At 34.2% G+C, this 66145-nt stretch overlaps 1 protein-coding gene and 2 pseudogenes across 1 annotated transcript; 2 read left to right on the top strand and 1 right to left on the bottom strand.

The window, feature by feature from the left end:
- Window positions 1–475: 475 nt before the first annotated feature.
- LOC114730966 (chitinase-like protein 1) lies at window positions 476–3747 on the top strand (annotated as a pseudogene).
- Window positions 3748–5585: 1838 nt separating this feature from the next.
- LOC114730956 (importin beta-like SAD2) lies at window positions 5586–18156 on the bottom strand (annotated as a pseudogene).
- Window positions 18157–33010: 14854 nt separating this feature from the next.
- LOC114730965 (uncharacterized) lies at window positions 33011–33802 on the top strand. The gene has a single exon (XM_028918080.1). The coding sequence runs from the start codon at window positions 33011–33013 to the stop codon at window positions 33800–33802; it is 792 nt and encodes a 263-aa protein (XP_028773913.1).
- The last annotated feature ends 32343 nt before the right edge of the window (window positions 33803–66145 follow it).

Genomic DNA, 66145 nt, shown 5'->3' with positions numbered 1-66145 from the left:
TGTCTCACCGTATTATTGAGCAACGCGAATCCAGCCTGTCTTGCTTAGGAAGCACCTTCTCTGGATTTCTCTCATCATTAGTTGTCAAAATTTTTTTTTTAAAAAAACGAAACTGTGAAATTATTTGTTTATTATTTTAACGGTGAATGTTAGGTTCGCTTAACAGTAACGAGTAAAATTGTTACGCTTTTTAAATTTCTAAAATAAATTTGCAGTCACAAAATCTTTTAAGTGTCAGCGTTTTCAAGATATCTGCAACTTAGTACTTAAAAGTTTTCTTATGTATATATATCTAGTATGCTAATATTATTCTCAAATCACCTTTAATATCATAATCTTATTTATAGTTATTGTATTGGATGATAATATTAAAATGCTAAATACATCATAAATAAGATTAAAATATTAAAAATAATACAAAGATATTGAATACTATTTACTTTTGATATTTTACCAAAAAATTATGATATTTTAGGATTTGGAAGGTGGGTTATACAGCTTTGAGCCTTCTGCTTTCGCACTTTCTGTTCCCTCATGAATGTGATGCGCAGAAGATTTACATTAGGACGGATGTATGCTTCTCCCCAGAAATTTCTGTTAACGCAAAGCAGTCTGTCATGCTTAAAAGTCGATCACTTCTCTCTGACGTGGCTCCCGTCTCTGCCGTCCATCTTCCGCCCACAATTCACAGCCAAGTGTATGTCGCCGACAATAACAAAAAAGAAAAAGGAAAAATAAAAAAAGCTCACCAGTTTACTTACAGCCGTCGCGGAACCACATCCATTCTGACAAGACGCCTTCCTTCCAATTTCCTTCTCTTTCTGGCATTCCAATCAGACTCCACTATCAAACCCTCACTTTTGATTTTCAACTATTCAGTTTTATCGAGAGCTTCATTGGCTTTGGCGGCGTTACTTTGGATGAATCGAGCCAATGGAGGTACCAAGAAGTGTGGCTCTATGGTTCTTCTTGCTCTGGTATCGGTGGTGCGAATGCGGACGAGTCTAATACGAAGCCTCTGGTGAAAATCACAAGGGGAAGAAGCTCTGTGACAAAGGTGGGAATGTAAGGGATGGTCCATTTATTGTTGTAATCTGACGATCACTGATTACTTCCAGACCTATCAGTTTGAGAATCTCTTTGCTAAGCGGAATTCGCCTGTGGCTCACGCTGTTGGTTTCTGGGACTATCATTCTTTCATTACTGCTGCTTCTGTTACGAGCCTTTGGGATTTGGTACCACCGGAAACAAGACCACGCAAATGAAGGAGATTGCCGCGTTCCTGGGTCATGTTGGCAGCAAAACCTCCTGTGAGTGTCGATCTTTGTCCTTTTTCTGTCTTTATTTGGATTTCTATTTGTCATAATTTGCTTGTGTTGTGCTTGTGTGTTGGCTTTTTTTTTTTTTTTTCGGTGATTTGGTGTGGATTCTGTTGGTTTGAGAAAACTGGTTCGAAAGGGGGAAGGAAAACATTGGTAGTCTGGCTTTTGTTTCTGTGATGTCAAGGAGAGCACTGAAATCTGCTCCCAGATGAGGGATTTCAGTGCAATTGGCAGAAATTTTTTAGTTTGGAACGACTTAAATGAGCCTTGACTGTACATTTTTTGGTTAAAAGATGATCACATTGGTTAGCGTGTGTATTGGAGGAGGTCCAATCCTCGATGTGAAGATAAATGGGATCATTGGGGTAAACTAAATGATTTTTTTATTTTCTTTTGTATTTTTATACTTAGATTGTTTATGTAGATATGTAGAGTTGATGCTTTTGTGGTCTATTCTCATATGGGTCCTTTTCTTCGCGACTAAACTAAAATGTGGGAATACTGAATTTCAATATATCTATCTCTGCTTAACATTCCGTCTACATCTCATTGTTAGAGACCAATGAGGTAAAATCATTCCTTGAATTCACCCAAGAAAATAAAAAGAAGAAATTTATGCGTTGCAATGTTTGTTGAGATTTGAACTATTGTTTTATATGTATCTGTTTTGCCCTTCTGTATTTTTCAGTTCTCGTGGCTAGAGTAGAATTTCATGTCCCCCATTCTTGTAATATTTATTTCCTTGTCATGAAATTAATTTTACCAAAAACATATCCCAGGTGGTTATGGAGTGGCCACTGGAGGACCTTTTGCCTGGGGTCTTTGTTACAATCATGAAATGAGTCCAAGTCAGTCATACTGTGATGACTACTTCAAAATACACCTATCCCTGTGCTCCTGGTGCCCAATACTATGGCCGTGGTGCAATTCCCCTTTACTGGTATGTCTTAGCCCCTAGAAGTAGAATAACCTTTTTCTCATTCTTGATTATGCCTGATGTACTATTCACTCTTTGTTAGTGGTGTGATGGTAGATGACCATACTAAGAGCTGTATTAGGTAAGGAATGGTGTTTTATGTGTTCTGGGCAGCATGAGCCGAATGAGGAGGCTGCTAGAGGGGTTTTCTAGAATGAATTGGTTAGGCCGCAATGGGTAAAATAGGGGGCTAATAGAGAGGGAGGAGAATTCTAGAGTGAGAAGAGATTGGAGTTATTGCTTATTTCTGCTTTTTTCTATGATAATTTCGTATGGAGACTTGGGTTCCTGCACTTTAATGAACTTAGGGATGCCATCCGTGTTTTTCATTCCATCTATGTTATTTCCTAATTGACTTTAATGAACTTTCATGATAGTCTTGTGAAGCTAATATCAGGGTTAATTTCCTAATTGACTCAGGGAACTTCAAAAACAAATCTGAATGTAACTCAGATGTGAATAGGTTATTATTTCTAATTACTGATGGTTAAATTATGAATTAACCTATTGGATAATTACATTTTCCATATCTATGAGTAGTGACTAGGACCAAGGAGAACTAGGTGAACCATGAGACCATTTTCTAGGTCATGGAATTGCTGCCTGTATTACAAAAATCCTTTACCATTTATGGTTATTATGATTCGAATCCTTTCAGGGGGTTTCATCTATTGAGCTTTTAGGATTACTTCAATGTGCATGTATACGTAGCTATGATGGCATATTGAAACACGCAGATATCATTTTCCTTGTTGAATGTTGTTGTGCTTCATGTTGGTCCCGTACAGGAACTACAACTATGGTGAAACTGGAGAAGCATTGAAGACAGATTTACTGAACCATCCAGAATATTTAGAGCAGAATGCAACTCTTGCCTTCCAGGCCGCAATCTGGAGGTGGATGACCCCAATTAAAAAGAAGCAACCCTCGGCACATGATGTAATCGTTGGGAGCTGGAAGCCGACCAAGAACGACACTTTGGAGAAGCGGATTCCTGGGTTTGGCACTACAATGAACATTCTCTACGGTGATTCTGTTTGGGGAAAAGGCGAAATTGACTCAATGAACAACATCATCTCGCATTACCTATATTATCTTGACCTCCTAGGTGTTGGTCGAGAGGACGCAGGGCCTAATGATGTGCTAACGTGTGCTGAGCAAGTTGCTTTCAATCCATCTTCTTCAGCTTCTTCTTGAACTTCGTGGTACGAATCAAAGGGCATATGTCGAGAGTGCCTCTTCGGAAGTGGGTGATGATCGAGAGTTTTTGCAAGGTACCTTCTAGAAATAATAATTCTTTGTTGCATTTATTGTGTGGGTATTGTCATGTAAAAAGCAGAGTATTTAACAGAAAATCTAGATATGCTAGATATTAAGTTATGGACCTATTATGTGTTGTCATCTATATACCCTTTTATTTACAATAATGTAATAATAATTTTGAGATAACTAGTTGTTGTCCCTTGTCAAATCTGGTGACACATGCGATTACAAGGGACTAGGTAATTTTCACCTTGTATTTGACAATTAAAATTTAGAAATGCTACTCACCTGTATAATGGGACTAGAAACCACAAGAACGTAATTTTTAATAATATATACAAAGATAGGATTCAAAAGCTCATGAAATAAGTGTCATTCCTATCATTTCATGTGAATTGTTAATTTACAAGTAATTGCAATTTTAGGTTGGGTTTAAACTGCCCATTTTGTCTTCCAATTTTAATATTTATTTTAAAAATAGAAATACAATTTAGATAATTTATCAACTGTTAATTTACAAGTAATTGCAATTTCAAAGAAAAATGAAATTTCAAGATTTGAATATTGAGTATTGCTAAACCCATAAAGAAAATCGACCAAACGAATTTTAATTTAGACATTATTGTTGAATAATGGTTAATTCATTACTTGTCGGATCGAAATATGAAAGGGCGACTCTAATTAGCATAGCCACCCAATAGCAAGTTGGCTGGTTGGACGTGCGCATTACCAACTCTTCGTGACATCATAGTAGTGATTAAAGAACTAAACCGCATTGAATACTCATATGACCACATTTTAATGACTTGGTTTAAACTGAACAGTCAATTTTGTAATTAATCCATATTGGATCGAAGTTGAGCCAATCATTGAGCTGGAACCTAAAGTTAGGTCAGGAACGAAACAGTTATTTAAAAATTTCTTGCCTTGATGAAAAAATCTGGAAAAAAAATCAATCCTTTTGAAAATTCAACATATCAAAGTTTTCGTCACCATAATGTTGTTTAATTAAAAAATACATGCAATGTTAGGGAAAATCCATATTAAATCCAGTTTAAATATCAAAATCCAAATTAAGATTTACACTTTTAACAAATTCTTAATTAGATCGAGAGGCCTTGTTAGAAATTTTTAAATGTTAAAAGACTAAAATCCCTTTTTTTGTGGCGACTAAAATGTCCCTTTAAGTTGGCAAGTTGGTGATTGTTCCAATCAATTTATGATCTTTTTTTTTTGGGTCTTGAGACCAGAACAAATGATCCATTTGGCTTCACACTCTCTTGCTTGTGTGTTGAATTACTATATTATCAAATTTTCAGTGAATTTCCGATAGATTGAGAGGTAATTTCGCAATTTTCATATAATTTATCCTTGATTTGCCCACTCCCACTATACTGATTAATGGCACACAGAGTGCCAAATTTAATTATAAATTCTGTAGCCTTGGCTTCTGGGGTAATAATGTTAGTGACATTCATCATCTCGTGCTTCCTCTAGTCAACACAGTGCTGCAAGTGAGCTCACATGTTGTGAAATTTTTGAGAACATCTGATGTGGAAAAAAAAATCGAATTAACGCAATGTACAGGATGCTTGACTTCATTTATTTTATAAATTCTCCTTTAAGAAATTATTAATTTAATGGTGTTAGAATCAAATAATTAAAAAAGTCCTGTTCCCATAAATTTCCTATCAATATATTAAACTTAGAATAAAATATTATATTATGCATTGTGAATTTTTCGCTCCATATTTCCAAATTTTCCCCTGCAAAACATTTTTTACAAATAAATACCATATAATGTCAATTTTTCATTGTTTAACCTTTTCTTGTCAATATAATATTATTTTAAAATATAAAAAGGCATTTTAACCTTTTAATAACATTCAAAAATTTCTCATTAGGAATTTGTAGTAAGATTCTCCCAGTGTGATCATATTAACCATTAGACTCATGAATTTATTTCTTATGTATATATTGTCATACATGCGGATGATTATTTTAAAACTTTGCACCGTACCTCGCACAAAAAACAAAACTTGGCATGAAATCACATCCGTCACCATCAAAAATGCTGATTTCATGACTTCATCCCAAATAATTCAATATAAAGAATGAGAATAAAATTTTACAACCTCCAATAAGGAAGGCTCTCCAAAACCGAAAACCAAACCAATCACCTCAATTCTCCGACTCTGCTCTCATCCCAAAGGAAAGTTACAAAACCTTTTTTTTCTCAAGCCAAAACTGTGTATAAAAGAACAGCTAATACTAAACCCTCACCAAAACTTTACCAATACATGCATTGGCAACCCCGCATTGCCCATCTATGTGACGGGCTTTAAATATTACAGACTTTTATCCCCTTCTGCTCTCATCCAAGAACAGACTAGGGCTTATAAATATATTATCAACCCAAAATTTGGAGACATGAAAAAGGCTAAAAGGTATACCCAACGTGGTAGGAACAAGAAGACAATGCAGAATAGCAGGTATAGGCACTTTCACAAAGGATTCAACTAAGACTTGAGAGGAAGTGATAATCGGCAGTTCCCAAAATTCAAGATCGTCTGATTTCGGCAGTGAGAACTTCTCTGTGAACATTGAAATAGCAAGCAGACTTTCTCAGGGCACATAGAGCGCTGCTAGTGACCAATGCCTCTACTTTGTGTAACCGACACCGGACCAAATGAATAGAGTAAGCCAAGAGCCAAAAACTTCAGAAGCAAACGAATCCCTAAGAATGTACAACCAAGACCTTAAGAAGCTGTGGCAGCTGTGGCCGCTGTAGCCTTCTCTAATTTTTCCTTTTCAATCTCTGCCCTTCTCAGTTCAGCATGCTGGGCAACACCATGAGCAAGAGCTTGAAAATGGAAGTCAAGAGCCTGGGTGAGCTTCTGGAATCGTAATGGGTCTGATGATTGCATCACTACAGGAAGATTTCATGTTGTTCAGGGGGCATTTCAGACAAAACGAAAATGATAAACATTATGCCAATAATGAAGTAGCCATGTTTAGGGGCGGTGTCTGCTTTACCTTTGATAGCATCCACGAAAAACACAAAAGGATCCACCTCATCAATTGGGGACTGCAATTCTTCATCATCTGTCCAGTCATCATCTGAGTCATCGTCATCCTCATCATCAGGCCGGAATGCCTTCACCTATGAACCCATAAACACAAGAAATTACAAGATTAAGATTTAACAATAGAGAACGAACGTAGAATAATCAGGACGGAGGTATCATACTTTAAATATCCAATTACAACTCTCAGCCCACTGGTTGGGGTCAGCTACACTTGAAATTTAAAATTCAAATGCATAATTTAGTTAGTACACTACAGCTGACTTAGTCGATCCTGACTGTTCAGAAACAAATAAAACAACTTCAAGAGGGCGATGTCTGGAAAAATCATGAAAACACAGATTTCCTAGGTTAGAGGCTCATGCATAAATACCTACATCGTATAAAGCCTTATTGCATGCAAACACTTCCTAGATTCGATTAGTTTTTTGAGGCATCATATCAACATACCTTTTCAGCCAACTTTCTAAATTTATTGCTGTCAGCTTCATCGCCATCCTCAGCATCAACTCCCATTTCCCTGTCAGATTCATTTTCATCCTCATCTGCATCATCTGTTTGAAAACCATCCATATCATCATCGTCTTCAGCTTCTTCCTCCTTTGCAGCTTCTGCAAAATACGTGCAATATATACTACAAGAATTAGGCAGCTAAGAATCAGATTGAAGAGATTACAGTAAAAATGACCGATAAAGAGAATAAAATAGGTTTATATATTCTTGGTGAATATGATTGATGAGAATGAAACATCTCTAAAACAAAGAAATGAAAGGAATAGAAACCTGCAACTTGATCTTTGTATGCAACTAGAAGATCAAGCGTGGCTCGGAACACCCGATCCAAAGCATCTTCCGGCAATTGATCAGATGGAAGTGCCAGTAATGACGTCAAACCAAGACAGCAAACTTTCTTGTCATGTTCCCTGCAAAGAGATTGTCACAACTTACAATGGTACACTAAAACCTGAGTCTCGTGTGAAGACTAACGTTACTAGATGAAAGCACAATACAAGGAAACTAGAAATTAGTGAAAGCGGGAAGTGCAGGAGCACATCTTTGATGCACTTTGAATTTTTTTTTTTTTTTTTGGGTGAGTGTGTTCATTATCTTTTAAACCCCTGCAGATGTCTTTATTCCCCTTCTGTAACTTTCTTCGCAGGAAAAAAAATCAATAAAAGATTAAAAAAAAAAATACCTTTTAAAATTAGCACGTATACCACTCTTCTTGACTTGCTGCAGCATATGGAACCATAGATTGAAGATTTCTAATGCAACACCTAGCTTTTGCAATATGCCAAGAGTCAATGCTGGATTGTAGTAAAGAGCATCTGCGATCTGCATAAATATTTAGTGCAATATGAGGAACATGGCAAACTTCAAATTGATGAAGTAAACAGCATATGGTAGTAGTCAGTCAGAATTTTTCAATCTATGTTCATTCCAAAGGGTAATGTGCGTCAATTAGAGCCCTGACGGAACTGCAACCTGAATGAACTAAAGTAACTAAGAATATAAAGAAAACCAAAATAATGATAACCCTCTATCACACCATTCATAATCCTTACAATTAAATAACAGTAGAATTTGACAGACAAAAAATTGGTTCAGACCATGCTAACTCGTTTATTTGGCCTGCAATTCCAAGTTAGCAGACATCTGAAAGCTTAGTTTAACAAGCTCCAGATACAAGGGCTGCAAAGTAATTAACAGCGTAAATGGACCAAAAGGAAGCCAATGAGCTTGTCAAACTCAACAAAATAACCTAGGAAGCAATAGAAGCCAATTTTCTGCTCTTGTTCATTCATACATGCTATACTGATTCTAATAACACCTTACCACTTGCATGAGAAGACATTTCAAATATGATTTTTCAGTTCTGTGCAATCGTTCAACTGTTATTCTGAGATATGGCTCAACCCAGTGATCCACCTGTCCTCTACAATTCTGAAATAGAACTTCAATAAGCTTTGGAGCTGGCTCAATGTCACTGTCCTCCAAATTTTTGTCTGCCATAATCTACAATGTGAAATACAGAGACAAAGACATTGATAAGAAGTTGTAGACGTTAACAGTGGTTTTTAATCCCTGCGCTCTGACCTAACAGACAGTAATACAAATTACTCACAGATGAAACCACATTCCATAGACTTTGTTGATAATCAGGTTCTTTGCAGGTAAGGAAATGGGCAGTCCCCCTAGAAATGTAGTTGTCCAAAGGAACCAGGATATCTGCAAAGCCTTTTTAAAATTACCATCGATCCATATATGTATCAAAATGCAAGCACAAGAAAGGAGGGTTCGACTAAAATTTAGGAATATTATGTCCAAAAGCCATAGCAATAGGTCTGCCTATGTCTCATGTATTTAAGGAGAGTGGACACCAGCTAATATCAAGTAGAGTCCCAATCCTCAGACAAAAGCAACCGCAGGTGGTCTGCACCAACAATGTAGAGCGTGTCCATGCATACAGGACTACCCACATGAGTAGAGAACAACCCCAGCTCACAGGATAATTACTAGAGAGAAACTCAAAACCTAACTATGAACATAGAGCTAGCTCTGACAAGTTACAGTTGACAACCAAGTAAATTGACATGTACAATACAGTCATAGGAGAATTACTTAGGAAAGAACCTACCAATTAACAATTGAAAAAAAAAAAAAAAGGGGGACCAGACCAGCCAATTCAACCAAAAAACCGGTGAACCCGTCGGTGGTCCGGTCTGGCTTAAGTCCTAAACCAGCCAAGGATCAAACCGTGAAAAACCAGTGTAAACTGGGTAACCCACACCAATGACGTCGTGTAATTTAAAAGGAAAAAAACCAAAAAAAAAAATGTTTGAATTTGAATGGCAGCCTCTCTTCGACCATTCATTTAGTCGATGCGTTTTCCCCCCCCCCCCCCCAAAAAAAAAAAATCTGAAATCCCTAGCATCTTGACGGCAGCATCTCATCTTCAATCATCAATCTTCACTTTGTTGCCCAAATCCTTCAATCACTGGCCGGATATTTCTGCTCTGTCACAATCACCAGTCGCAATCTTCAACATTCAATCTTCACAGTTGCAACTCGCAAGTCACCTGTTCTGTTCTTTAATCCCAGTCGCAAGTCGTCCTGTTCTTCATGGTCATAGACTCAAAGATTCCACTTTCTCCTTCTACTTGTGAAATAGCAAATCATCTCTGCGATTTTGGTGCTTTCAGGTGCCATTTGTGTAAGATTTCAGCAAGTATATGTTCTCACTCATGAGAGAGAATAATAGGCTTTGTTCTAAAAATATATGGATTAGGAGCAGAATAGAAGGGATAAATTCGAATAAAGCAATAACTAAAGGAAAAGCCAACGAAGAAAATTCTAGGAGGTTTTCGCTGTTATCCTTCATCTCAACAAATTCTTCCAGCACAAAAATATCAGACTAGTTAGCATATCAGTTAGTATGATATCTCCGATCTTTATTTTTGTTTTTTTAGAACAGAGAAAACAAAAAAACTTATATAAATTATACCACGAGTTTAAAACAACAATAATCCCTCAAAGCGCATGTAATTCTATTAGGCTTGAGAGAGGGAGATTACATGAACAAACCAACATGAGCATTTTCAGCCTTGATGTATTTGGTAGCTCATACAGGATGAAGTGCATCTCTTTTGACCAAGATTGTCCATGTTCTATCTCTAATGTGCAGTTCATAAGTAATGTTATAATCCATTTAATTTGTGCACAGCTGAGTTTATCCTCAGATTGGATTTGGAGATGCCAATTAATTTAAACATATATAAATTCTTAAACATGAATAAAGCAAAAAATAAATGAGATAAACTGAGAAGAAATGTAGAGGGCATCATACTTGGAAAGAAATCAATTGCCCAATCTGCCAGCGCTTCCATCATCAATGGCCAAAGATTCCACATGTCCGTGATATTGTTGGAGAGAAAAAGGTCATATATGATACAATTTCCAAAACTTCTTCAAAAATCTCTGTAAGCAAGCACAAGAGATTAACAATTAAATAAGCAAGACGAACAAGTAAAATTAAAAGTTCAAGCTTCATTCCGTGAGAAAACTGACAGACTCCATGGTTGCAAAATGGGATTTGGAGGTTTAATAAGCAAATATTTCATAACTTCACATTCACTGACACGGAGAAGCTTAATATGAAAAATTTCTGACACTCTGTTGCTTGGCTGCTGTATGGTTGCCTTTCTGCATTGTATTTTCTTTTTACGTTCTGCTCTTTTTGTTTTTACTCCATTATTTTAGTCAATCAGTTTATCAGAATTAGTACTATTTTATTTTTCTATTTTCATATCATGTGAGCTTTCAGGCTAGGAGTTTTCATCTCCTGTACCCTACTTCGACTGATAAATGAAACAGTCAGAATCACATGCAACCATCCAAAAATGGTTAACATAAACAGGAAACTCGTGACAAGGAAGGCGCACAGGAATGGCTGAGACAGGACATTTGTTGTTTCATTTTGTCCACATTGAACATTCAATTTTTCAAATGCTCAGTCTCCTATCCTTCTCTTCACGTACTCTTCAATTATTTTTTCAAATAATAAAATCAAATCACATCATTTAATTAAATCACATAACTGATAAAAACATTGATAAAAATCTATTCATTCACTATATTTAAATGAAGAACATTCACGTTAGGTAGACTAATCAAAATAGGACGGGAAATTAAAAAAAATAAAAAGTCCAGACGTTGTAGGCAAATACCTTGGCCATCGGTAGTCAACATACTACGCATTATGGGAAGCAATGTTGGTTCAACCTGAATAAAAAGGTGAGGCAGCCTGCTCACTGATTCAAGTATTGTACTAATAGCACGCAAACAGCCAACCGCAGCCAGAGCACCAGTATCATCAGCTTCATCAGCTTCAGAAGTGTTCATACACCTCCAAAATGCAGCAGCCTGTTCCATAAACAGAAAATGAGTTACTACATTAAAGAATAACACTAAAGAACAGCATATTTTTTTCTCTTGCAGACATAAGTGTGAACAATTTTACCAAATTTTGGCATAGCCCAAGTGTGTAAGGCGCCATCTCTTCCCCAAACTTGTCCACAATTGTCTCCAAAGTAAACACAAGGTCCTCATTCTCAACCTCATTCATAAGTTTGAAGAGTTCTGTACACATTTGTATTTATTTAAACACATTTGACAAGAAAACTAGATTACAATGCCTAAGATAACAACTTTCACATCCACTTACCATCAAGGAGTTGTGGGAGAATAGGACGAATTTCATCCAGTTCTGCATCAAAAACAAACAGAAATACATATATGGTCAACATTAACCTTCGAAATTCAAATAATCCTAAACACACAAAAGAATAAGATAGTTATAATGCACCTTCGCATGCTTCGACAAAAGAACGCAAAGCAAAGACAGAATCAACACGCACAGGAAGTTCTGGATCTCGCATTCCAGAAACAACACAGTGTAATGCCTTCCGGAAGTTGTTCTTATCTGAGAAGTTGACATGGGCATATTGTCCTGCAACCCATGCGGCCTGTTTTTAACAAGCAGGAATATTCCATGATTAGAATATGTTGGAGATCACTTGTATTATTTATTTAGCTTCCACACACCTTATCTGCCCAATGTTAGTGTCCTTATTTCTAGCGACTGAGTTTGTTTATTATCTGATTTTATCTTTTCAACTTTCAGGCAGCTGATTCAATGGGATTGAATGGCGGATCAGTTGCCTTCACCCTCCTTTATATACTCATGAATTTCACCATGAACAAGCAAGCAATCAGAAAGCCATTACTCAGATTTTTCTTTAAAATTTGAATTAAATTCAACCTGACTTTATTTGTCGCAAGACTGATACTTAGTTTGGTTAGACATAAAAAAGCAGAGGGAGAGAATCAATTGGATTGCACCATTCCCTGGTGTGGTTGCACTTTTTTAGAGATAAAAGGAAAATTTTGGATGGATTCTAATTGATGGAGTCAGCTTTGCAATACTCTCACTAGGTGAAGTACTGCAAGGGAAATCACACGAGATCAAATTTCATGGGACAGGATCCTCTTGCAACATATAGAATTCAATTATCAACATATGTTAAATAATACTTCAAATTATAAATTATAAATTACAAAAATAAAAAGATTAGGCACATATAAATACTTTCTTTTCTTCCTACTGAAACACGACAATGAAAGAAATAATCACTCCATTAACCCACAACACCTCTCCCCCATTCCTTCCTTTCAAATAGAATTAAGAATGTGAAACCACGAAGGCCTGAAAAATGGTGTCATAATCCCACGAAGAAACATATAAACATCTTCAGGTGTACATAAAGCGATTCCAGACCCAGCAGCTAGCATTATGACAAGATAGCTCAATAAAACAAATAATTCCCTAGAACTGCTGCTTCACGATGCTAACCAAATACAGGGAAAAAACTAAAAATGGTCCATGTACGAGTAAAAGTAAAATATTTAGACAGAGCTTATGCCAGCCAAAAAGAAAAATCAGATTTTTCAGAGTCAAATTGGCTTTGCCTAAGCAACCCAAAGGTATGCTGAAATCCATATGCCCATCAGAAGGAAATTATAAGTGGTCAAACAGAGACTGGGCACGACTGGGCAGAACCAAAAGAAAAAATCAGTATTAAATATGCTTCACTCAAACAATTCCCAAATAAAATAAAATAAAAATCCACAGAAGACACCAGCACAATAGAGCCCTGCAATGGAGTTCACATTTTGCCAAACCACAATTAAAATGCCACTTCTTTTTTCTTTTTCTGCAGACATGTTCCTAAAATACTTGATCAGATTTTGACATCACTGTAATGTACTTCTGATAAGGACATGATGCATATAGGTTAAACCATCCTGGAAGCAGGGTCTTCTTATTATTCTCACCAATAAAGGGGGGAAAAATGCCACTAGTCACATTGGCAGAGATACTTTTACCTTGGCCCTAAGGTGGCCAACTGGACTGCTGAACTCAGGAAATACATGTTGCACTAACATACGCTCAAGTTCAGATTTGTATGGCTCAGTTTGCTTTAATTTATCACAAAGTGTTCCAATAGCAAGAAGAGCACCATCTTTCTGTCTGTAGGGCTTGTATTCTGCAGGAGCTGCATCATACCTAGCACAGCAAAAACCAATATAAGGCATCTAATTCATGAATTAGCTTTTGGCCAAAAAGCCTGAATTATCTATTATAGAAATGGGCACAAAAATTACCTTTTGAAAATTTCAACTATGAACTGAATGAACTTGTGAAGATTTTCTTTTCCACGTTTTCGAACCAACTCACTCACAAAGTCCATTGAAGCAGTCCTAGGACTGTACAAGTCCTCAATTATGTCTGTCACAAAGACGAAAGATGATATAAGCAAATGTTCCCATCTTAATTCTAACTTTATACCTACAGACCCAAAATACTTACCATATCCCTTCCTAACGTATTCATGAGGATCTTCCTCCCAAAGCTTTTGATCATTATCGTTGAAACACATAAGAGGAAAAACTATCTCAAATAGAAGAATATCCACCCGAGGTTGCAGCAGAGTATACATACTATTCTTTGAAATGCTGCATATATATATATATATATATTATCCAAAAATGGTTAAAGAGAAAATCGAGTAATTATAATTCACAATAAAAAATGTGCTAACTACCAGCAACAGAAAATAAAATGTCAAAAAAGTAATTCATTCTAAATATGATCAAGCTTCTTAACAACTAAGTTGCTTCCACATCTGATTAGAAATGAATTAGCTACAACCATGACAAATCTTCAGCAGATGTGTATTGACACCAACCATGAATTTACCCTAAAATTGGAGATGAATACATATTTTCTAAGGTCTAAACCACATGAACAAAGATGCAGACATGCCAAGCAGCCACTCAACCCAAGACCTTTAGCTGCTCAATGAGAACTTAGACTTAAGAAAGGGAACAAGTAAATGATGGACAAATGGCACTACTATTTTCCCCCCTTTCTGAAGAGTTTACTTTCTGCCTTATTAGTACATACCCTTAAGATTGATGGGCATTGGCCATTGTTCAGAAAAAAATCTGCTCTTTTCATCTTTCAGATAATATATTGAAAGGGGGAGATACTCTTGCTGGATTTTAAAAAATCAATTAGTGACATTCTTCTAGCAAAATATTATTGAACTTATGACATAATTTCAAAACAAGGTGAAACTAATGTCAATCATCTGTGCATATAACATATCTGCCTAATAATATGTTATACAAACTTAATAATACTGGTAACATAATTTTTCTGTAAAAGAAAGGTTTATGTTAAATTCAGGTTAATAATTAGGAGGACTGTTTAAGGGAGTAGCTGCTGCCTGATGTTACTCTAAATCTTTCTAGACCTACTTCTGTTACATTCTACTCCTGTAACCCCTGGATTGTTCTGAGGTGACCATTGATATCCAGCACCATGTTTTAGCCACATAATAAATCATAGAGTAACTTAGAATAGGATTGACTATTACTGTCATCAGATAGAAGGCTAATATATGATTCTATTCAGTGCTGCTAACACAAGATGGAAAGAAAACTATGTTTCTAAACGGTAAGCAATACATATATCAATCCAACAAACTTAATGAAGAGTCTTCTACTTGTAGATTACAACTCTACATAAGTTTGAAATTTCTAGTGGATACAATGGATATGCAGTAGATGACAGCAAGCTTGGATATAAATTATGCAAAGTGACTGACTGATAAGGAATGACAACAGAAATATAATGAATGAATTTAAAAAAAAAAACAAAAACAAAAACCCAAAAACCAAAAAAACACCTGTTGCTTAGATATTGAAGAATAAGGTTGATCACTCTGTCAGGCAGATAGCCACCCAGTCGAATGATATTCAAAAGATTTAAGTGGCACTCCAAAATCTTCCCTGCATAATGCTTCTGAAACATTTGAGCAAATGGTCTGTTTGCAGGGTTTTGTAACTTCAAGTCGCCAAAACTGTGACATGATAAATTTGACACCCATAGAAAAACAAAATAAATAATTGAGGCAGCAAAGCTCAGATATTTCCATTAAGTTATCTAAACTTCAAACTCACCGAGTGTACAGCCTATTTAGTATGTGAACTGCCCATTTCTTCACCTTCCACCAACCCATGATTTTCTAAGCTCAGGATCAACAGGTTGACCTTCTGATGGGACGGGACTCTCCAATACATTTAAGAACAGCATCATCCAAGCATTGAAGACATTTTGATCAAACAGCTGCTTTGGAATCTCCAGCTGAATAAATATAAACAATGAACCCAAAAATGCACGTCAATTCTATGAACTTAAGTTGAGAAAACCGCAAGCACAAATAAGAAAGCCATCTATGCCATCTCAATTGTGCAAATGGAAAGAAGACATACATAAATGGAGGACCAGAATATTTTACAGATAAGCTTGATTAAATCTGCTACTTCCAGTGAAGGGTTGACAATCTGCACAAGCCTGTTAAATATATTGAGAAGTTGTGGAAAGGTCTCCTCAACTATCCGATGAACAGGTGTCCTCTCCTCATCCGACTTGAACCTGAAAAAAGCAAAGAAAAGGGGGATAAAACCAATACTTTTCAGCAACATAAAAGGGAACATACAATCTTTGTCAACCATACAATGCTTCAGCGATCATAAAAAAGAAGGGAGAAAAAAAAAAAAGAATACCATCTTTTGTCAAACCAGGCACTGAAATACATAAGACATTAAAATTATATCGATTGAATTTCTTAATATACAATACTTTTTATATATGTATAAAGCAGGGTAATTAGACCCATTGTGTCATTCCTTTCATTTATTTTCTTTAACAGCTCAAAAGACATTTATAATTACTGAGCAAGTATGCAAGGTAATTATATCAAGAAAGGCTACAAGATGACATCACCAAATCAATATTTAAACCCAGCAAGAGATTACTTCTGGACAGACAAAAAATAAATAAGATAAAATACAACTGTATTAACAGAAAGCTATAAAATAAAGAGGCAACCTTAACAGCACAAAATACAATAATTACAACTCAGGATAAGACTCCTGTGGTTTGGAAAACATCGTATTTATTGCACAGCATTAGCAACTCGAGGGAAACAGTCACCAAAAGTGTATACAAGTTATACCCTTGTATTCTAATTGAGAACTCAAATTATAAACAATATTGCGAACACAAGGTAGGACAACGAACAAATTCTTTCAACTAAAATAAGTTTGCATTTCAGACTTTAGAAAGAAAAGCAAAAACTTACTCATATTTCCTAGAAAGAATCCGAAGAACAAATAAAGCACCATAGACTTGTTGATCCTGTAAGTTATGTTTCACCCAGTCAAGAAGTCCTGGCCACTGCTCAGGATAATCTGAATGTATAATAGTCTTCAGGCACTCACCAAGTTGCACCCTAGACAACGTGTAAACATGGATGGTCAATACAAAGAAATTCGGACATAGAATAGAAGAGAAACACAAAATCCTCAAAGCCTCTGCCTATGTGTTTAGTTGAATTAAACACACTCAGAAAATCCTACTAATATAAATTACATGGGATTGCACGGTAAACATGTTACAAGAAAAATTAACAAAGACCACAGTTCAACTAGTGTACCTTAACAAGGGAGGAACTTGAGCCACAAACACAAGAATATGGTCCCTCACCACTGCCTTATCACTCTGTGAGATCTTCTGCTGGGCATCTACATGAACCCAAAAAAGTGTAATGAATCAACAGAGTCAATTTTCTGACTCTAACATGTTTACAAAAGCATACCAGAATCAAGCGGAGACCAATATTTTGCAATGAAGTTCTTGAAATGAATGCTAGCAACTTGCCGCACTCCCATGTCACAGTTGTTGTCAACGATAATTTGCAGCAGCCTCACCAGATGCTGAGGGGCATACTGAAACTGTATATAAAGAAAACCATATATAAACTAGAGCACACATCAAATCATAGCACAATTATTTGCAATGACAACACAGTTCACAACTTAAGCCAAAAGAGACACTGCTGTGGAAGTCCTCAAGCTCAAGCTCTGAAAATTACAAGTGAAAATTACAAAACACACAATGTAATTGCTAAAGACGAGTCTTCCTGGAGAAAAGAAAAATTCAATTGAGTAAAAGGGTTGTGGAAAAAAAAAAAAAAAAGACCAGGCACAATTCTGACAATAAAGACGAAACTGAGTGATGATAAAGCAAACCAGAGGAACTCCAATAACATAGAGATGCACCTGATCAAGGCTTTGCTCGGCTGCCTTACGTTCATTGGGATTCGGGCTAAGAGCAGCTTGAAGTATAACAACCAGACTAGGAAGATCCATAATCTCAACGATCACAACCACAGTGAATCAAAATGAACTCGAAGATTACAAGTAAGAAAAAATATATAGGAAAAAATATCAAAAATCTAAACCCTAGTTCCAAATTGATGACTGGAGATGGTGCGTGCTCTAGGGTTTAGACCAGCTACCTAAAGAAATAGCGGATGGAACAGAGAGCTCCAGGCAGCGACAATGATGAAGGAAGGCTCAGCTGAACAAAACACTAGGGCTTACGGGTTTTAACTTTTTAACTATACTTTTTTCCATTTAACCTGAATTAACCAACTTACCTTTCTCGTCAATTTTTTAAATATACACATGATTCTCTAATTTTTATATAAAATTTTAATTTAATTTTTAAATTTTATAAAATATTTTTTTAGTCCTAGAATTCTAAGATCATTATGGGCATTTACCATCCTAAGAGAGACAAAATTTCTTTTATATTCATAAATTTATTTTTAAAAAACTAATCAAAACGCTTTTTAATTAGTCTCAAATAATAAGCTTTTGTGATCGGTATTGTTGTATTTTAAAATTAAACCCAACGACTCAGTATTTATGAATATTTTATCAATGTTTAAAGTTTTGATGATAGCATTTTTTTTGTTAAAAAAATTTATATTAGAGGATTAAAAAACAATTTATAAGATTAAGGAATTAAATTAGAATATTATATCAATCAATTATATTACAAAAGATGTACTTTTACCTTTTTTTCTCTTTAATTTTTGTTTTTAAACCAACCTACTTTTTGTTGGCCAACAATGCACCAACCTCACTGGCGGCCTGGCGCCCATGTGTTGCGAAAAATTTGAGGATTTTTGTCTATCTGTTTACGGGTCACCTGCTCCCTTCGTTGACATATGAAGGACATTAACACTTGATAATATTACCTCCGATTCTAAATATAAAAACTAGTTGACCAATTTGAATAAATTAAAAAAATAAGTTAAATTAGTAATTTGTAATAAATATGTGTTTTTTTTCTAAAATATCTTTGTTAATTAAGTATATTAACTAAAACTACCATTATTAAAAGAACTATTCTAAATGAATAAATAAATAAATATGAAAGATAAAGTGGATTAAAGTCTTATATTTAAGATTAAAATAAAAGTTATACAAATTCTTCTGTTAAAAATCGAAGTTAGTATAAAATTTGGAACCCTTAATAAGGTAAGCGGTTTGGCTATGCTGCTTAACGACAAAGTTGGGATTCATCCCAAAACACTACTATTGAAGCATATGGTATCTTGAGAGGCATCAAACTTTATGGGGATTCCAACATTAAAAAGTGTTAGCTATATAAACCAAGGTTTATGAGAATTTATGTGAGTCAAAACTCCTCGCATAATAGAGTTTATTTGGAATGACGGCTAGAGCCTTTAAAAGTAGCTTTTCAACCGTAATTTGAAGTGTACAAGACAAGTATATTAAAAAAGTTTTGTCTTGACTTACATAAATGTGCCTGTAATATGCAGCTCCAAGCAAGCACTTTCCTTATAAAGGGTATGTTTGAAATTACATTTATAAGCACTTATAAGTATGTTTCACGTAAGATAAATTTATTCTTACATGCTTATTTTGTCTTTCATAGATCATGATTAAGAAATTGCTTATAAATCATTTCAAATAGCTCCTAATTGCTTTTGAAGGTTACCATCACCATTTTAAAAAAAAAAAACCTGACTCTGTGGAACCCCACAATCTATTCAAGTGTGGATCGCAACAATCATCAACTTTCATTTACCAATATTGTGAGTGAAGTATGACAACTACTAATCTAACGGCATTTCAATTTGACGATGTTTCATTGTTTTGTTTGGTGGTGATACTTGTTAGCCAGGTTTTGGCTTATAACAGCGCTTTGGGCTTTCAAAATGCTAATCCAAAGGGCAACAGCAAGAGGAACATGAAGCAAAAATTCTTCCTCTCCCGCGTCTGAGTCATTCTCATCCAAAATAGATGGATTTTATGATTGCTACACAGGGACCCGCAAGGATTTTGTGATTATAATGCGTTTTTTTTTTAAAAAAAAAAAAGACAATCATAAATTTTATTATATTCCAGGGTGACTACAAGTGCTCGTGAGCTGGGAAAAACAAGGGCCCCATTTGTTGGTCTCATTGAAAGGAAAGCAGAACTTGGAGGTTTTGCTTGTTTGGTGTGATTGTAGCTAGTTCTCCTAAGAAATGTGTATTTCATAATTAAAAATAAAATAAAATAAAATAAAAGTTACTTAAAGAAGCAGGCCCCTTCATGTGAAGTAGCAACAATGATGACTATGATTGGGGCCAAAGGTTCAACAACCACAGCATCTTTCCCATTCTTCTTCTTTTTAGGGTGTTTAATTTAATTTATCAATAGCTACTTGAGAAAAATTTTGCCTCATAAAATATAAAAATGATTTTTTGGGTATTTCCAAGCAGCAACTTTGATAGTTCATTTAATGGGTTCGATTATATTTCAACTTTTTATTTGCCCTGTGATTGTTTTTTCTTTTTTTGGTTAAAGAAGAGGCCTCAAACCCAAAAGAGAAAACTCAGAATTTTAAACCAGCCTCAGCCTCGCCAAATCCGAAGCTGAAACTCAACACCTTCCACCACCGGCAACACACATCTTATCCTTCTCGATAGGGGTGTACATAGGCAAGGTTAGGTAAGACTGGACCTTAGCCCGATACCTAGCCCGAAATACGAACGGGCTGCATTTTGCAAGCCGCTACCCGACTCTGCTCATAGAAGCCTTAACCATTTTGGACTAGGCATGGGCGGGCTTTGCTGCCCAAATGGTGATGACTTACTGATATCACATGTAAAAAACTTTCATCCCTGAAAATTACATTTCATAATTTTACATTTTCACATATTGAAATTATCGAGAAATAATTCAAAACAGGTCTTAGCAAATATTCCAATAAATAATATTCATAATCCATTTAGAACAAAACAATTCTCAAGATTGTAATTCAAGTCTTGAAATTCAAACATTTTGTATCAATCTCCAGAAAGTTGAAAAAAGAATAAAACATCTGAAAAAATTGAAGAGGGGTTGGAGCACATTGAGATATTCTATTGGGAGCCAGGGATGGCGATGTAACAAAAGCTTGATTATCAATTCAAGTGGCAAAAATTAAATGTTACCTAAAAGATTACAAAAGGATATTAAAACCGAAGCAATGATCTAACAAGAATAACATAGACCATATAAAAATAGGGTGAAAATAATTGTAAAAAGAAAAATAAAAAAATCTTATAATCTTATAATAATTTAATATAATCACTTTTAATATGTAAATACTTATTATGCAATACAATGCAATTAGCAGTTCATACAACTAAAAGACTTCTTTCCATTACATGACTTGTTCGTAAAAAATTAATACAAAATAACTAAATATAAATTAAATAAAAAATAAAACATGTAATTCAGATAATTAAACCCCAATTTTCTCTCCATGCTCCTACCCCAATCTTGTTTTCTATCTTGTATAAATATTCAGAATTGTTGATTTATACAAATATGTAATATATGAACTCCATTCTCCAACAAAGAAAGTTGTTAATGGCAAAGAGGGGAAGATTGATTTATAAATAGCCAACATTACAATAGCAACACACAATAGAATATACCTAATAAAGCTCACGAAGAACAAGTTAAAAGCAAGATACTACTGCTTCTTTAGAAGAATTAGATCCCTTAAAATGGAAAACTAATAGATATGTAATAATAATAAATTAAATTGCAAAGAGGAGGGAAATAACTTTTTTTTTAGGTAAAGAAATGTAATATATTAATATTATTTCATAAATTATAATATATATAATCTGGGCAGGGCCAAATGGGCAGGGTAGCATGTCCTGCCCGATGCCTAACCCTACCCATGAAATACCCAGCCCAAAGATGCCCATTCCTTCTCGGGCTCTTTTTTTTTCGAGCTGGGTTGGGTAATTTTTTTTCAGGCTCAGGCGGGCTTAGCGGGCATTTAGGTTTCATGCGCACCCCTACTTCTCGAGCAGATCCTTCAACTGAGCATGAGTTTCTTCCCACAAACATTCTTCCTCCTTTAAATCAAAACCCAATCTTGCTAAAGCATCAGCACAACAGTTGACCTCCCTACCAATTTTCCTAATACGAACAATCCACTCTCTTCCCATCAAAATCAGAATGCGTTGAAGAATTGCTGGGATAAAACTTGACTCATCCTTGTTCCCCTTTATAACTTTGAACCAAAATTTCTGGGTCAGATTCAACAATTATCTTTCGGAAGTCACAATGCCAAGCTAGCTCTAACTCTTTTCACATCCACTGGCTTTCCGCCTCTACCACCCCACAAAACCCAATCTTTTTAGCAAAGCCACAGATCCACTCTCCTTTATCGCTCAGCAACAAACCTCCGCAACTAGCCATTCCTGGGTTTCCATGACAAGAACCATAAGTGTTTACTGTAATCCAACCAACATCAGGAAGAAGCCACTTGCAAGGGGGATAGAACTTAAAAAAGAGGCCAAACTAGCTCTAGGGATAGAACCCTCCACCTCCCCTATATAAGGGGACTAGTTTGCCACAAGCAAAGACAATGTACCAACTGCAGTGAACAATGGTTCTAAGATCTCTAAATTAGGGCTAGGGTTTTTTTTTTTAATAATACCATATACACAAGAATCAAATGAAAATAACACAAGTTGTTGTAGCTATCAAATATATTTGGGTTAAAATGCAAATATACACATGAATTTTTTCCAAATATATGCTTGGTACCATAAACATATCTTGAGTGTAAAAATACACATGAAGTTTTCAAAAGGTTGCAAAAATTTTCAGACCATTAACTATTGCAATGTTGATCATTTGTTTGACTTAAGACTATGACATGAATGCTGATTTGGCTTAGAGAGTCGATAGCAAATGGGTGAAGATACAAATATAAACATTTTTCTAAATATGCCCCTGCCACTATAAACAAACCTTAAGTGTAAAAATACTAAAAGAGAAAATATTTCTTTTCCTATTCTATTCTTGTTTTCGTTTTGTTATTCCATAGCTTTCACAAACTCTTTTTTGGTCTCTGATTCTATACCGAAAGAGGAAATCTTACATTAATTACAAGACCTAGGTCTCCCAGTAGCATCTTGTTAATTTACTTTTCTCCTGTAACGAAAGGAGATATGGATGTGATGCTTTTAGAAGGCATAAAAACTAATGGGGTCCTAACACCAAATGGTTTTAATCCTCAATTTTTTTCAGTCTCTATGTCATGTGTTGAGAAATGGTACTTTTGAGATGGTCCAATGTTTCTAATAATCTCAATTCCATCTCAAGTTCTATCTCTCTCCTTGAGTCAAACCTTCATCACTTTGATTCCAAAGGGTAAAGCACCTCAATCTTTTAATGGCTTCCGCCCCATTAGTCTTTGTAGTGTTCCGTGTAAGGTAATTACCATTGTCATGTGCAATAGGCTGCAATCTATAATTCAACAACTCATCACCCCATTCCAAAATCATGTCTTGAATTGAACCCAAAACCTCTTAAAACATTCATAAAGAATGTTGCAGAAGGCCACGAGGGAGATGGTAAAATGCTCTCATTATTAGTATCAAGAAATTGTGCATTTTAATGAAAGTATAAACTTGACTTTGATTTGGAAGAGTCTTTCCAAGTACTTTAAAATCTTAGAGTAACACATAAATTCATTAAAACTCTTAGTTGAGGGGAAATTAATTAAGTTTTATAAAGTATAAAGGGGAGAGATAATTCTAAGTTTCATTATTCTTGAAGTCAAAGTTTTGATTTAATTTTGATTGCAGTCAAACTTTTAATTTTCAAAATTTTCTCTAGTTTATTTAAAATTCTCAAAATGATGTTGCTTAACTTAATTGCTTTTTTTTAAAAAAAAAAAAAAACTCTTTTTGCCTTAATCCTCATAGGAATGATATATCATTTCCTTTACTACTTGTGACGACTCATATGCTTGCAGAATACACTTGGCGGTAGACAAAGCTCTTAGTGTTGTTGATAGGGTTAACATCAAAATCTTTTTTGGCCAATTTTTGCAATTGTGTTATGTTGGATTAAATGTTTTGATAATGAAAAAAGGTAGACATTATTCGAGTCGGTATTTGAATAATGGATAGAGGATTCTTTTGTCCAAAGGATTTATTCGAGCCATTAATCAAGTCAGTTTTTTTTTTAATTAAAAGCTTTTGTGTTTGAGTTATTATTTCAGTTAAAGTTCTTCTAGCCAAAGTTTAAGTACTATATTCTAGTCAAAAACTTTTTTAAACAAACAGGTTATTCGAGTTAATTTCACTTTAATTTGGGAGGTGTTTGGCAAACTTAAAAAAACCACTTGTGCGCCTGAAACTATAGTTTGGTTTGGAAACTATCTAAACACCACTTATTTTAAGAAAACCATGATTTGGCTGAAAATTATGGTTTCAACTAAGAAATTAAGGTTTCAGAAAAAGTGAAAATTTTTCGCTTTTCCATGGCTATTGGGACAAAGTGAAGAGAGAAAATGTGATCAGTACGTATAGTGCTATGCTTTTTCTTCACTATAATAGCAAGATTCTAATGCTCATGAAGGAAAAAGGAGGAAAGGTTCAATAGAATTATTTATAATACTCGGTGTTTATAATTTTGATATGGAATTATCAATTTTCTAAAAATATATTTAATTTTCTATTTTATATACCCACTAATTATTCATTTATCATGTAACTAATAAATTGCTCTTATGTATGTTTATTCAATTTTTCGCAAAATATTAGGAGATTTTATATTTAAAATCTGTCAAATAAGATAACCATTTTTGTAAAATCATATTTAATCTTATATTTTATAAATATATACACATTAATTATATTTTTCATATACGATTTACTATGTTGGCAAAAAAATATATTATTTGCAAATATATTATTTCAAACAAAAATATAAATTAAAATATATTTTTGTGTAATTATCATATCAACTTATAGCTTTTTTAATAATTTGCACATAAAAAAGTACTTCTAATAACAACTATTTAAATATTCTTATTTTGTCAAAATTACTTTTTTTTTTTTTACAAAATCTATTCTCAAAATAACTATTTTTTTAAAAACTATTCTCCAAATCATGGTTTGGTTTTATCTTACCACCCCCTTAGTACTTTATTTTTGTTGATTTGACTTAGGACAAAAACAAGTTTTTATTCGCTCTCTTACTCGAATAAACTTCAAAGAATTCTTTGTTTTTAAACATTACCGATTCGAGTGCTTATTCAAATAAACTGCTCTGGTTTGTTCAAGTCTTACTTCAAGTCAAAGCTTGAAAGTTTGTGTTGATCTTTTATGTGTCCAAGTAACTATTTGGATGGCGCCTTCAATTTTATTCGAATAATACTTCAAGTCACTATTTCAGAATTCTCATATTTTCTATGTGAGTTTATAATTAAAAAAACTTGACATAATAAATATTAAAAACTTAATGTAAGTATTATCCCAAAAATAATTCTCATAAGTTGATGATGTAAAATAATTATGGCCTTAAATTTATCTCAATTAACCTTACCAATGAAAAATAAAACCAATAAAATGGGTTGGGGTTCACGGGCCAACTTGCCAACTAGCCAGTCAAAAAGAGATGGATTAGGGTTTTGTTAGCCCGTCAAGATGCGAGCTACTCCAACTCACACAACATAACTTGCGTATTAGCAGATGGGCCCACCTAACCCACTATTGGGGGTGCACAACAGACAGATCGGATCAGACCGAAGCCTTACCCGAAATCTAGTCTAATTTTTGATCAGGCTGAGTTTAGCAGTCTGTGACCTGGTTCAATCCAATGGTAACCCGAGATCGAGTCGGACTGGACTTGGTCCACCAGACTGGTGGATTGGTCCAAGCAGTTCAAGTTCTCAATTTTTTTTTAATCTTTTTTATGGGGAGCACGATTTTAATATGATAAATATAATTAAGACAATAAAAAATACCTATAGTCATATAAAACTCATCCTAAAATTTTAAAACTTCATCATAAATACATAAAAATCCCTAAAAATATTAAAAACAATTAGCAATAATATCTAAATTACAAATTATTAAAAATAAAAAATTCACCTAGACTAGACTCGACCAATCCAAGTAGTCTAATCACTTGGTCCGAAACTCAAGCCAGCCTAACCAACTAGTTTGGTCCAGTCTAGTCTAATTTTATTCTATAGTTTATTTGGACTGAACTGGACTAGGCTAGATCACTTCGGATTAGACTGAACTGGACTAGACCACCGGATTTTTGCACACTCCTACCCACCACTTCTTTTTTTAAAAAAAAATTCACATAAATAATATGTTAGTGTATTTGAATAATTTCTTCTTTTATCTACATTTCAACTTTCATGCTACATATCTAAACAAAAAATATTAAAAAAAAATATAAGCATGCTATGTTTATAAGAAAAATTAACAATTAACAACTACAATAAAGTGTACACTAAAAAAAAACAGCAATTTGTCGTTGTTAAAATTAATGATTTGTAGCCATTTTTTAACCCTTATAAAAGGCAATTGTAGCAATTTGAGCAACCGCTATAGAACCCACCAAAGCAAATGGTTTCGTAGCGGTTTATCAAAATCGCTGCGTGAGAAGCCCAGCTGCCATAACATTTTTATCACGGTTAATTAACCACTAATAATAACGTCATATATGAGATCACTTTGTGAACATTTGTAGCGGTTATAAAGCCGCTACAAATGCAGATGCAAGGCGGGAATTAAAATTTTAAACTCCGTCGTAGTTTACCAAACCGCTACTAATGAATGGTGCCAAGTCCCCATTTGGCAGGAATAAAAAAATTTGCAATGGCGCCAACATTTGTAGTGGTTATATTGAACCGCCACAAACTAAAAAATTTTGAAAAAAATGCGCCGAAAGAAAATTACAATGATATCAAAACTGCTACAAATTTAACAATTTCAGAAAAAAGCATCCTTTACGTTTTTTTGTAGTAATTGAAGAACCATTACAAACGTTAAATGGATTTTTTAAAAAAATTTCATTATTGGATTTGTAATTAAATTACTAAGATAAAATATGATAATTTTAATATGCTTTATATAATTGGGAGATGAAATTTTCTTTAATTTTATGTTAGGAAATTTTGTTAACATTTTAAATATTAAATGGAAAATAGTTATTACAATATTTAGAATTTAAAATATAAATTATAATTTTAAAAAATTATTGAAATGTTATTTATGAAAATAAAAAATGAATTAGATAGATTAGAAGATAACAATGATTAAGTCCTACATAAAAAAATTAGCAAAATTAAAATTAATAATATAATAAAAAATAAATTGATAAGAAGAAAAACTTACAAGAAATGGAGAGGGTGGAGAGGATGGAGAGGATGGAGAGGAGGAGAAGTGAGAAAGAATGGGAAGGGGGTGAGGGTATTTATAGAGGGCCGGTGTCATTTTGTAGTGGTTGTGTGTATTTGTAGCAGTTTTGTGGTTTTAAAGCTGCTACAAATGGGGACAGTGATTTTTTTAAAAAATTAACATAATTTAGTTGCTGATTGTAAAAAAATTGTTTCGAATGAACTGTTAGAAATTTTATTCTTCATTACCTTACCTGAAAAGGAGATATATAAATTCAAATAATTAGAAATAATTATAACAGATGTATATTAAAATTAAAAATATAGTTGCTAATTAATGTAACAAAAATGAACCAAAATTGTATATAAAAGAGATATACCTAACAATTGCTAACTTGTCATCTCCCTCAAAGAAGAAATTTTCAAAATTCATTGGTTCAAAGGGTTCTCTGTCATAAGAGTGTCTTTGATAATTTAACTCATAATATCAACCAACTTTCCATAGTAAGGAATGGCTCCAAATCACATGTCACTGTCAAAAACTCTAGAGTTTTGTGTGAGCAAACCCCAATCACGTGCTATTATGCGGAACTTAAACCCATTGACATTATATGCAGTAAACCTCCTGGCATCATCAAACGGACCATATGCAAGACTTTTGAGTTCAACTATGTGGCAATTATTGTCATTATGTATTCGGCATGTAAACTAACTTGAAAATTCTTTGTGGACTTTCTTCTCAACCTCAACTGATGTTTGTGAATGAACCCGTCGCTCTCGCCCTACATATGTTCTAAATTCCCTAGAAATGTGATTGGGGTTATGTGTCAGAGAAGGCAATGATGAAGAATTTTTAAATATAGAAAAGAAAATCAATATACAACTTACTAGAGAAAGAGTTCAACTTGAGTATAATTTATCAAGACATGTATGTGTGCTTGTAACTTCTTAATAGGAATCAGTTTGAAGTATTCAAATGCTCCAATTGATTTCCTAATAGGAGGGAAGAAGTAGCTCGAATTGGAGGGACCTAGTGGACAATTATTAATGCGTGGGGGGCAGTTGAAAGATATCTTGATGTCATTAAAGTATCTAGAATAGAAAGTAAGGACCTCATCTTGAGGTAACGTTCTGCTATTGACTCCTTTGGCCACACCTTATTCTTGGCATAAAATTTCAATTTTTCGAAATCCCTGCATGTTTAATTAATTAATAATTGTCTGTAATTGAGATTAAAATGTGGAGAATGCGTAGAAAGAGATAATAGGATACATCCATCGATATTGAATTGGGCAAGCAAGTTTTGCCTCTCAAACAAGATGGATAGTAAGATAAACCATGACAGTGAAGAAGGACAAAGAAAATATCATCTCAAAATAACAAAGCGTCAAAATAATTTTATTCTGCAGTTAATCCAGCTCCCCAGGTATCAAAACATTTGCACATAACTTTTTAAAACAAGAACACAGCTCTAGCAAAACCATAGAGACATCAGGAGGGAGTGTGCTTTTGAGTACTAAAGGAAGTAATTGTTGCATTAAAACATAGGAGTCATGACTCTTCAACCCAATAACCTTTCGAGCTTACAGATCAATACATCTTGAGATTTTACTGGAATATCCATTAGAAACTTTTATTTTCTTTAATGTTAATAAGAAGATATCTTTGTTCTGCTTTGTCAAGCTAAATTTAACTAGTTGAAACCTGTCATTATCATCGAGCCAAGTATCTGGATGAATTCCAAGGGCCCTTAAATCTTTTCTAGTTGAGAGGTGGTCTTAGACTTTTCGGGTTTATTGAGCAATGTGTATAGCACATTATCGTACACATTCTTTTCAATCTGCATGACGTTAAGACTGTGACAGATCAAATTAAATTTTCAATAAGAAAGGGTGAAGAAGATACTTCTTTTCTATCTCTACATTGGTTGACCATCAGATGTGCCGTGAGAACATCGGGTGGTTCGTTCGACTTCATCAATCTTGCCAAACTCAACATCAACACCTTCTTGCTATCGAAATATATCCATACTAGATAAAATAAAAGGAGGATCTCTTTTTTCTTGTTTACCATTGAAGAGATTCCGTTGTAATCTAAATCTACGTTTCAAATCGAGAAACTGTCAGTGGCCCAAAAAGCACCATTTACAACTATGTGGAAGGCGTACAGCTTTGGAGTCAAAGTTGCACTCAGGACAAGCCAACCTAGTATACATGCTGCAACCAGATAATGTTCCTAACCAAGAAAAATTACTAATCGTCCACATCAATGCTGCTCGAAGATTGAAAAGCTTTCTCTTATATGAGTCATAGGTTTCCGCACCAGTAGTCCACAGCTTGACCAATTCCTGCATCAATGGTTGTAGGTAGACATCTATATCATTTGCAAGTGCTTTCTTGCTAGGAATGATCATAGAAAGCAAAATGGAGCTCAGTTTTATACACATCCAAGGCGGCAAATTGTACAAAATTAACACAATAGGCCATATATTGTAACTGGTGCTCATGTTATCTGTAACACCTCACGTAATTATATCAGTATACATAATATATTTAATTGAAAAGTCCATACATATTTCTAATACTGCAACAAGTCAATTTCAAAACATTTCTAACATAATTTAACAACATAAACTATTAAAGTCTTATAGTCATGGCAAATAAAAATATAACATAGCATGTGCTTGAGGAGCATAAAAGCCTTCACGGCTCACTTTATTGGTGCCTTCCCTTAATTCCTACTAGATCCTTTGCCTAAAAAATTGTTAATATAGGGGGGTGAGATCAAACGTCTCAGTAACTACTGAAATTCTAACCTATACAAGCAAATCACATATGATAAACCAAAAATCTATTTATAGGTCTGTATATATGTATATATTAAAAATCACAGATTTGATACATTCAATTCAATTTCAATTTATTATTCAATATATCCAAAAATAATGCAATATGCTGCCTCCCTTATATCACCGTCCACCCTTATACCGCTGACTGGAGCCATAGGCTAACACATAGTCCGATAGGAACTAATCCATTTTATTGAATTATTCCAAGCTCACCGATACAAGAGATATATCCGGCCAAAGATATAGAGCTCAAGCTCGGACTATGGCTCCCCTCCTTTGTGAATAGGGAGGTGTCACATGTCCCACAGCTCCAATGAATTCTCGGCCAAAGGAAAACATGGAAGAAGGGGCCCTGACAAGTGCCATCCACTGTGCACCGAATGATGGCATACCACGTGGTAATTTTATATCCATGCAATCTTCTTCTATCCTTAGCCCAACAATGCATGTCAGATGCCAATAATATTACATCATGAATACGTCCTCAAATATATTAAAAATAAGATAGCAATAAAACTTATATACCATTTAATAACAACTCATGACAATTCCATAGCCATCAATATATTTAATTATTAATCATAATTAATAGCAATAAATCTTAACAAAATCAAATAACATACCAAAACATTCATTTAAAAAATTACAATATTATATTTCAATATATAAAAATATAGTAAATTCATAATACAATCATACACAATTCACATGTACAAGAAAGAATTTTCAGAGTTACCTGGTACTCTTTAGCTTACAAATATTCACACAAAGATTACTCCAAAATTCTCAAGTCTACAAAATTGCACATAAATATTTATTAATATAAACTCAGAACTACTCCAAAGCTACTCTAAAATTCTAAGACTACCCTCTAAACCAAAATTACATAAATATATTAAATCTCCCAAATCTAAGCATTTATAATAGATATTATTTTGAAAAATAATTTACATATAAGGCTATTTAAATCTAACAAAACCCAGGATATGACACTTAGGGTGTCCAAGTCCCTTTCACTTAGACCAACATTATAATCAGAACGCTGACTATGAGAAAGGAACGCTTTGAGGGCGACGGTGGGAATGACGACGGCGATAAGGCGAAGAGAGTAAGGAAGAAATTTCGACCGACGATGCAGACAGGGAAGGATGCCCAGAAGAACGACGACAATACTCAAGATATGGGTAAAACCTTCAAGGATACGCTGCTGGGGGATAAGTCGGAGCACTTCTCGACAGACCAGAGAGGAAGCAGTGTTTTTGAGGATGCCTGGGTAGAATATATCGAAGGGCTCCAATGCTACTTTAGTAAGGATACCTCCGAAGACGACTCACAGGAGATCACTGGCAAGGAGGACCTGGAGGATGATGACTGCCCCACGCTTAAGGTGTCAAGGGAAGAGTACGAAAAATGGTGCGCACCTTGGCGCAAATCTCTCATTGTGAAACTCCTGGGGAAGACGATACCCCTCTGGGCTCTAAGAGACAGCCTTAATAGGATCTGGAAGACTAACTTTTCCTATTCAACAAGAGATATCGATAATGGCTATTTTGTGGTCTCCTTTGAGGATGAAGAAGACATGCACCGTATTTACCAAGATGGTCCCTGGATGGTTTCCGACAGATACCTGATGGTGCAAAGGTGGAGACCGAATTTCGATCCCTGGTGCAATGAGACGCAAAAGAAAATTGCTGTGTGGGTGAGACTCCCCCTTATCCCCCTCAAGTTTTTTAATGCCAATGCTCTTAGATCAATCGGCTCCTTGATAGGTCGTGCCTTGAAGATTGACCGCATCACCTACGCAAGTGAACGGGGAAGATATGCACGTATATGTGTTGAAATCAACCTACAGAAGCGACTGAAGTCATCGATAAACATCTTTGGGAAAAAAAGGGTGATCGAGTACGAAGGCTTGCATCTTGTATGTTTCGGCTGTGGGAAATATGGCCATCACAAAGAAAAATGCCCAGAGAGAGCCCCCCCAGAGGCCACGTCAGGAACAGCGGTTGCGGACGCTATCAAGGGAAAAGTCTCCCAACAGAATAAGACACCATCTACACAACCTGCAGCCAATGAGGGGACCAGTGGCAAGCATGAATATGAACCTGCTGGGGAGAAGCGAACACGAGGAACCATGGAAGGAGAGCCGACGATAGCCGGTGGTGCACCACCGCCAATGGAGGGGCTTGGTGTCTGGAATCTGGTGCAACGTCCAAGGCGGCGCAGATCAGGTAACCCCAAAAAATCGGGATTGAGCACACAAACTACAGAGGATATCTCGCATCAGATCAAAGGAAAGAACGATATCCGCGGGAAGGACATACACTTTAATGAGGCTATATTTCATGAGACTGTTAAGGCGAAGAATTCGCAAGGTCAAAAAGGTAGGGCCAACAACTTTGGCAAGGAAACCCCCAATCAGAAAAAGTGGGTCCCTGTGACTCATAAGAAATCAACATGGAGAGACAGAACAAGCAAAGGGAAAGAAAATATCACAGATAGCAGCCCATCTGAAGCAAGACCTCTGGCAGGACAAGCCCAAGAACCACGACTTCACTTTTTGAGTGCGGAAAACCCGTTTCAAGCACTGATGAATGAAACAGACGAGGCCCACACGACTGAAGAACCCACACAGATGCAAAGGACATCGCAAACGAACATTGCTAGCTCGAAAATAGAGATGACCCACGAACCAAACGCGCCTTCCTCCAGGCCACCTCAGCTTGTGAGCTGTACTCAAGGGACTGTCTCAGTTAATCCAATATCCAGGGGACCTATAAGCACTGACTCCCCTTCAATGGGTTACCCATGATTGGTCTCTTTTGGAACTGTAGAGGAACGGGCTCCAAAGCTCTACCAGGGCTCATAAAAGAAATTAAAAAGAGATACAGGGTTGATTTCCTAGCCTTGTTTGAGACGAAATGCGGAGGCCCTAAAGCGACTCGACGTTGCCAAAAACTGGGCTTTGACAAGTTTGACACTGTAGATGCTATTGGTTATCGGGGAGGTCTTTGGTTCGCCTGGAATGAAGGAAAATTCTCTGCCACTATCATTAAAAAAGCAGACCAATATATCCACGTGCTGGCAAAAAACGGTGATGAGAAGATTTATATCACCTATGTCTACGCTAGCCCGAATATAAATATCCGTCGACAGCTTTGGACGGAGCTGGCAGAGTTACGCATGAATGATGATTTGCCGTGGATTCTAGGTGGAGACTTCAACGTTACTCTCTTCTACCATGAACCCAGGTCCAATGCTGTTCACACATCCCCTCCTGATAAGGATTTCATTTCTTGGTTCGAGGAATTGGAATTAAACGATCTTGGTTGCAATGGTCCTTTCTACACTTGGAAAAGCCATAATTGTGAAAGTAGGATTGATCGGTGTGTAACTAATGACAGGTTTAAAGAAGCGTATAGAGATGCCTCGGTTAGACACCTCCCTTGGTTTCATTCAGACCATCGCCCAATCCTGTTAAGCACCTCTTTTGCCCAACCTGAGAGTAAAATATCTAGACCCTTTAGAATTATGGCTTCCTGGGTCCTTCATGAAGATTTTTCTAGACTAGTTGGTGACTCTTGGACCCCCGAGGCCTAGTGGGAAGAAAATGTGAATAATTTTACGAACGAAGTAGGCGCCTGGAGCCACCATGTGTACGGCCATTTGGGGAAAAAGAAGAGCAGATTAATAGGGAGACTCGAAGGCATATCACGCACCTACGGCAACCAGAACCTTTCCTCGTCGATCGATCAGCTCCATAAAAAACTTTGGAAAGAACTAGAAGACATCTTAATTCAAGAAGATCTTATGTGGGCCCAGAAAGCTAAGTGCAACTGGTACTCCCTTGGTGACAAAAACTCCAAATACTTCCACGCAAGAGTCAACGAAAGGAAAAGAAGAAATCGGATCCTAACCATAAAAAACGATCAAGAGGAATGGATTGAAGATCTCCAACAAATAAAAGTCACAGCCACTAACTTCTTCATAGATCTCTTCAAGAGTGACACTCATGACCCCAGTCCACACCTTCATTGCTGTTCCTTCCCCATGTTGGAGAAATCTGTGTTAGAAGATTTTTCCAAAGAGATTTCAGATGAGGAAATTAAATCAGCAGTTTTCAGTATGGGAGCACTAAAATCTCCAGGCCTGGATGGCTTAAATGCCCTCTTTTTCCAAAGCCAGTGGGATTCTATTGGCACCTCAGTAATTAAGGTGGTCAGGACAGCTTTCATGGACCCTAAGTCAATCAGGAAGCTCAACCATACATTCCTTATTTTAATTCCAAAAAGGGAGTATCCAGAAGTTATTCGCGATTTTCGCCCTATTAGCCTCTGCAATGTTATTTATAAAACTATTACCAAGATTATTTCTAATCGTATAAAACTCTTTCTCCCGCAGATAATATCGCCAAACCAAGGTAGTTTCGTCCCTGGACGCACCAGCTCTGATAATATCATTGTCGCCCAGGAAGTGATCCACACAATGAAAAACTTGCAAGGGAAAAGAGGCTTTATGGCTATCAAAATTGATTTAGAGAAAGCCTACGACCGAGTCACATGGGACTTTGTTATTAATTGTTTGAATGAGCTCCAGTTTCCTGAAAATATGAAGAATGTCATCAAAGCCTGTATCTCATCACCCTCTATGCAAATTCTGTGGGAGGGCTACAAAGCAGACGAATTCACCCCAGAACGAGGTCTTAGGCAGGGAGACCTGATCTCTCCTTATCTATTCGTTATTTGCATGGAAAGGCTGGCCCATTTAATCCAAGCAGAGGTCGATGCTAAGCGGTGGAAGCCGATTAAACTTGGTAAGGATGGCCCCCCATTTCACATTTATTTTTTGCTGATGATCTATTGTTATTTGCAGAAGCTAGCTTGGAACAGGTGGAGGTCATGAGACACTGCCTCCAGAAATTTTGTGATGCTTCAGGTCAACGAATCAACGCCAGCAAAACAAGAGTTCACTTCTCCCGCAATATAAACCATACCTGAGTTACTCAGCTCAGTCAAGCGTTAGGCTTCTCCAGCACCCCCAACCTCGGCAAATACCTAGGGGTCCCCCTCCATCATGACAAAGTGAACTCTGAAACGTATCAATTTATTATTGACAAGGTTCAAAATAGACTGAGTTCCTGGAATGCCTCTCGGATCTCCTTTGCAGGCAGAGACACTCTCATAAAATCTGTTGTCGCTGCACTGCCCTCGTATGCAATGCAAACTGCTAATATTCCAGCCCCCATCTGCGATACGATCGAACGACAAGCGCGAAATTTCTTGTGGGGCTCGTCGGATGAAAGAAAGAAAATCCACCTGGTTGCGTGGAACAAGGTTTGTAGTGTTAAATAGCAAGGCGGCCTTGGTATGAGACACCTAAAACAACAGAACCAAGCGTTTATGATGAAGCTTGGCTGGGGCTTAATTAGTGACCGCAACTCGTTATGGACAAGGGTGCTTAGAGCGAAATATGGATACGGAAATGACCTCCTTCCCCAAATCAATGCAGCGAGACCAGGGTCAAACATCTGGAATGGCATTAAAAGAAACTGGAAGCATGTCGAGGAGGGAGTACAGCAAGTCCGAGATCGGAATGGAAATAACGTTGCTCGCTGGAAGTGGGAAAAAAGTGGCTCTTTCTCTGTCAAATCAGCCTACAAGTCTCTTAACCACAGCACGGAACCTTCGCAGATGAGATGGATGAATATCTGGAAGCTCAGAATACCTCAACGGTGCAAAACGTTCGCATGGCTGCTGTTGCATGACAAACTGATTAACAACCAAATGAAATTCAAACGACATATTCACCCAAACAGGACTTGCGAGAGATGCAAGCGACACATGGAAGACAGCCTTCACGCCCTTCGAGATTGCATGGCCGTCAAAAGTGAATGGGATACACTCATTGCTCCTTCCTTCAAACCCATTTTCTTCTCCAGCACCCTCGCGGATTGGCTCCATCTGAATCTGACACGAAGAGTCTGTATCAGCCCTTGCTACTGGAAAGGGCTATTTCTCACCATTTGTTGGCTTTTGTGGCGAGATCGAAATGAGTGTATACATAACAACACTTCTCCTACTGCTCATAGTGCCCACGCTAGAGCATTCGCTATCTTAAACAGCATGAACGCTGCCCAGAACAAGCTTATTGGAACCACTCTCCAACCAGGCCTAAGAAATAAGATCGATCATTTACTACCTGATGCGGAGTTTGACGCGTTGGCTGAAGTGGATGGGGCATTTGCATATTCCAGCAACAAAGCTGCTTGTAGTGGAATTGTTAAGGACCGAAACGATACCATACTGGAAGGATTTCAGATGGGACTGGAAGCAGGTGATGCACTTACTGCCGAACTATGGGTGTGCTTGATGGGTCTCAAGAGACTTTGGGATCTAGGCCACAGGAGTGTGCTGTTACGTAGCGACTCTCAAGAAGCCTTACGTTTGATCCAAGGAGAGCCTCTGGAGCTGCATGAAGACGTTAACCTGATCAAGGAAGTGCAGGCGATGATCAGACGTGCCTGGAGAGTGGAACTGCGATACATAGCTCGAGACGATAACTTGATAGCCGATGCTCTTGCCAAAATTTCTCTTCAGGGAGGAATTGGCCTTCAGCTACTGCACCCCGACACGGTGATACGACTCATGCACATGGACACGAGAGACTAAGTTTCTTTTCTAGTTTCTATTCTTTTCTCTTTTGTTTCCTGAATATCAAAAAAAAAATCTAACAAAAGTATATATATATATATTTTTAATTATAAACAAACTGTAGCTTTATTTAATTTTACAAAATTCTCAATTTATAATTTTTCAAGCCTTCAAAAATTATTTCAAAAATATATATTTAACTTATTCAATATTTAAACCGATTAAAATCTCAATAATATATTAAATAACTCATATAAATTATTTAACTCAAATTTAATCGTTAAAAACATATTACAGGTCTAAATAACAAACTTTTCAACTAAAATCTTAGTTTAAAATTCTCAAAATAATCATTCAACAAAAATAAACTGATTAAAATTCCTTAATAATGTATTTTTAGATTTCTACGGTCATATATTGTCATAACTCCATATTTACTCTATACCCAAATGGTAAAATTTTCTCTAAACATGATAATGATACTAATAATATAAAGCTATAAATATATAGGAAATATTCATAAAGAAAATATGATAACAAGAAGTAGTTTTGTGTACCTAAATGATCTCCAAAACCGTCAGATACTCTGCAACTCGGCTCTCTCTCTCTTCTTCTTTCTCTATGCTTCTCTCTCTCTCTTCTCTTTTCTTTTGCTCTCTTCCTCTCCGCACTCTCTTGCTCTTGCTTGAAAGGAGATCCCGGGGGAATGATAATATATATAATACCCCATGTTTCATTTTCACGGCTCATCTCCCACTCTTTACTTCCATCCGTACCTTCCCCCCTTTTTTTCTTCCATCCAATTTCTTCTTTCATTTATTACCTTCCAATTTTTCCAACCCATTGAACACTCCCCCTCAACATTCCTCTTTCATTTAATACACCCCCTCAAGTTCTTCTTTGCCTCCAACTTTCCACCGATTTGGTGGAAAGTTGTCCCCCCTTTTTTTCTTTTTTTTATAATAAAATATTGTTATTATATATTTTTTATTACAATTTTTTTTCCAGTATGTTACAATTCTTCCCACCTAAAAAGAATTTTGTCCCCAAAATTCGATACACGAAGAGAAGGAGTTTACTTCAAGCAGCAGACACAAATACAAATATCTATACTACACATCAAGAGCACAACACAAGTACAAGTACAAGTATACCATAATACAATAATCAAAACTAACATAGTACCAACTCTTCCTAATCAAACAAGTTAGGAAAATCACGCCGCATTCGCTCTTCAGTTTCCCAGGTGGCATCCCCAGGAGACATTCCTTTCCAGAAAACCTTAAGCAAACTAATAGTTTTATTCCGAAGTTGCTTATCCTTAACATCCAGAATGCGTTCAGGTTCGGCCTTGAAAGTAAGATTCTCTTGTAACTCGATCTCTTCAGGCTCGATCACATGAGATGGATCTGGGTGGTACTTCTTGAGTTGTGACACGTGGAATACATTATGAATGTTGGTCAGTTGTGGAGGTAGGGCAATTCTGTAAGCCACTGGTCCTACTCTCTCCAAAATTTCATAAGGACCTATGAAACGGGGAGTGAGTTTCTTTGCTCGAATTGATCTTCCAATACCCGTCATCTGTGTGACTCTTAGAAATACATGGTCTCCTACCATGAATTCCAATGGTCGTCTTCTCCTGTCTGAATAACTTTTCTGTCTGCTTTGGGCAGTAAGCAGCTTTTGTTGTATCATCTTAATCTTCTGAGTTGTGTAATCCACCAGTTCTGGACCTATCAAACTTCTCTCGCTCAACTTTGTCCAACAAAGTGGAGATCTACACTTTCTTCCGTACAATGCTTCATAAGGCGCCATCTGAATACTTGAGTGGAAGCTATTATTGTAAGCAAACTCTGCTAAAGGAAGGTGATCATCCCAATTTCCTTTTAATTCAATTGCACAAGCTCTTAACATGTCCTCAAGCGTCTGGATAGTTCTCTCTATTTGTCCATCAGTTTGGGGATGGTAGGCGGTGCTAAACCTCAACCGTGTTCCCATGGCGTCTTGCAACGATTTCCAAAACCTTGAAGTGAATCGTGGGTCTCGATTTGATATAATACTCCTTGGTGTGCCATGTAATCGGACGATCTCCTTCACATAGATCTGTGCTAGTTTTCCAAAGAGTAATTTGTCTTGATGGCTAGAAAATGAGCTGATTTAGTCAACCTGTCAACAATCACCCAAATAGCGTCATGCCCTGATTGAGTTCTAGGAAGACTGTGATAAAGTCCATGGAATACTATCCCACTTCCATTTGGAATCTCTAGATTTTGCAATAATCCGGAGGCTTCTGGTGTTCAATCTTGACCTTTTGGCAAGTTAGACAACGAGAGACAAATTCAGTTACATCTTTCTTCATACTAGGCCACCACCAGTTTCGCTTTAGATCATGGTACATTTTGGTCACTCCAGGGTGGATAGTATATTTGCTTCTATGAGCTTCATCAAGTAGTAGTTTCTTTAACTCTTTATCATTAGGGAGACACACCCTCGCTTTATATCTTAGTATCCCATCTTCACCAATATTAAACTTGGACTCTTTTCCTTGTTCAACTTCTTCCCTAACCCCTAGTAGATACTCATCCTCCAACTGGGCAATTTTAATTTCCTTCCAAGTTGCACTCTCAATGGTTAGTGCTTTCATGGTAGCAACTAACCCAGACATTATATCAATAGGTGTACTTTGCACCTCCTGCAGTAGGTTCCACTCCTTGACCATCAACTGGGCTGCATGGATAGATTTTCTACTTAAGGCATCTGCTACAATGTTTGCCTTCCCTGGGTGATACTTTAGCTCATAATCATAATCCTTAAGGAACTCCATCCACCTTCTTTGTCTCATATTAAGTTCTTTTTGATCAAACAAGTACTTCAAACTCTTATGGTCGCTAAAAATCTCAAACTGCGAACCATAGAGATAGTGCCTCCAAATCTTCAATGCAAATACGACTGCTGCCAATTCCAAGTCGTGAGTAGGGTAGTTTTCCTCATGCGGCCTCAATTGTCGAGAAGCATAAGCAACTACCTTACCATTTTGCATTAATACAGCCCCAAGACCCTTCTTAGAAGCATCAGTATACAAAGTAAAAGACTGTGTAGGGTCTGGAATCACAAGTACCGGTGCAGTGGTCAACTTGGTCTTTAAAGTCTGAAAGGCTGCTTCACATTTCTCAGTCCAAACAAACGGTTGGTCCTTTTTAGTTAGTCTGGTTAAGGGCATAGCTATCTGCGAAAAGCCTTTAATGAATCTCCTATAGTAGCCTGCCAGTCCAAGAAAGCTTCTGATTTCTGTGATACTTTGTGGTCGGACCCACTTTAACACTGCATCAATCTTACTAGGGTCCACTGATACACCTTCAGCTGATACAACATGACCCAAGAATTTTACTTCTTTGAGCCAAAACTCACATTTTGACAACTTTGCATAGAGCTTGTGTTCCCTTAACACTTGCAGCACAATTCTAAGATGCTGTTTATGCTCTTCCTCATCCTTAGAGTAAATAAGGATGTCATCAATAAAGATCACTACGAATTTATCCAAGTAAGGTCGGAAGATTCTGTTCATATAATCCATAAAGACAGCTAGAGCATTGGTTAACCCAAACGGCATAACAAGGAATTCATAGTGGCCATATCTTGTTCTAAATGCAGTTTTTGGGATGTCCTCAGATCTAACCCTTAATTGGTGGTAACCTGACCTTAAGTCAATCTTAGAGAATATTGACGCTCCAGATAGCTGGTCAAGTAGATCATCGATCCTGGGCAAAGGGTACTTGTTCTTTATGGTTACCTTATTCAATTGGCGGTAATCAATGCACAGTCTCATGCTCCCATCCTTCTTCTTCACAAAGAGCACAGGCGAACCCCAAGGAGATACACTCGGCCTAATGAAGCCCTTTTCCAGCAACTCCTCGATCTGTTTCTTTAACTCTGCTAATTCTGATGGAGACATCCGATAAGGAGCTTTAGAGATAGGCTCGGTTCCAGGTGCAAGTTCAATAGAGAACTCCACTTCTCTCTCCGGAGGCAAACCTGTTATCTCCTCTGGAAACACATCCGGGAATTCACTCACCACTGCAATCTCCTCTACACCTTTTTCAGCTGTTGTGTGAACGGAGAAGAACACCATATAGGCTTGACAACCCTTTCGAATACACTTTTCAACTTGCATTAAAGACAACAGTTGTGACCCACTAGAACTGGCGAAGGCGACCGGTAAAGAAATGGTCTTCCTTCTACAATCTAAGATGGCGTCATTTGCCGACAACCAATCCATTCCTACAATCAAGTCAATACCCCTTAAGGGTAGACAAACAAGGTCTATAGTGGATGTTCTACCCTCAAATTCAATCATGCAATTCAAGCATGCTTTAGAAGTTTTCACCGAGGCTCCTGCCGGTGTAGAGACAATCACATCACAAGGCAATTCATACATATGCATACTTAGACGAGGCACATAATCATTAGATATAAATGAGTGTGTTGCACCAGAATCAAATAAAGCTTGAGTTTCAAAGCCTTGGAGTTTGAGTATACCTTTAATCAAATTAGGAGAAGTGTCAGCTTCTTCTTGAGATAGTGCAAACACTCTTCCTGGGACGGCAGTTCTGGTATCATTGACCCCTTGTGAGCCTTCCTCACAGAATCTGAAAATGTGGCCCGGTTTCTCGTACTTGAAGCAGATAATGCAATTTCCTTGATGCACCTTCCCACACTTGGCACACCTTTGACTATTGGCAGTGCTAGTGATAGGAGCTGTAGAACCCCTGTAAGAGCTCTGTCCCCCACTGACCTGACTCCTCAGAGGTCCATTGAATTGACTCCTCAAGGGTCCACTGAATTGACTCCTCGAAGGTCCACTAGATTGATTCCTCGAGGGCTGATTAAACCGCTTCTTGGAGTTGTTGAAGCTGTAAGTATTCTTCTTACTGATTCCTCCCGTAGGTCTCATGAATGGAATAGACCTTGTATAAGATTCTTTTCTCTTCTCAGCTTCTTCTTCTCTCATTCTTCTAGCAATGATTCGCAATTTGGTGCATATTTTTTCAAAATCATTAATCTCCAAGGGTGCTAGAGCTGTTTTTAATTCTGGCCTAGCCTTTTCCAGTAGCCTATCAGCCATCCAATTTGAGTCAGGTTGCGTCTGCGGATAAGTAATGTACTTAACTAACTCGAGAAATCGAGCAATGAAGTCTTCCTCATTTAGGTTCCCTTGCTTGAAGGCATAGAATTTTGCTTCTTGATCCGCTCTAAGGGCATTAGGAAAATAGTGTTGGAAGAATTTCTCCTTGAACCTTTCCCAAGTTATCTCTGCACTCTTAAAAGGCTTAATGCTGTCCCACCACTTCCTTGCTGCCTTTTGTAACAGCTACTCAGCAAGTTGCACTTTTTCCTGCGAGGTGCAGATTACTATCTTGAATATAGTTTCCAGCCTTTCAATCCATTCTTCAGCTTCAGATGGATTCAGCCTGCCCTCAAATTTAGGAGGATCGAACTTCCTAAAACTTTCCCAGAGCAGTGTGATACGCGCGTGGTCGTGTTGAGAATATGTACTACTGTCGCCTTTCGACTCAGTACCTCTGAGGGTATCACCTATTGACTGATGGTCACTGGGAGCTTCATCATCAACAGGGCCATTTTCTTCTTGATGGCTATCACGTTGACCTTTGATTGTCAACAGCTCGTCCTCATGTCTCCTTACTCTTCGATCAATGCTCACAACATAATCTCGTAATTCTTGCAAAATAGCATCATTATCTTGACGAGAGGGAACATTTTGATGTGGAATTGGGGTAGAATTAGTCCTTCGAGTGTTCACCATCCTTCCTTCCTATGTAGAATAGCACAGGGACACTAGGTAAACTAAGCAGCGTTACTAAAATAAATTTTTAATCTAAAAACTAAAGGGAAGTGCACATGTTATTATATTTAAATTGCCATGACCTCTAGCCATTTTTTTTTCCAAACCTTTTGGGAAATTATTTTACATAAAAGTTAATTAAAAAGCCCTGGAACGTTACAGCTCTAATACCAAAAATGTAACACCTCACCTAATTATATCAGTATACGTAATATATTTAATTGAAAAGTCCATACATATTTCTAATACTACAACATGTCAATTTCAAAACATTTCTAACATAATTTAGCAACATAAACTATTAAAGTCTTATAGTCATGGCAAATAAAAATATAACATAGCATGTGCTTGAGGAGCACAAAAGCCTTCACGGCTCACTTCATTGGTGCCTTCCCTTAATTCCTACTAGATCCTTTCCCTGAAAAATTGTTAATATAGGGGGTGAGATCAAACGTCTCAGTAACTACTGAAATTCTAACCTATACAAGCAAATCACATATGATAAACCAAAAATCTATTTATAGGTCTGTATATATGTATATATTAAAAATCACAGATTTGATACATTCAATTCAATTTCAATTTATTATTCAATATATCCAAAAATAATGCAATATGCTGCCTCCTTTATATCACCGTCCACCCTTATACCGCTGACTGGAGCCATAGGCTAACACATAGTCCGATAGGAACTAATCCATTTTACTGAATTATTCCAAGCTCATCGATACAAGAGATATATCTGGCCAAAGATATAGAGCTCAAGCTCGGACTATGGCTCCCCTCCTTTGTGAATAGGGAGGTGTCACATGTCCCACAGCTCCAATGAATTCCCGGCCAAAGGAAAACATGGAAGAAGAGGCCTTGACAAGTGCCATCCACTGTGCACCGAATGATGGCATACCACGTGGTAATTTTATATCCATGCAATCTCCTTCTATCCTTAGCCCAACAATGCATGTCAAATGCCAATAATATTACATCATGAATACGTCCTCAAATATATTAAAAATAAGATAGTAATAAAACTTATATACCATTTAATAACAACTCATGACAATTCCATAGCCATCAATATATTTAATTATTAATCATAATTAATAGCAATAAATCTTAACAAAATCAAATAACATACCAAAACATTCATTTGAAAAATCACAATATTATATTTCAATATATAAAAATATAGTAAATTCATAATACAATCATACACAATTCACATGTACAAAAAAGAATTTTCAGAGTTACCTGGTACTCTTTAGCTTACAAATATTCATATAAAGATTACTCCAAAATTCTCAAGTCTACAAAATTGCACATAAATATTTATTAATATAAACTCAGAACTACTCCAAAGCTACTCTAAAATTCTAAGACTACCCTCTAAACCAAAATTACATAAATATATTAACTCTCCCAAATCTAGGCATTTATAATAGATATTATTTTGAAAAATAATTTACATATAAGGCTATTTAAATCTAACAAAAGTATATATATATATATATATATTTTTAATTATAAACAAACTATAGCTTTATTTAATTTTACAAAATTCTCAATTTATAATTTTTCAAGCCTTCAAAAATTATTTCAAAAATATGTATTTAACTTATTCAATATTTAAACCGATTAAAATCTCAATAATATATTAAATAACTCATATAAATTATTTAACTCAAATTTAATCGGTAAAAACATATTACAAGTCTAAATAACAAACTTTTCAACTAAAATCTTAGTTTAAAATTCTCAAAATAATCATTCAACAAAATAAACCGATTAAAATTCCTTAATAATGTATTTTTAGATTTCTACGGTCATATATTGTCAAAACTCCATATTTACTCTATACCCAAACGGTAAAATTTTCTCTAAACATGATAATGATACTAATAATATAAAGCTATAAATATATAGGAAATATTCATAAAGAAAATATGATAACAAGAAGTAGTTTTGTGTACCTAAATGATCTCCAAAACCGCCAGATACTCTGCAACTCGGCTCTCTCTCTCTCTTTTTCTCTATGCTTCTCTCTCTCTTCTCTTTTCTTTTGCTCTCTTCCTCTTCCGCACTCTCTTGCTCTTGCTTGAAGGAGATCACCGGGGGAATGATATATATATAATACCCCATGTTTCATTTTTCCACGGCTCATCTCCCACTTTTTACTTCCATCCGTACCTTCCCCCTCTTTTTCTTCCATCCAATTTCTTCTTTCATTTATTACCTTCTAATTTTTCCAACCCATTGAACACTCCCCCTCAACATTCCTCTTTCATTTAATACACCTCCCTCAAATTCTTCTTTGCCTCCAACTTTCCACCGATTTGGTGGAAAGTTGTCCCCCCCTTTTTTTTTCTTTTTTTTAATAATAAAATATTATTATTATATATATTTTATTTACAATTTTTTTTTCAGTATGTTACATTATCGAAGGGATTAAAACCATCGGTCGCCAATGCAAGTCAGACATTTCTAGGATCGGCGGTAAAATTTGAAAACTCTGAGTTGAATGCTTTCCATGCCTGAGAATCACTCGGGTGTCTTAACTTGCCATTTGGATTTTTGTCAACATCATGCCACCTTATATGCTCAGCTATTTTTTATGACATATACATTTTTTGCAATCACAGCTTCAAAGGAAAGTACCTGAGAATTAAAATATGAAAAAATATATTATTTTGTTAATAAAATAATCATAAAAAATAACATTAAAGCAAATAATACCTTAGAATCTTTGCAGGTTTCTTCTTCTGCTTTTTTCCCCTTCCATTTGGGCTTGTACTTAGACGTCTTGCACTTTTTACAAATCTCCCTGCTTGCATCCTCTCTAAAGTACAGCATACAATCATTTGGGCTCGTATCAATTTCCATATAGTTCAAGCCAAGCATGTTAATCATCTTCTTTGCTTCATAAAAGGACAATGGGAATTCCGCATGAGGGAATGCATTTGTTAATAATTACAAAAGCATTGACCTTCCCTTGTCCGCGATACCACACAAGCATTTTATATGATATAGTTTTACCAAGAATGATAACTTTGAGTATTTTGTACACCCATGATACAAAGGCTTATCAGCTTCATTCTTGAGGTCAAAAAAACTTCAAGTAGCTTCGTTCCTCAGGAATTCTGGTTCAAGTCCCTATACTTCTTCAGTAGACATGTGTTCGTGAACCCCAAATGCATCATGCACAGTGTCATTGATAGGATCAGACTTCTCTACTTTAACTCCCATTTGGAAAATTGCAGGAGTTGACTGAGTAATCATATCATGTTGTTCACCCTGGAATGACCAAAATATATAATTTCATGGGCAAGGCTTTAAAATTAAATAGTCTCTAACAACATCTCACGATGCTACTTGTTGAAATTACATTTAGAACATGGACAAACAAGTTTATTGTTAGTAGTTGCGTTAGCAAAGGCAAAGTCTAAGAAGGAGTTTAATCCGGCCAAATACCATTAAGATGTACACAACAACTTGATTCATGTCTTATCCATCACATATGCAAGTAAGAGCAGGGAAAGATTTCGCAGAAAAGCTCAAATCAAAGTGTGAATGAAGTTTCAGACATCTAAGTTGGTTAAAAAGGAAAGAGATAATGGTTGAATTTCTGTAGTGGTTATAAAACTGCTATAAAATTTTTATTAAAAAAAACCGCTGCTAATACCAACGGTCAAAATTTTGCAATGGTTTCTAAACAGCTACAAAGTTTAGGTGCAGAGAGAAAAGTAAATTTCAAATTTCAGAATTTGGAGCGGTTTTTGCAAATCGCTACTAATACCAGCGGTCCAGTTATTTTGTAGTGATTATGTAACCGCTACAAAAATCACAAAGGGAGGGAAAATGAAGGTTTAAAATTCAAACATTGTAGCGATTATCTAACCGTTACAAACATCGCTTCAAACTCAATAACTGTTTTATAACCGCTACAAATTTTAGCCGATGAGGGAAATTCAAATTAAAGTTGTAAGTTCAATGTTAGTAGCAATTTAAAAACTATTATAACTTACAAAAATTCCAAACTACTTTATTATTTAGTTTTAGTAAAACAAAATATGCTCAAAATTCCATAAATCACATTGTTAAATAACTAAATAAACAAAATTACTTGAAAAATAACAAATTAAAAATTTGTAAACATTAAAATTCAAGTATAAAATTCAACTAAAATACAGTAATCCAAAAATAAATTAAAGTTTCAATGTTCATAAAAGTAATAAAAGTCTTTAATTGTTGGTCCTCTGTGAAGACTCGACAAAATCATCATCCTTATCCTGACAAGGCTGCTAGTGCTTGGGCTAAGGCTGTGGTTGCTGAGGTGGCTACTGTGGAAGGTCATCGTCCTCATCATCCTTGGCTATATCTGGGAGCACTGGAGCAGGAATGCCAGGATTTACCTTCTGCCACACAATCTCCATTATTGCATTGGCTACTTCCATCCACCGCTCATATCTGGCCTACATCTTGACCTCACGAGCCTTAAGTCGAGCCTTCATGGTCTATATCTCCTCACAAAGCTCCTCCACCGATGCCTTGTGCCAAAAAGGGTCAGGTGTGATGCCGCAGCTAACTGGGAGGTCTCTGTCTCAAAAGACGCATGGTAACCCCAGCCATAAACGGCACCCGGTGTGGTGCCAAAACTAAGGCCTCTAACCCATCCTAAGTGTTCAGGTCGGCCTAGACCTGCCTTGACTAAGGTGGTAGGATCCACAACTGACCCCTGAGACTTTTGGAGCTCTACATCACTCTGAGTCATCTGCTCTTGCCAAAAGAATTTGATGAATTTAATATTTATACATTAAATCAAATTAAATTAACAATAAAAAATTTAAACATTAAGTTAAATTAAATTAAATATCTAAACCTAACATTAAAAATTGTAATTAAATACTAACAACAACTTCTTCAACCTACTTGGATATAGGAGTGCCGTCCTTATGCTTATGGAGATGGGGCCACATCTCACCATAGGTGGGCATTTGTGCCTCATCCTACTCATCCTCCTCTCCTACAAATTAATAATAAAATGAAGAACATTGTTATTATTTAAATTCACACACACACACACAACTTGATTAAATTTGCAGTATTACTAACAATCTCATTATACGTGACAGCAAATGTCTTTAAACTGGTTGTATGTTGGATATCCTGTTGGCTGGCGCTCATGGCGTTTCTACAAGAAAGACGCTGAAACATAATTAAAACAAGATTGGTTAACTTGTACTAAAATAACATAACAGTAATACAATCAACTCATACCTGGTCATTGGCAGGGACACCATCTAGCATGTCTGCCTACAACTCTTCCAGGGGTCATGCCTCGTTGCCTTTCCTTGCACTGTATAGGCGACCCCTCCTGTTCTTCCAGCCCTCTTCTAACTTCTTTAACACGTACATCTTCATGTCCTTTCCAACAACAAATTTTTTCTGCATTTTTAAATAATAAAACTATAATTTACTTACTAAGAAATCAAATTCAAAATGTAACTCATAATTATTTAAATTCAAATATTTAATTATAAATTTTAATTACTAATTAGTTACCTTTAGCAGCTCCCACACATCAATCTTGTTCTTTACTAACACCCTCCTCTAGTTTGCCTTGTAGATGGGAAAGAAGGTGTATTGCCCAATGCCAATAGATAAGCCAAATACTGGTTGAACAGATATCCTCCCAGTTCAATTGGTTGATTGTGGTTATTTGAAGGAACTGTCACACTTACATACTACACGTAATACATGTCCTTCATGTTCAACCTCCTCATGGACCTCTTGCCAACTTTGTTTGCAAAATTTAATTGATAATCAAATAATGTCAATAACAATTTAATTATTATCATAAATATTAAATAACATATTTGTCACTTGATATAAATAAATATTTCACTGACCCATAACCTCTACCTCCCATTCGCTCAACCATCCACCATGTCAACATGGCTGATTTGCTGCTCCTCCTCCTCCTCTCCCCCCGTAGATCGCCCTCCTTATCATCCTCCATTCCACCCTCAGTCCCATCAAGATTCAGATAATTGGCCTGTCATCCTCCTCTGCTAGCTCCTTGGATGGCCTAGGCCGATCAGGATGTCAGATGGGTCTTGTAGGATCAACAGGGTCTTTCTCGTGTCGACCTACCATACTATTTAAACCACAAATAGTTAATTAAACAAAATAGAAAATTTAAAATTGTTTAAATATGAATTTAATAAATTCTATACATTTTATAATTACATTTCAAAACATAAGTAAAAAGTGAAAAAATAAAAACTAATTCAGCTTTTCTGATATTAAATAAAATACTAAAAAATCTAATTAAAATAGTATCACTCATAATGTCTAATTAAATTAATTACTAAGTAAACAAATTTGATTATTAAAAAATTAAAAAAAACATGCAAACTAAAAAAAACTAAAAAAATTAACATATATGATCATAACAATTGATTAATTAAACAATTTAAATCACAAATAATTAATTAAAACCAAATTAAAAATTATTTAAAAATGAATTTAATAAATTCTAAACATTTTAAATCATAAGTAAAAAAATCAAAAAAATAAAAACCAAATTCAACTTCTCTGATATCAAATAAAACACTAAAAATGTAATTAAAATAATATTACTCATAATGTCTAATTAAATTTATTACTAAATAAATAAATTTTATTATTAAACAATTTACATAACATGAAAACTATGAAAATTAAAAATATTAACATATATCATCATCAGAACTAATTAATTAAACAAAATCCAAAATTAAAAATTATTTAAATATAAATTTAATAAATTCTATGTATTTTATAATTACAGTTCAAATCATAAGTAAAAATTTGAAAAATAAAAACCAAATTCAACTTATCTGATATTAAATAAAATACTAACAAATGTAACTAAAATAATATTGCTCATAATGTCTAATTAAAGTAATTACTAAATAAACAAGTTTTATTATTAAACAATTTATAAATAACATGCAAACTACAAAAATTAAAAATGATAACATATACAATCATCAACTCAAATAATGTCAATGCCAATTAAATCAACAAACTAAATTAAATTTCAAATTAATACAACAGTAATTAAAATTTTAAATACACTAACTATTAAAAAATTAACTAATACATGAACTTACATTCACACTTGAACAGCTAAAAGTAGATGGAGTTGGATCTAGAGATACAACAGAATTTTGGAAAAAAAAACTGGCAGAACCTTGCTACTCAAATGTGGCAAAAGTGAAAAAATGAGGGGGCAGCGTATATATAGACATAGAGGTTTGTAGCGGTTTCAACAAAAACCACTACAAATGCAGAGAAAAGTACTAGTCGCTACAACCTTCAGATATTTGTTGTTTTTGTTTTGAATAACGGAATACTTTGCAATGGTTTACCCCAAATACACCACAATGTGTAGCGGTTTTATACATAACGACGACAAAATTATGCGGAATCTCCAACTTCTATAGCGGTTTACTGATAACTGCTACAAATGTCATGAACGATTTAGTTCTTGCCTCGTTTTTTTGTTAAAGAAACTATTACAAAATAACCACCACAAATTTTGGGCTAGGTTAGTAGCAATTAGATATGTTATGCCTCAACTAGAAAACTGCTACAAATGTGGTGCCAAGTTCGCGCCATGTGGTGCCACCTTGGGGCCACATTTGTCATGATTATTTGCTTGCATAACCACTACAAAGTGCGACACAAAATGTTTCCTCATCAAACCGATGCATAATACATTTCTCTTGTAGTGATAAGACAATATTTATTATGGAAAAAAAAACTTTTTAAGAAAACCATAGTGAATGAACTTTAAAAAAAATAGATAGATGCATTTCTAATTTATTTTTTAAGAGAATTTTTTTGCATCAAACATTATATGAAAAGACTGCAAAATTTATCACTTGACAAGTTGAGATTGAATGTTACTATGTAAAATGTTTGTAATGTATTGTTTTATATTTGTATTGTCTATTTTGAGTGTGGTTAAACATGATTTAGATTTGTCATTGCTTTTGAAATTTTGAATTACTATTTATTAATTTGAAAAACTAAATAAAAATAAGGTTTAGAAATTAAAATTTTAAAAAGAAAAAAAATTTGGCAGGCTCCCAACCCACTATGGCAAGTTCGGGTTAGCATTTTGCCAACCCGCATCACAGAACTTGCATATTACTTATTACTGGCTTTAAGAAAAACAATAAAAATATAAAGACATATTTAAGATATATGAGAGGAAAAAAGAGTCTACGTTGGTGGCTATTTTGCATTTTTAATTTTTAGTCTCTCTTTCATTTTAAGGTCAGAGATTTTTAATGTGCCTCTCTCTAATGCTTTTTAAGATATCTTAATTTTTTAAATGTTTTTATCCTTTTATTCATTAGATTCTATTTTTATTTATTTTTTGAAATAGTAAATCAAAACCGCATAATTTTCAAGCTTTTTTTTTTTAAAAATCATAAAAAAAATTCAAAATCACATCTTTTCATGCCCATAAAATATTGCATTAAAAAAAAGAAGCAAACATCTAGAAGGTTGCGGCACTATAAAAGGCTTAAAAGGGAGGTAAATTCAAGGCCCCGAAACCCCCCCTCTTCCTTCACGTCTATGTGCCACCCCTGACGTTTCGATCGTGTAGCGTCAGCCTTATCGCTAGTTGAGACTCACTCCATGCATTGTAAACTTAATATATTCAAAATATTTGTTAACCATAAAAAAACTTATTCTCAAATCAAATTTAAAATAGAAGGACAATGAATTTTAAAATAAGAACAAGAAGGAATTAAATAAGTAATATTTAAATCAAATTTCTTATATTCATTATATTAAATTCTCAACTCACACATGGTTGTGTGGCCTGTATATTATCATTTAATTATAATTTATAGACCTATATGATAATATATAGAATATATGACGAAGTGTGATTAGAGAATTTGACAAAAAAGATATACGGAGTTTATGTCCATAAGTAATTCCAAAGTCTGAATTTAAGTTTATATATATTTTCAAATAAAATTTTAAAACAAGAGAAAGGATCTGAAATCTCAGATTTTGAATCAACCAAATAACAAAATAGGAACAAGGAGGAAAAATTAAGTAGGAAATTACTAGGTTTGAATTCGAGTTTATCAAATGTATTAAATAGGTAGCTTAAAACAATTAAAAAGGAATTTTTTTAATATTTTCAAAATATTTGTTAATATTTTATTAAAGGAATCTCCATATATTGAAAATAAAATATGCTTTGTATTTTCGTTTTGACTTTCTATCATTAGTATTTTATATTGGAACATTTCTATCGATGTCTCCCTAAAATCAAATCATTTAAGGTCCATTTGGATTGACGGTAAAAAAAAATAGTTTATTTCCAATTTGACTTTTATAAACGTAAAATTAGATAAAAGTTAAATTTGATAAGATGAATTATGTTTAGATTAGAATTTAAAAAGTTTAGTTTGTAAAAGTTAGATTGGGTAAAAAGTTGCTTAAATTATGATTAAATAAAAATATATTTATAAAATTACTAAAATGGGTATGCGTTTTAATAAATAATGAAACATGATAAAAAAATAAATTTACATAATACAATAAATTTAAATTAATTTAATTTGAAAAAGTAAAATTTAATGAGTGAATTAAATTTTAAAACATTGAAAAAATCATAAAAAATTATTGTAAATATAAAGTGAAACATGCATAATTCAAATTCATAAATAAACCTGACAAATAAAAATTAAAAAAATTATGATAAGAGCCAATTAAATTAAAATTAACTCAAGCCTTAAATTAGAAATGATAAATACCTCGCGGGGTCTCAAACTACGATTCAAGATAAGACAATAGAGGATATCACAACGAGGAAAATGACAAGAACAGTAGAAGCCTCCACATGGGTACTGGCAGCCTTTTCGTGAGCGCCATGGTCCACTTCTAAAGATGGAGTATCAACCGAAGAACTCCATCAGAGGCTCTCCCAAACAGCCCAAACAAGCATAAATTTTTGGATCAGGCTTCTCCTTAAAATAATTATTGTGCCTATTTGGGAGAGCTTCTGATAGAGTTTTCTGGTTGATACTTTGTCATTAGAAGCGGACTTGGCGCTTAGGAAAAGGCTGCTAGTGGCCAAGTGGGGGCTTTCGCTGTTCTTTCTGTTTTCCTTGTCATGATATCTTCCATTGTCTTATCTTGAATCGTAATTTGAACATAAAAAGAAATTACCCCTAGACCAGCCATTCCAAGTTGATCAACACGGTTAATGGGCACTATGGTCATTTTATATTGTCTTTCAAATTACTCTTAAAATTCTTGCAATGTATTAACACTAAAAGGAATTTAAAGAATCTATATATACACTTCCTTTCCGCACTTGAGATCTAGGGGTAATTTTCTCTTAAAATTATGTGACATCAAAGGTATATTTATCTTTTTGAAGTGTAATTCACAGAGCGCTTCCTCATAACTTTACAAAATAGAAATTATTAATCTCAATGAAATAGATTTTTCTAAATTAAACTATAATAAAAAAGTATTACCATGACTCATGTTTTATTACAGTAATTCGTTCACTTCATGAAACGTCATTATTTTGTTTTTACAGGAAAAACCACATGTCCTTATTCATCAACTTTTCGTCTTCAATGGAGAGCGGAAAAAATTTAATAAGTTCGATTTTCTTAAAAAATAGAAGGAGTATAGTTGAAAGATTTCAGTTAATTTTTCTTATGTTTATCAAATATCACTTTTCTTGCCTTCCCTTTTTGCCTCTCCCTCAACTTCCTATTCTTCCCACCGTAAAACACCTTTTCCTATATCTCTGGGCTTCGTGTGCCCTGCATATATGATGATAAGAAGAAATTTAAGATAGCAACATTGTCTTGTTGCTAGACTACAATATGACTAAATTATAATTAAGCACAATATTTCAATTGATCCTGAGTTAAAAAATTTTCTATGAACCATCCATGCATGTCTATGCCATGGCACGTGGCAAAGTGACACAAATGTCTGCTATGTTGGTAGCACATTTTTCTTCTCTCTTCTTTTAAAAAAAAAATACTCCAGCAAACCAATTCTGATGAGGAGGAACATAAAATAGAAGATTTGAAACTAAAAATAAATAAATAAACAGATAAATAAAATTACCAATCCTCACCACTACACTAAATTGTTGCCTGATCTGAGGAGAAACACAAAATATTTCCCCATAAACAAGATAATGTTGGTCAAATGAGTACAATTATATTGTGACAAAAGTTACTGCACAACACTTGATGTCATTATCTGTTTTCCAAACGTATGACATTATATTATGAGAAATCCGTGACCACTCTTCATCAAAATTGCCACCCAAATTCTTAGAAATGTCTAAATGTTTTGGTGACCTTTCTGAACCTTTCAAAAAAGAAAGCAAACTCATGTTTTTTCGGAACACAACTCAAGCATGTATGCAGCATAACAGAGGTTATATCACATCCCAAAAAATAAAAATAAAAATAAAAATCCTTTCAACAACGTGCACAGACAATGTACTTTATAATAAACGATTATTATATTGTATCATGCATCTATAATAAACGATTATTATATTGTGTTTAAATTTCACAATATCAGAATTAAAAAAAAATCCATCTTATGTCCGAATGATCTAAGATTTGAATCTCTCTATTTATTTAATTTCATGTGACTTTAATGCTTAATTAAGAAAATGTGCTTTATAACTGGGGTTCTATGCACATAATAAGTTAAATTAAATTATTAGAATGTACATACAAGTACAAACTAGAAGACTATACTCCCATCTTATCCATATTATAATAAATTTAATTAACTTTTTAAGATGTATGTCAATGTCAAAAAGAAGTTATAATAAGGATATGAAATGTGAGGGAGTACATTATGATAGTGGGGAATGCTATGCGTTTAATTATATATTGATTTTTATGCTGTTAGAATAGATTTTATTGCTGAGATGAAAATAATTACAAATAAAAATTCAAAAAAGAACCCAGCTTTAAGAATTGTTTAGAAAATATGAGAATCAATTTTTAAAAAATTCTTTTATGTTTTACCAAATAAAGTTTTTCTCACATGATTATCTTATATAGTATAAAATTACTTTAAAAAAATTAATCCACACATACTTTTATGTTGTTTTCTAATTTTAAGGACGTAATTGAAAACATTCAAATATTATGGACTATATTATTATTATGGGCCACGGCCTAAAATCGACTTGGGTTCTGTATTACAAAAAAAAAATGACAGAGAGGGAAAAATCAAAACAAGCAAGTGTTTTTATGATGCACGGATATTTGAGAGCGTAGTTTTACCCATATTATGATACAGAGATAAATGGGGCGGCCAAAGTGTAATTTTTGCCAAAAGCAAGAGCGGTGGTACATGGAGCAACACGGCAATGCACCGCGAGGCACGACTTGACTTGTTCACTTGTGACTTCAATAAGAAGGAGGGCATGGACTTTCAAAAAGTAAAATCCATTTTCATGAAAAAGCTTTTCCATGCTCATATATTCTCTTAATATTTCATTTCATTGTGGGGTATTCTCTTAAAAGTTATTTGTTTATTCATTAAAATTTTCGGGGTAAGTTTCAATATTTGCCTAATTAGACTTTTTTTTTTTTAAAAAAAAGAAGCCTTTATTTGACGAAAGTTGGTTGGAGCAAAGTCTTTCTATTCGGTGTGATTTTTTAATTAATCTTAAAGTTTCAAATATTCGTCTTCTTAAATTTTGAGATAGAATATGATTAGTATGATATAAGACATTTTTAAATTAAGCGCATGAACGATCTTCGATAAATTATAAAATTATCCACCAAGGTTGACATTTTTTATATTACTTGATAATTGATATACTACCTCTAGTCTTAAATATAAGAGCTAATGAACTAATTTAAGTATATTAGGATAGAAATTAAGTTAATTATTTATAATAAATAGGTGTTGTCTTTCTTAAAATATCCTTACTAATCAAATGTATTGGCTAGACCTATCATTATTAGAAGGACTGCTTTAGAAAAAAAATACATAAATATAAAAGACAAAATGGATTGGGGTCTTATATTTAGAATCAAAATAAAAATCAAACGAGATGTTATATTAAAAACCGGAAATACTAGTACAAAAGGGATTGTATGTATACGCACACACTGCACATGCATTCTCACGTGTTTTCATGATAAAAATTTAATATTGCAAAAAAGTACAAATTATGAAATTTGAACATAAAAAGAAATTTTTAAAAATGTTATATATGCCGGGGGTTTTCTATACACTAATTTTTCCCTAAGAAAGTAGCGATTATATGAACCACCACCTCTTGCCCTTAATATAACATTTAATTGACTAATTTAGAAAAATTAAGGTAGTTACTCAATTACTTTAAAATTTTTATATTTATTGTTTTTCTTCAAAAAAATTTGATATATAATCTAATAATTTATTCAAGTATTTTAAATAGATTATGTAACATATGCTATAATTAAATAATTTAATAATTTTTTTAAATTTCTCCCCAATTGAGTTTTATATTATGGATAAGAGTATAAAAGTGTGCATGTAAGTGTTCACACCGCAAGTGTGAAGGTCGTGACAAGTAATAAAGTGATGAATAAAATATCATTCTCACGAGGATGTGGTTACAAAATACGGTCAAGTATTGATTATCATACTTTTGTCTAATTTGAGTTACACAAATATATCGAACGTGAAGGAAAACTATTTTCAAAATCAGAAATTAATTTAAAAAATAAAAAAAAAAGTGATTCTTCAACTCCAAAGACAAAATGGGTCTTAGGATTATTTATTCCATTTGTGTTTCAAAAGTACTCAAATAAATCTCATTACACTTACTTCTTAATTGTAGATTATGCTAGCCAATGACACTAAATTACTTACAAGTGTTCTCTCAAGTCTCCAAATAGGTGTTTAATTCAATTAATTGATTAGTCTCTCAATTTATTAATTAAACCCCAATTTTCATTGCAAATCTTATATGACTATGTGAGGTTAATGAATATATCTCTATCTCATTAACAAAACCATCCATTCAACTTGCAAACTTCAAGTTCTCACACAATTTTACCTAAATTCTACACTCAACCTAGTCCTCTCAAGCATTAATCAAGTGAATCCAACAATTTCATTGGTGGCCAATCAACAAGAAGCATTAAGCTTAGAGGAAAATCAACACAATCATATCATTAATCACAAATATAAAGAGGAAATGAGTACGAGAGTTTAAAATAATCTTAGAATCAAAGTATTTAGCCACAAATACTCAGAAAATCCATGAGAATATATATAGACATCAGTACAAAATGGAACAAGAGTAGAGAAAGTAAGATAGAAAGAAAAAAACCGAAGAAAGAAACCCAAATTTCTTCAAAGCTCCAACTCTTAGCTCAGTTTCCTCCAAGAAGTAGGCCCTAGCACAACACAATATTTCCAAGTACCACCTAGAATTGAAGAATGGTGGCCAAGATTGAGTTTGAGGCATTAAAACTTAGAATTTTCTGACTTAGTCCTGCTGCATGTTTTGCTGTCAATAACTGTGTTATGGCCTAAAAATTTTGGACGACGGCCAAGTTTGGCTCTATTTGAGTTGGACTGTAGCCCAGACAGAGTACACTGCAGCTTATTTTACCTCTGAAAAATTTTGTTATTCTAGCTCAAATGAGGAGTTCTACTCATTGGAAGTCTATTTGTTCTACTTTGATCACCATAATGTGATTGTAAAGCAATCTTAATCCTCAAATACTTCCAAAAGCTTTCCAAGTGGTGTGACATGATTACTCTTAATGCCGAAATATACCTTGCAAAATCGACAAACTTTATAAGCTAAAAAATAACAAAGATAACAGTTAAAAGATGAACAAATACAATTAAGAGTGCATAAAACTCAAGAAGAAAGCATTGAAATGACATGAAATTTTAGTGATTAACAGTAAGCCCATTCGTATGATTGTCCCGCTTTGCTTGCGCGTGTTTTTGTGTCGTCCAAATTATTATTTATTGGAAGATAATAGAAATATATTTAATTCTTCTATTTATTATCTGATCACTTTTTACATGTTGCTAGTTTTTTCCCCATAATTTGATCACTAGTAAGCGCATGAGGCAATTCGATGATCATCGTTAGACTTGAGCAAGATAGGGATGATTACATTAACAACTATTAATTTTCAGAAGATTTATAATTTAAAATTAGTTAAGATTTTTGTGATATGTGTTACTCCTATTTTAGAAGATAAAATTAGTCTATTGAGAATTTTCATTAAGCGATATATGCCTACGCACGTGTGAGCATAACTTAATATGATTTGAAGTACAAAATATGTGAAAATTGACAACAAATATAATACATGGAGGAGGCACTGTGCATCTCTCGCTGAAAGTTTCGTATCCTCTACTCCTAGTGCTTGAGATTCATGGGATGCTCGTTTTTTGATGTCTTGTAATTGGTCTTGTCGTTAGTCTTCAGCTCAAGCGTTTCTTTAATTAAAATTTTATGCAAGCCAAGTGTTTTGAATGAATTTTTGCTTATCTGGTAAAAAAAAAATGAATTTTTGCTTATACTATCTTATGTTCTTAATATAAGAGCTTGTTTGACTTTTATTTTGACTCTAAATATAAGATCTTAATTTACTTTGTCTCTCATATTTGTCTTTTTTTTTCTAATGTAGTCGTTGTAATAATAGTAATTCTAAAAAATACACTTGATTAGCAAGAATATTTTAGGAAAGACAACATATATTTATTACAAATAACTAACTTGACTAATTTTCTTAATCTACTCAAATTAATCAACTAGCTCTTATATTAAAAACCGGAGGTAGTATTATAAATATCTGCCCATGCACATAGGTGTACACATGAGCATGTCTGCATGTTTATGATTTTTGAGAAATACATTTATTACAAGAAAAACACGAATTATAAGGAATTTTGAATAAAATGCATCAAGCGGTGTTAATTTGGATACTTCTAGAAGCTGATATATTTAATTGTTCTATTATATTTATGGTTATTGTTTTAGGCGGCGATAATTGTGTTTTCCTTGATTTGATATTATTAGAGAATTGAGGCAATTCAATGCATGTCTTTGGATGCAAGTGGGATAAAAAGGATTGCGTTGAGGGCTAGTCATTTTCGAAAGATGTGTGACTTAATACTCCTTAAAGTTTACAAGTCTAATAAGAGCGAGCCTTCAAAGTTGAACATTTGTAGAGACTTGGATTATCTTCCAGAAAAATTGAAGTTTCTTAGTTGGGAAGAATATTCACTACTATATAATATCTATGCCATTATAATTTTGTGTTGAGAATCTCATTAAACTTGAGTTGTCTGAGAGTTATATCCAAGAGCTTTGAGATGGAAATTAGGTATATATCTTTTTTCATATGTCACAATTTTACTTAGTTTGATTCTAAAATGCCGCATCAAACATTGACCCACCCAATAATTCACAATGCAAATGTCTGCTTTACTACCTTCAAATTGATGGTTTAAACAATAGTTGTACTATTTGCTGCAATCCAATTCTTCTTCTAATCTTCATGCATGAGAAAAATTCTTGATTAACTTGAACATAAGTGTGTCTATCTTATTTATTTAACACTTGGTTTTTTCTGCATTTTCCAAATCTAAAGCACATCAATCTGTTGGATTCAAAACATCTCAGGGCAATCTCGGATCTGTTTCATACCCCTAAACTTGAACATATGTATCTTGATGGTTGTGTGAATTTGGGCCAAATTCATTCTTTAACTGTCATCGAAAAGGATTTCGATTTATTCATAAGAAATACTTATATGTTAAAGGGACAAGTTCAGGGTTAGTGATTGTGCACAAGTGGTTAGTGATTGGTTTCGGCCCTTAGACTTTAGACTTGTTGTGACGGTGAGGGGTGATAGAGGATTCAGCCTCTGTTGGGTGTAAAACTCTCTCCAATATTCGTTTCACGTGATCATTCTTTCTCTGCCTTTTATACTTGGAGATGACGCCACAACATCCTCATTATTTTTGGTTCAGCAGTGAATCCTACTATTACAGGTCAAATAATTTTTCTGATAATGCCTTCTTTGTTCTGTTTGCAGAGATCGAGAGATATTAGTTACTCCTTCTTGATATAATACCTATTTAACTAATTTGATTATATTAAAAAAGTTATGTGAGTTAGTTAATCATAAAAAATATGATTTTTTTTATCATAATCATCTTTCTTAATATCCTCACTCCATTTCCTACTTGATTATGGTTGAGGGAGACAGAGAGTATTAACAGGAATAATTTAAAAAAATTAATAAATATAAAAAATAGATATTATATTTAGGACTATAATCAACTTAACTATTAGGTCATATATGAAGGACCGGGAGAGTATTATTTAAACTTCTCAGGTCAAAAAATTATTATTTAAAGCAGTCTCATTTATTTTTAATTGTATATTAATATTATGTTTTTATGAAATATTAATTTTTCTTTTTTTTCTTTTTATATGTAAATCACGGAGGGCCTCCTCATAACTTTATAAAATAAAATTTGTATGGCTTTGTAGTAACTGCTCCATTGTAATTCCCCTGATTGGCTTAGAGCTATGGCCATGGATGCATTATCTCTACCACCCTTTGTTTTTGGGACTGATATTTTGTCCTTTGATATCTTAACGGCGTAACCAAAAATTTGGAAGAGGTCTCATAGTTTAATTTGTTATGGGTATTCATTTTTGGAATGTAAAACCCGATTAACTTTAATTTATAGAAATTTATGGACTTTGTAAAATATTTTTTCTTTTATTTAATACCTATTTAATACTCGTACATTTCTATAAATAAAAGTTCATAAAATCAATAAATTAAAATTATGTAAACAACAATAATTTAAAATTCCTCAAATTGCACAATCCAAGTAGGAAGAAGCCTTCAAACAAAAGTGAGGTTTCGTTTTTTTGGAAAGTATTAATTTGGATTCTCTTTCTTGTGCGTAAAGAATCTTGTGCATGTTAGAATGCCACAGCTATCTTTGACAACTTTGGAATGGAAACCAAAGTGCTTTGTTTTCTATGTTTAAAGATAATAATTAGTTATCCTTTTTCTTGTTCCTCGCTGGATTATATTTAAGCCCCTGTTTTAGCTTTGCTGCATGTCCATAGGCACGTCTCTGTTTCAGCTTTCATGCCAAAATATTACTAACTCTGGTCCTTAATATAAGATCCTGTTTGACTTTTATTTTGGTCCTAAATATAAGACCCCAATCCACTTTGTCTCTCATATTTATACATTTTTTTCCTAAGATAGTCATTATAATAATTGTAGTCCTAGCTAATATAGTTTATTAGTAAGGATATTTTAGGAAAGACAACACATATTTATTACAAATAACTAACTTAACTTCTTTTCTTAATCTCTTCAAATTAGTCAACTGGATCTTATAATTAGGACCGGAGGTAGTATTCTCTAGTACATCTGACCAGAGACTTTTTCAATACTCTATAGGATATCCATGCCTGAACTCTGGCTGTTAGTGGCGTTATTTGATGGCTTCTGCCCAGCACAAAGGATGCTTATAGCCTTTGGGACTTTCTAAGTGTCATGGATTGTGGTATCTTAATTGGTGTGAGGTGTAACTCGTACTTTGGTTTGATTCTCTCTGGCTGACTTTGCATTATGAAGTCATTGCTGCACTTGTTTTTTTGCCTAAGTGTTTGGATTTGTTGGTTATTGCTTTGTTTGTTATATTCTCGGCTAGCCTTCTCTTTTCAGTTCAGTTGATATTTGCTCAAATTGACTGAATGCGACTGACCGTTTTTTTTTTCTTTTTTTTCCATATAATCGTTTTACTCATGGTGAATAAAATTGTCTTTTCATACAAAAAAAAGGCATCTATTTCCGTCATATATAAATCTCTTATTTTTCTGTCATCGGCGAAATTCAAAGATTAAAATGTTTGGCAATCTAATTTACTTGACAATGCTCTTTTCTTTCAGCAATTTCCAAATTTAAAGAAGATTGTTCTAAGTCAGTCAGTCCAAACATCCCACAGCACTTTAGCCCCACACCTTGAAAGCTCAGGCGTAGATGGCTATCTGAATCTGAATCAAATTCATTCTTCAACAATAGGGAGACATAACTTGATCGCGCAGCTATTCAAAGTACTTCAATCACTTTGTTCTTGATTGTGTGTGTGTTTATATATATACTCCTCCAGTTGTTAATATAAGATCTAATTGTTGAATTGATCTTGGTTTTAAATACTACCCCACATCCTTAATATAAGAGTTAGTTTGACTTTCAATTTGGTCCTAAATATAAAATCCCAATTAACTTTATCTCTCATCATTACAAAAAAACAACTCATTCTTGACAGAAAATTATTCCGTCGCTAATTTCTGACAGATTACCGACGGAAATTCAATCGCTAAATTTAGTGACGGAATTTTTTCATTGCTAATATTTTTTCTGTAAAAAATTTCCGTCACTAATTCCGTCACTAAATTATTTGTCAAAAAGTTTTCATCACTAATTTTGTTGCTAATTCTATTCCGTCGCAATTCTATTGCTAATTTGTCACTAATTTTAAATTTCATTATTTTATATTGTAATCTTACAACAATTTATATAATAACATAATTAAGAATATAATGATTTAAATATATTTTTAATTGTAAAATAAATTGATATATTTGTGGAGTTGGTGTTAATAAAGGTATCATCATCATTTATGTCATCATTAGGTATATACTGAGAATAGGAAGATAATTTCTTAGAAAACTTATTTATATTTCGTTAAAATCAATTCCTCTTGATTATTAATAATAATTAAAAAAATATAATAAGAATATTAATAACTTTTTTATACAAACTGATATAAGAAAAAAATAATTTTATCATACATACAATATATTGAAAGATATAATATATAATAAAAATTCAAAACCAAAAAATGAATTTATATGAACACAAACTAATATTGAAGTGAATTTTGAATTTCAATATTAAACAATGAAATTTAATCATGATATAAAACATATATATAATGTATATAATATATATTATAGATAATATAATATATATAATTAAATTGGACATCTTATCAATGTTAATTAAAAAATAAATTTTTAGAAATTAAAATTATATTAAAAATATTTTTTAAAACAAAACATTATAACATAAATAGTAAAACAAATATTTAGAAATTAGTTTGTCCTTAAAATAGTTATGATTAAAATTATCATTTAGTTTATTTTAGTTTTTAATAATATATATGTATATAATATTGTTTGTGTAAAAGAATATTATATACATATGTGTATATATATATATATTTAATTTTGCATAATAAGTCAATAGGTTCATTGCAGCTCAATTGGTAAGAAAAGTCACTTTGAGGAAGAATTATGTGGTGGCAACACGTGGCAGTGACATGTGGCATCACAAAGTGACATGTGAGGTTGGCAGCACACGTAGCAAGTAAAGGTGAGGTGGTAATGACATGTGGCGATAGTCACTGAGGTGGCACGAACACATGGAGTTGGTCGGCGACAAGTGATGACATGGCGACTGGTAGAGACACCATGTGGCATTTTATTATTATTTTTTTCAAAAATTAGGTTAACGACAGAAAAATTCGGTCGCTAATTTGCGACAGAAATTCCTGTCAATAATTAGCAACGGATTAGCAACTGAAAATTTCCGTCGGTAATTATCTGTGGCTAATTAGCTACGAAATTTCAATTCCGTCACTAATTATGTCGTTAATTCGATTCTGTCACTAATTGCATTTTTTTTATAGTGCATATTTATCTATTTTTTTCAAAGTAGTTCTTCCAATAGTTGCACATGTTAAAAATTCAATCAAATAGTAGTCTTAGCTAATATATGATTAGCAAGGGTATTTTAGAAAAGACAATACCTAATTATTACAAATAATTAACTCAACAAACTTCATTAATCTACTCAAATTAGTTAACTACCTCTTATATTAAGAACCGGAGGTAGTATAAGCTCTATTTCTTATATTTATCAATTTTTCCTAGATTACTCTTATTAATACTCCCTCAATCATAATCAAGTAAAAGAGAGAGGGATAATATTAAGGAAAATGATTATGTTATTTAGGAAAAACATGTTATATTTCTTATACTTAACTAACTTATCTAACTTCATTAATCTAATTAAATTAATTAAATAGATTTATATTAAAACCGGAGGGTATATGTATAATTTTCCAGAGACAGTAGAGGATCGAATTCAAGTTGTTATTGATGGCTTTTGCTTGTGCACTCGTTTTCACCAGTAAATAACTTTTTTCAAAAAATGAATAAAAAAATTTAAAGAGTTGTAGGCCATCCTATCCTAATTTTTTTGCCCCAAAGCCTTGTGAGGGCGCAGGACAAATGAAACAACACGGCAACGGGAGAAAACATAGAACGACAATAAAATGACAATAACCCTTGAAGCCAGGGACGACTTGACCTGTTGACCGCAAGAACATGTTTGATGGTTGAAAAGAAAGTAGTAGTTCCTTAATTTTCTTGCTTGAGATGGAGAGAGAATCTCAAAGTGTGGTACAAACTACAAATCTATGGTAGTTATTCCCCTTGAAAACCCACTTCCATAAATTATATTTCTTTTATCAATAAAAGTGTAGATTTTTTCAAACAAATTTAATAGCACAATAAATTTTTTTTAAGATGTATGAAAATATTCCAAACACTTTGGAGGTATTTAGATGGAAACCAAACCATGGTTTTAAAAGTGCTTTTATAGTATACGAAGAAAATATGTGAAGAATTTTGTCTCTTTATATGGAGGGAGTACATAATAAAAGTGGTTCAGTGCTGTGTATATTATTAATTTTTATTCCATTAAGATAAATTCTATCATTGGGATGAAAATCATTATAGCCAAAACCCAAACAAGAGGCGAGTTTCGTAAGAGTTAAGGTACTTTTTTTATTCTCGCTACTTCTCCGATCCTTAATATAAGACCCATTTAACTAATTTGATTAGATTAAGGAAGTTAGGTAAGTTAGTTAATTATAAGAAATGTGACACGTTTTTCCTAAAATACTATAATCATTTTTCTTAATACCTTATTTTCCTCTTCTACTTGATTATGGTTAAAGGAGTATCCACAGGGGTAATTTAGAGAAAATTGATAAATATGAGAAATGAGTCTTATATTTAGAACCAAAACTAACTCACCAATTGAGTCCTATATTAAGGACCGGAGGAGTATTTTTTTTTTGGTTGGCCAGAGTATTCTCCCATCTGAATAGTAAAAGACTAATCTTTTATTTCTTTTTTTTATTCGTACTACTTTTTTTTTAATTCTCACTACTTATTTCTAATTGCTTTTACGGTTTTGCTTGGCCCAACTTGGTCTGGCGAATTACGCCAATAAATCAACAGACCAATTGTTTGGCCAGTATAGTTAAAAATTTTGGGTCGATTAACCTAGAAGATTATATATATACTTCTATTATTTAATTTAAAACAACATTGGAGTTGGAAAAAAAAAATAGAAGTCAATCATATTTATGCTTTATTAAATTTTTTTGTTGGATTATGTATGGTTTATAGTTTATATATTTTTTTCAAAGTTATATATAAATATTTTTATATATTTTTTTTACTAAATTGTATTATTTTGAATGATTGGGCCGATGTCATATTGATCTGAGTTAAAAAACCTTAAACTATTGTCTTGTCAACCGATTTGCTTTTGCCTTTTCATGAATTTAAATTTTTAAGGCTTTTTTTTCCCCAATAAAAAGACACAAATGCCCAAATGATGATACACCGAAAGTGAACCCTCCTGACCACAGTGTAGAGCCGGTGACATGGCTAACCTGTCATTTATGGGTTGTTCCGTGACAGGCTCAAGGCCAATCCTTAAAAAACTGACTTCTCTCAAGCTGGTATTTTTATCAACCCTAACAAGAGCTGCCACTTTTTTTTCTTAAATTTTTTATATTTTGTTTTCTTTTAATAAGATCTATTACAATTCCTAAATATCTAAAATAAAACATCCAAATAGAAATTATCATAAATAAAATATTCAATCTAAAATTTCAAACATCCCAAAATATTAAACACACATGATATATCATCCTAAATGATTAAATATACAGCCCAAATTAAAATATAATAAATCCAAATAAACAATAACACAAATACAATGCTACAAATCACTATCAAGTGCTCAATCATCAGCCACCATTCAATATTGATAGGATTTAAAGCATAGTATAAAGATGTGAAATTATTTGGTTGAGCTTGAGAAGTAGAACCACCTTCTTTTTGCTCAAATAACTCTACTACAAATAAAATTCATAATACAGAGTGAAAATATATTACATTATAGTAATTTTAAATAATGAGAATGAAAC

The sequence above is a fragment of the Neltuma alba genome, unplaced genomic scaffold (genome assembly GCF_004799145.2).
Source record: "Neltuma alba isolate B1F8T4 unplaced genomic scaffold, ASM479914v2 tig00012791_pilon, whole genome shotgun sequence".
Lineage (NCBI taxonomy): Eukaryota > Viridiplantae > Streptophyta > Magnoliopsida > Fabales > Fabaceae > Neltuma > Neltuma alba.
The sequence above is the reverse complement of the archived record's forward strand: the minus strand, read 5'-3'. Positions and strand labels throughout refer to the sequence as shown.

What these genes read in the sequence shown, in the direction of transcription:
- LOC114730965 (XM_028918080.1), top strand. Translation starts at nt 33,011, where the DNA reads ATGATTGGTCTCTTTTGGAACTGTAGAGGAACGGGCTCCAAAGCTCTA.